This window comes from Lissotriton vulgaris, chromosome 5 (assembly GCF_964263255.1).
Source record: "Lissotriton vulgaris chromosome 5, aLisVul1.2, whole genome shotgun sequence".
NCBI classification, from domain to species: domain Eukaryota; kingdom Metazoa; phylum Chordata; class Amphibia; order Caudata; family Salamandridae; genus Lissotriton; species Lissotriton vulgaris.
This window is the reverse complement of record NC_141693.1, coordinates 2,023,198,010-2,023,270,098: the sequence shown is the minus strand read 5'-3', so window position 1 is coordinate 2,023,270,098 and position 72,089 is coordinate 2,023,198,010. Positions and strand designations below refer to the sequence as shown.

The window sequence follows — 72,089 nt, the reverse complement described above, 5'->3', positions numbered from 1 at the left end:
GCCCGCCTCTGCTAGGATGTGTATCTGCTGTCTGGGTTGTGTGAGTGACAGGGCTGGGGGATGACAGGTGGTGAATGCAAGGATTACACATTAGTGGGAGGTGGGAGTGCCCCTGGACTCTGAATAGGGCTGTGCTCTGCCACCATAATGCTGGCTCCGCCCCCTGTGGAGCGACTGATGACTCTGCCCGACACCGGGCCCAGGCAGAGGGAAGACTGTCAACAAGGTACTCCTGGCTGTACTTGTCATCTAACTGCTGGCTCCACCTCCTGCGGAGCGTCAGATGGCCTGCCCCTCACACTGAAAGGAAAGCCAGGAACAGCACAACAGAGAGCTTCAAAACTGAGTTAGGCTATGCAAAGGCCCCCCTGGCCTGAAAGAACAAAAGAATTTCTGTATAAAAGAAGGAGCCCTGCTCCCAAGAAACTAGATCCTGTTTCCCACAACAAACCTCTGCCCAACTAGAAGGAGAAGGAGAAGCTGGAAGGACTGGCCTACTGTCTGCCTTGCTGAGGAAGGAGAGGAGAAGACTTTCTGAAAAGACTTTGCTGACTTGTGCTTGAAACTTTCTCCAAGGGCTTGATTGAGCTTGTCCCCGGAACGGAACCTCCGGACCGGTGGGTTTCTTGTGTCTTCGCTCGTCTTGAACTTCGAGCCGTGTGTGCCTCCCGCCGGAGCTGAGTCTGCGCCCCCATCGCCCCCTCCTAGGGCTGTGGCACTCGGGAGCTCGCCTGCCCTTCACCCGTGAGAGCCTCACTCAATTTAGAGTCGCTCTCTGCCCCCGGGTCAGGCTGCCTACTCCTCTGCCCCTGCCTGCCATCAGGAGTGCGCTGAAGCGCTCACTCGCCCCTCCCGCCGGAATTCCTCTGCGGCCGGTGATCGATGCAGAGACAGCCGGCCGTACGATAGAGCGTACCCTGCTGTCCTGCTTCACCCCCTGAGAGACTTCACAGGCCGCGCCGCCCCCTTTGGGAGACCCCAGTACAGTGCGTACTGAGGTTGTGGGCCGTGCCTCCCTGTGGGCACACACCCGCTGAAAGGAGAGATCTGAGGACACAGCCAAGAAACGAGTCGCACTCCCCGTGTACGACTCGTCCCAGAAAGAGAACTGCGATCTGAAGGTACAGCGCTAGCACAACGGGCTCGGGCCCGCAACGCTTTATTTCCCCGTAATCAGCTGTGCGCGTCGGATTGCCTGAGAAGGGAGTCTACGTCACTACGAGTGCGATTGCTGTTGAGTGGGAGTCGAGCGCTACGGCTACAGAATCCAACCTGCGCCCCTAGCACTCTGAAAAGTGCCCCGTACGTTGAAACCCCCCCGCAGTACGAGCCGCACCAGCTGAGTACGGCTCGTACCAGGGTTTTGCCTTGCTACGCCTTGTGCCTCTGGGAAGTGCCCCGTACACGACGTACGCTTGCCCACGCTAGATGCGTGAGCCGCGGTAGGGTCTCTCGTACTTTCACCGGGGAAAGCGCACCAAGGCGCTACAAAGCGCCCAGTGAGTCCTAAAGTGGCAAAGTAACTAGTATCCTAGGAAAAGCATTCTAAAAGACCGTAAAGACAACAAAAGATCTAAGAGAACTATTTTTAGGGAAAATAGACTAAGAAGGAAGCAGCGAACTGCCTAAAAAGAGGATTGCCATTATTTTCACAATCTTGTGGCTTAAGCTAAAATCGTTATATTGGTCTTGTGATAAGTCTTACCTGCACATATATATTTTTATATAAAGAAAACATATTTTTACATATCCGCAGCCTGGTGTCCATTTGTGGGGGGATTGGTACATTTACTGTGTGTGTGATTACAAATGCTTAACCCAATAATGCCTGAAGAATAGCCTTGGTTGCTCACGCCACGCACCTAGAGGGTGAGCCAGGGTAATTCTAAGGGGTCATCCTTCGCCCTGACTTAGAGGATCGGGTCCCTGCTTGTCACAGGTGAATACTTGCGCCAACCAGAGACCCCCAATTCTAACATTGGACGCAGCGGTAAGGATTTGCGAATTTGCATTTATAGTTGACATACAGTGAAGTGTTGATTACCACATAGTGAGAGCAGACCTATAAAGCAGCCATAGATTTCAATTTTTTTACTTTGTTGAGAAATCTCCTATTTTTTGAAAGCCATGCCTGGCTCACTCCCTGCTGGAAGAGCACTTTCTTAGATCTCTGGAATTGAAGATGTGGATTGGGAACACAGAGGACTGGAGGGCTACACAGTGGAGCAGTTGAAAGGCTACTGTGTAAAGTTCAGAGTTGCACACGCAGGGTGCAAAAAGAAAGCCCAATACATCAAAGCGCTGAGAGCCTGGAAGGAGTCAAGAGAGCCACAGAATGCGATGGAAATTGTTGGACAGGCCACATGAAAGGCCGCACTCCCCCGGCCCGACCAGGCCCGAGCCCGGTCACGCAGGTACCACACACCACCATTTCACGTCCTCCGTCCCCTCTGGGACCCCTACTCTCGAACATGTCGACCTCGTGGGCCCGATCCACTGCCGGCCTGCGCGCCCATCCTGGGCGCCATCTTGGACACTCCACCACGAGGCCGCCTGGCCCCCGATCGACCCCAACCCTGGGCCTGGCCAGGCCTCAGACATCCCGGCACCACCATCCACCCAGGAGGTGAGCGGGCTACTTGGCAAGTCAATGGGAGAAAGAGGTGTCGATGGCTCTCCCCCGCCAAGTGCCGCTCACCCACCGCCTCCCCGGATGCTGGCTCCACCCCCCTGCTGGGTGTCTGGACTCCCTCATCCCGGACCTCCCGACCTCCAAGTGCGAGGGTCCGGACATCAAAGAACACCAGCCCTATAACTGGGGCAGCTCCAGAGCAGGAAGGCAGTTGTATCTTGGAGTCGAGAGACGCAGGGAAGAACTCATCCTTGACGGACTACTGGCGCTGCCATAGCTCTGTCTCGTGCACCATCGTCTTGCCTGCTGGCGCTGCCGCAACCTTCGTAACCTTCATATCCTTCATCGTCGTCGGGACCTGCTGGCGTGGCCGCGGACCGTTTGTATTCACCATCTTCATCGGGACCTGCTGGCTCCGCCGCGGACCGTCGTTTCCTTCGTCCATCTCGGGACCTGCTGGCTCCGCCGCGGCCCGATCATCTAGAACGCCGAGCTCGAGGATTGAGAGCTAGTTTCATCTTTTGGTAACAAGACTGTCCCGCTACCCTTTTCCCAAGCCCGAGACCAGAACCGAGGGGACCCCTGAGTCCAGACCTCCTTGTACCATTCCATCGTAAACTTAAAGAATTGCCTATAAAGTCTCGTTGAACTTTAACCTTGTGTGGTGTCCGTCTGTGGGGGGGAAGTTACTTGTCTGTACGATCGCTGGAGACGGCTCTCCCCGGAGACCTCTCCCCTTATCCTCGGCCGACCCTCCCGGTCCGTCTAACATTGGTGGCAGCGGTGGGATCCGAATCACCGCATAACCGTACAGAGAGTAGCTCACCCCACGGCGAATCACGATGTCAACTAAAGAAAGCGGATCAACGGAGAAATTCCAGATGGAGAAATTGGACGAGTACAGCCATCGTGAACTAAAGCAGTTCTGCATCGAACTAGGTATCGCTACCACCGGACTAAGTACCAAAGACGATTTTAAGCAGGCCCTAGAATCTTGGGCAGAAACCGGGGCTGCCGGAACCCCCGATCAAAGCATCGCAGCAAAAACCACCACGACCCCTGAAGAGCGAAGAACGGGTCTCTCGCAAGACGAGATCCAGGAACGAGAGAAAACCCGACTACACGAGCTGGAAATGGCCCGGCTCAAAATGGACATTGAACTTAAATTGGCCGAACAAAAAATCAACTTAGAGCACCTGCGTCTCCGAGAAGAAAGAGAGGAGAAACAGAGACAAAGGGAGCTCGAGGAAAAGAAACTGGCATATGAGCATGAGCGGAAACTAGCTGAGATCGACCTACGCAAGCAGAATAAAGAAGTAGGGGTGTCCGAGCAACCCCACACCCCAGGGGCAACAGAGAAAAAGGTACACATCCCCAAGGATGTCGTTCGAGAGTACTTCCGAGAGGACGACATCCAGCAATGGTTTAAGGCCTATGAAATCGCTATGACTGCACACCGGATCGATAGAAGCGATTGGGGAGCCGGTCTATGGGGGAGATTCCTCAATGAGGGCCGCGACGCCCTGCTGCAACTCCCGGACCACCAGATGACCTCCTATGACCATATGAAAGCTGCACTCCTCACCCGCTATGGCCTCACACCCGAGATGTACCGTCAGAGGTTCCGAGACTGCACCCGCATCCCGGGTACAACTTGGGTGGACTATGTAAACTACTTTAGCCGAGCCTTCGAAGGCTGGATCAAAGGAAGCAAGGTCACAACCTACGAACAACTGTTCAATCTTATGGTCTGGGAGCATCTGTCGAACAATTGCTTCATTGAACTCCGCCAGCACCTCCTCGACAGCAAGTTAACGGATCCCCGGCAGCTCGCAGCCGAAGCTGACCGGTGGGAAATCACCAGAGTGGGCCGAAATGGGTCCTACGAACAAAACCGGAACAACAATGGTCAACACCGTCCCCGAGGAGGAGGAGGAGGCCAAGGACGCGGAAGAGACAACGTTCCGGTCGCCCCCGCTACCAGCACCACCCCCCCGGCCAACCGGGGCAGCACCCCGGCGCGACCGGGATATCGAGCCAATGTTACGTGCCATCGATGCCAACGAATCGGACACTATGCAAACGACCCAAACTGCCCCCAGTACCAGAGCCCAAGACCCCGCCAAGTAGCCGCTGCTGCTCTGGGGGAGGAACAGATCTCAGAGGAACAGGAGGAATATGAACAGGAACACCAAGAATGGGAGCCAGCCGCCATGGCTCTAGCCTGCTTAGGGGGGAGAGACATGGTTCCGCGGGTCCCCCTACCCGCTAACACCCAGAAGTACAGCCAATGGGTGAGCATCAATGGACGCCGGGCCGAAGCCCTTCGTGACACTGGGGCCAGTGTAACAGCCGTCCGCTGTCACCTGGTGACCCCAGAACAATATCTACCGAACATTCTCTGCCCTGTACGTTCAGCCGATAACTCGGAAAGTCTGTGTCGGATGGCCTGCGTCCCCTTCGAATGGGGAGGGGTCTCCGGCATGTTAAAGGTAACGGTCCGAGACGATGCCCCCGTAGACTGCCTCCTGGGGAATGACCTTGAAAGCTCTCCGTGGGCAGCCGTAGAACGAAGAGAACACCTGGGGATGTTAGGCGTCCCGGACTGGGCGTGCGTCACCACCCGGTCCATGGCCGCCCGTGCCAACCCCCGCCCAGAGGAACCCGAATGGCCGGCGCCACCGCCTCCGGTCGCCCCAGCCGAAACCACCGACCGTGACGTCCCCCCAGAACCAGCTCAACCTCCAGACCTCGCTAACCTCGACCAGTGGCCTCAAGAGGGGGGGCCCACGCAAGAACAATTTCGCCAAGAACAGAAGACCTGTCCCTCCCTCGAGGGACTCCGCCAACAAGCGCTCGCCCAAAGTGCAGGGGATACCTCCGGAACGCACTGGGTCTACTGGGACAATGATCTGCTGTACAGTGAGCAAAGAATCGCGGAGCTGGGGGCTAGCCGAGTACTGGTGGTGCCCCTCCGTTTTAGAGACTTTCTGCTAAACCTGGCCCACGATGTCCCCCTGGCGGGACACCTGGGTCAAGATAAAACCTATAGTCGTCTGGTGACCCACTTCTTCTGGCCCAAAATGAGGAACGATGTACACCAACATTGCCGATCTTGCCCCACGTGCCAAGCCAGTGGAAAGAGCGGCCGCAAACTAAAAGCCCCCCTGCAACCTTTTCCCGTGGTCACCACCCCGTTCGAGAGGGTCGGGATAGACATCGTGGGGCCCCTGGACCCGCGCACCAAACAAGGCCATCGATTCATCCTGGTGCTAGTGGACCACGCCACCCGCTACCCCGAGGCTGTTCCCCTGCGAACTGTGACAGCCCCGGTAGTCGGCCGGGCTCTGATGGGGATCTTCTCCCGTGTGGGCTTCCCCCGAGAAGTCGTCAGCGACAGAGGCACGAACTTTATTTCTAAATATATGAAGTCCCTCTGGCAACAGTGCGGGGTTACCTACCGATTCACGACCCCCTATCACCCTCAAGGAAACGGACTCGTTGAGCGGTTCAACCGCACGCTCAAAGGGATGATCGGGGGGTTGGAAGAGCCCCTCCGTCGCCAGTGGGACGTGCTGCTGCCGTGCCTCCTCTTCGCCTATCGAGAGGTTCCCCAGAAGTCCCTGGGCTTCAGCCCGTTTGAACTACTATATGGACACCCAGTGCGGGGGCCGCTCAGCCTAGTCAAGGAAGGCTGGGAGATGCCCCCTCTAAAGAACCCACCAGATGTCTTCCGATACCTCCTAACCCTCCGCAACCAGACCCGGCGGTTCAGAGAGCTGGCAAAAGCCAACCTAGAGGCCAGTCAAGAGGACATGAAAAAGTGGTATGACCGGAATGCCTCCTCCATCGAATTTGAACCTGGGCAACAGGTATGGGTGATGTCCCCCACCGAACCCTGCGCCCTGCAAGACAAGTGGACAGGGCCCTTCAAAGTAGTCGAGCGCAAGGGTCCTGCCACCTATCTCATCGACATGGAATCTCCCCGGAACCCCCTCCGGGTCCTCCACACTAACAGACTGAAACCCCACTTTGTGCGTTCAGAACTCAGCCTCCTGATGGCCACAGACAACGGGGCTGAAGAGGACTCCGAGCCCCTCCCTGACCTCCTACGGACTCGGGAGAAAGATGGCTCCGTGGATGGGGTCCGACTCTCGGAGGCCCTCACCCGAGAGCAACGCCAGGAGTGTCGAGTCCTCCTGTCACAGTTCGCCAGCCTGTTCTCCCTCGCCCCAGGTGTCACTTCCTGGTGTGTGCACGACGTGGACACGGGGGACAGCCCCCCTATCCGCCACCGGGCCTACCGCGTGCCAGATCGGGTACGGGCCTGCATCCAGGAAGAGGTAGCAAAAATGCTCACGCTCGGGGTCATCGAGCCCTCAGACAGCCCCTGGGCCAGTCCTGTAGTACTGGTCCCCAAAGCGGCCGCCCCTGGCACCACACCGGAACTCCGGTTCTGCGTCGACTACCGGGGCGTGAATGCAGTCACCAGAACAGACGCACATCCCATCCCCCGGGCAGATGAACTGATCGACCGCATGGGAGCTGCCCGCTACCTCAGTATTTTCGACCTGACGGCGGGTTACTGGCAAATCGGCCTCACACCCCGGGCCCAAGAACGTTCTGCCTTTTCCACCCCCGATGGCCATTACCATTTCAAGGTCATGCCCTTCGGCATGAAGAATGCCCCAGCAACATTTCAGCGGCTCGTCAATCAGGTCCTGGCGGGGCTCGAAGGGTTCAGCGCCGCCTACCTAGACGACATCGCTGTATACAGCCACCATTGGTCCGAGCACCTCCACCACCTCCGAGCAGTGCTACAAGCCCTTCAGCGAGCTGGCCTCACGATCAAGGCCAGCAAATGTCAAATTGGTCAAGGGTCGGTAACCTACCTCGGGCACCAGGTGGGAAGCGGCCTGGTGGCCCCTCTGCAGCTCAAAATTGCCGCCATCCAGTCCTGGCAGCCCCCCATCACCCAGACCGAAGTACGAGCCTTCCTGGGCCTCACGGGCTATTACCGAAGGTTCGTGAAAGACTATGGTACTATAGTGGGGCCCCTCACAGAACTCACGTCAAAAAATCAACCCAAGAAAGTCAACTGAACCCCCGAGTGTCAAACAGCCTTCGAACAATTGAAAGCCGCCATGTGTTCCGCCCCTGTGCTCCAGGCCCCCGACTACAGCCGGGAGTTCGTCGTCCAAACGGATGCCTCCGACCATGGCATTGGGGCAGTCTTGTCTCAAGTGAACACCGAAGGCCTTGATCAGCCAGTGGCCTTCATCAGCAGGCGACTCCTACCACGAGAACAACGCTGGAGCACCATCGAGAGGGAGGCCTTCGCCGTGGTATGGGCCCTCAAGAAACTCCGGCCCTACCTCTTTGGCACACCCTTTCGGGTGCAGACCGACCACCGACCCCTGCAGTGGCTGATGCAGATGCGGGGGGAAAACCCGAAGTTACTACGTTGGTCCATCTCCCTTCAAGGGATGGACTTCACGGTTGAACACCGGCCTGGGCCAGATCACGCCAACGCGGATGGCCTGTCCCGGTTCTTCCGCCTCGACGAGGAGAGTCCCCAAGAGGATGGGTAACTCTCCCCGCCTTCAGCTGGGGGGGACGCATGTTGGACAGGCCACATGAAAGGCCGCACTCCCCCGGCCCGACCAGGCCCGAGCCCGGTCACGCAGGTACCACACACCACCATTTCACGTCCTCCGTCCCCTCTGGGACCCCTACTCTCGAACATGTCGACCTCGTGGGCCCGATCCACTGCCGGCCTGCGCGCCCATCCTGGGCGCCATCTTGGACACTCCACCATGAGGCCGCCTGGCCCCCGATCGACCCCAACCCTGGGCCTGGCCAGGCCTCAGACATCCCGGCACCACCATCCACCCAGGAGGTGAGCGGGCTACTTGGCAAGTCAATGGGAGAAAGAGGTGTCGATGGCTCTCCCCCGCCAAGTGCCGCTCGCCCACCGCCTCCCCGGACGCTGGCTCCACCCCCCTGCTGGGTGTCTGGACTCCCTCATCCCGGACCTCCCGACCTCCAAGTGCGAGGGTCCGGACATCAAAGAACACCAGCCCTATAACTGGGGCAGCTCCAGAGCAGGAAGGCAGTTGTATCTTGGAGTCGAGAGATGCAGGGAAGAACTCATCCTTGACGGACTACTGGCGCTGCCATAGCTCTGTCTCGTGCACCATCGTCTTGCCTGCTGGCGCTGCCGCAACCTTCGTAACCTTCATATCCTTCATCGTCGTCGGGACCTGCTGGCGTGGCCGCGGACCGTTTGTATTCACCATCTTCATCGGGACCTGCTGGCTCCGCCGCGGACCGTCGTTTCCTTCGTCCATCTCGGGACCTGCTGGCTCCGCCGCGGCCCGATCATCTAGAACGCCGAGCTCGAGGATTGAGAGCTAGTTTCATCTTTTGGTAACAAGACTGTCCCGCTACCCTTTTCCCAAGCCCGAGACCAGAACCGAGGGGACCCCTGAGTCCAGACCTCCTTGTACCATTCCATCGTAAACTTAAAGAATTGCCTATAAAGTCTCGTTGAACTTTAACCTTGTGTGGTGTCCGTCTGTGGGGGGGAAGTTACTTGTCTGTACGATCGCTGGAGACGGCTCTCCCCGGAGACCTCTCCCCTTATCCTCGGCCGACCCTCCCGGTCCGTCTAACAGAAATCATACCACCAGATGGCATTGTGGATCCCAGCAGAGGCCTGTCACCAGAGGAGCTGGCAGACAGGGCACATGCAATGGAGATGGCAAAGATAGCTGGACAAATGGAAATGGAGAAGCAAAAATTGGCAATGGAGGCGCAACAACGCGAAATGGATCATTACATGAGATTGAAGGAGTTGGAGCTGAGAGCAAAAAGTTTGGAAACAACTCCTCCCGGTGGCAGCACAACGTCGGACCAGGTAAAGTCCAGGGTGTACATACCCAAAGATGTGGTTAAGGAGTACTTTAGGGGGGATGACATAGGACAGTGGTTTAGGGCTTATGAAGTAGCCATGTCCTCCCACCGGGTCCCTAAAAAGGATTGGGGAGCGGGGTTGTGGGGGAGGTTCCTTAGCGAAGGGCGGGACACCCTCCTAGATTTGCCCCCTGAAGAACGCAATTCCTATTCCAGCATGAAAGATGCCTTAATGACCAGGTTTGGGTTAACTCCTGAAATGTATAGACAGAGGTTCAGGAGGTGTGAAAAACGTCCTGGGAGTACGTATTTGGAGTATGTGACCTTTTACTGCAGAGCACTGGATGGTTGGGTAAAGGGTAGTAAGGTGACTTATTTTCAAGGGCTTCTTGATTTAATGGCCTGGGAGCACTTGTCGCTTAATTGTTTTCCTGAGCTACGCCAGCACCTGATTGAGAGCAGGCTGTCCAACCCGAGGAAGCTTGCTGAGGAGGCGGACCGCTGGCTCAGCACCAGGGTCCACAAGGGTCCAGTGGGTGACTCAGCCAGAGGTGGGCAGGGTCCCCAGCAGAAGAGTGTGGGGGACAGGGGTAAACAGAAAGGGTTCCATAAAGGCCCCCAAAGCAATCCCCAAGGGAACCAGCAGAGAGGTTCTCAGCCTCCCCCACCCCCGAAGCATACCGGGGCCCGACAGGTAGACCTGTTCCAAGAGGGCCCTTCAATTGTTACAAGTGTGGTGACCCGGGTCACATTGCCACTGACCCTAAGTGTCACATGTTTGGTAAACCAGCACCCACTGGTGCTCCACCCCGGCAAATGACTAATGTTAATTTGGGGGAAGAAGTAGTAATCCCCGGTGGTGGAGATCCTGTCCAGATGACCCTAGTCTCTTTAGGAGACAGTGAGATGGTCCCTGAGAACTACCTGCCCACTAACACTAAGGAATATGGGCAGGTGGTGACCATCAATGGTAAGAAAGCAGAGGCTCTTAGAGACACAGGAGCCAGTGTGACTGCAGTGAGGCAGCACCTGGTGTCTCAAGAGCAGATTGTACCCCATGCCTACTGTAGGGTTATCAATGCTGACAACTCAGAGAGTCAGTGTCCGATGGCTCAAGTTCCCTTTGAGTGGGGGGGGGTCTCTGGTACTCTGCTGGTTTGTGTGAGAATGGCCATGCCTGTAGACTGTTTGCTAGGGAATGATCTGGAGAACTTCCCTTGGGAAAAGCTGGAGAAGACGGCTCACCTGAGGATGGTGGGCCTGCATGACTGGGCGTGCGTGACCACCCCGTCAATGACAGCCAGTAGGGATGCTCAAGAGATCCTGGGGCCTGAAGGAGAGGCCCAGGAACCAGCCTTGGAGAGAAGGTGCAGGGGGCGCGGGAAACCGGCCCCTGAAGTTCCCACGGTCCAGGAGGAAGCAGACCTTGAGGGGGATACCCTGGAGCCTACCAGGGAAGAGATTGCTGAACTGGGGGACCTGCCTGAGCTGACCCATTGGCAGCAAGAAGGAGGCCCCTCGAGGGAGGAATTCTGCAGGGAGCAGAAAGAATGCTCTTCTCTCGTGGGAATGCGGCAACAGGCTGCAGACCAGGCCAATGGTGTTCAGTCTGGAACACATTATGTGTACTGGGAGAATGACCTCCTATATTCGGAGCCTAAGGTTGCTGAACCTGGGTCAGCCCTTGTGCTGGTGGTACCCCAGAAGTTCAGAGCCTTCCTACTGGGGCTGGCTCATGATTTGCCTTTAGCAGGACATTTGGGGATGGGCAAGACCTATGACAGGCGTGTCACCCACTTTTATTGGCCCCAAATGCACAGGAGCTCAGATGCTTACTGTAGATCATGTCAGACTTGCCAGGCAAGTGGTAAGAGCGGAGGGAAGCACAAGGCTCCTCTGCAACCCTTCCCCGTGGTCAGTACTCCATTCCAGCGAGTGGGTATTGACATTGTTGGGCCTCTGGACCCCAAGACAGCCATGGGCAACAGGTTCATCCTGGTCTTGGTGGACCATGCCACCCGGTACCCTGAAGCCATCCCTCTGAGGACAGTGACGGCCCCCGTGGTGGGACGGGCACTGATAGGAATTTTCTCACGAGTGGGATTCCCTCTAGAGGTGGTCAGTGACAGGGGCACCAATTTCATATCCAAGTATATGAAATCCCTTTGGCAAGAGTGTGGTGTAACATACAAGTTCACCACCCCTTACCACCCCCAAGGAAATGGGTTGGTTGAGAGATTCAAGCGAACCCTAAAACGCATGATCATGGGCCTGGAAGGTCCAATGAGGCGTAAGTGGGACGTCCTCTTGCCCTGCCTTCTCTTTGCATACCGTGAGGAACCACAGAAGTCCCTAAGGTTCAGCCCCTTTGAACTGTATGGTCACCCAGTGAGAGGACCTCTGAGTTTGGTAAAGGAAGGCTGGGAGCAATCTCCCAGGAAACCTCCCCAGAATGTATACAGTTACATGCTGGCCTTCAGAAACCAGACCAGGCGATTCAGGCAACTTGCTGAGGCAAATCTGGAAGCCAGCCAGGAGGAGATGAAGCGGTGGTACGACCAGAATGCCACTCTGGTAAAGCTTCAGCCTGGACAGAAGGTGTAGGTCTTGGCCCCAGTGGAGCCGTGTGCACTTCAGGATAAGTGGACCGGTCCATTTGAGGTTGTGGAACGCAAGAGTCCTGTCACCTACTTGGTGGACATGCAGTCTCCCAGGAACCCTTTGAGGGTCCTACATGTTAACCGCCTTAAGCCCCACTTGGAGAGGTCCGAAGTGGGCATGTTGTTGGCAACTGATGATGGAGGAGGAGACTGAGCCTCTTCCTGACCTCTTGGTAGCCTCTGAGAAAGATGGGTCAGTGGATGGAGTTAACCTCTCACCCACCCTGGCGCCTGAACAACAGGATGACTGCCGCCAATTGCTGGGGCAGTTTCCAGATCTGTTCTCCCTGGTTCCTGGTGTCACAGATTGGTGCGTCCATGATGTGGACACAGGAGACAGCTTACCTGTAAGGCATAAGGCCTACAGAGAAACTGACAGGGTCAGAGCCTGCATCAAGGAGGAGGTCTTCAAAATGCTTGCTCTTGGGGTAGTTGAGTCCTCCAGCAGTCCTTGGTCCAGCCCCGTGGTCTTGGTCCCAAAGGCTGCTGCGCCGGGAGCCACACCTGAACTACGGTTCTGTGTGGACTATAGAGGACTCCATTCAGTCACCAAGACTGACACGCACCCTATCCCCAGAGCTGATGAGCTCATTGATCGGCTAGAGGCTGCCCGGTTCTTCAGCACGTTTGATTTAACATCTGAGTACTGGCAGATCGCCTTGACCGATGGGGCAAAAGAGAGGTCAGCATTCTCTACACCAGATGGGCATTTCCAGTTCTGGGTTATGCCATTTGGAATGAAGAATGCCCCTGCCACCTTCCAGAGACTGGTCAACCAGGTGTTGGCGGGACTGGCTGAGTTCAGCGCCGCCTACCTGGATGACATCGCGGTGTTCAGCAGCACATGGAAAGAACACCTGCGACACCTCTGGGACATGTTGATGGCACTGCGCAAGGCAGGCCTCATGATCAAGGCAAGCAAGTGCCAGATCAGGCAGGGCTCGGTGGTGTACTTGGGACACCAAGTGGGGAATGGCAAGGTGGCACCCTTGCAACCCAAAATTGAGACCATCCTAACTTGGGAACCCCCCAAGACCCAGACTGCAGTGAGAGCCTTCCTGGGGCTCACTGGGTACTACAGGAGGTTTGTCAAGGGATATGGCACCATTGTTGCCCCCTTGACAGAGCTGACTTCTAAGAAGCAGCCCAGGAATGTGATCTGGACTAACACCTGTCAGAAGGCTTTTGACACCCTGAAAACTGCCATGTGCACGGCGCCCGTGCTCTTGGCCCCTGATTTCTCCAAGGAATTTCTAGTGCAAACAGACGCTTCAGAGCATGGTGCAGGGGCTGCTCTCTCACAGATGACTGAGGAGGGCTGGGATCAACCTGTAGCCTTCATCAGTCGGAGGTTACTTCCACGGGAACGTAGGTGGAGTGCAATTGAGCGAGAAGCATTTGCTGTGGTCTGGGCACTGAAGCAGCTAAGACCCTACTTGTTTGGGTCTCACTTCCGGGTTCAGACAGACCACAGGCCCTTCAGATGGTTGATGCAAATGAGGGGTGAGAACCCAAAACTGTTGAGGTGGCCATCTCCCTACAGGGTATGGACTTCACAGTGTAATATCGCCCTGGCACAGATCACGCCAATGCTGACGGTCTGTCCAGGTTTTTCCGCCTTAGTGATGAGGAACTCCTTGGGGAAGGGTAGTTCTCCCTACATTTCAGCTGGAGGGGACACGTGTTAGACCTGGCACCTTGGCATGAGTTTCCCTTCCACTTTTTGCTGAGGTGCCTCAGATGTTTTTGCTGATGTCCGCTGCTCAGGGCACTGCGCCACGGCCAACCCGTGCCACAGTGCAAGTGCTCCCATTGTAAAGTGTATATGTGATTGATTTCCATGATTGGCTCATTGGATTTACTGTCAGTCCCCAGTAAAGTGCACCAGGAGTGCCAGGGCTTGTAAATGCCAATACTGCTAGTGGGCCTGCAGCGCTGGTTGCGCCACCCACAGAAGCAGCCTTAAAATGTGTCTAGGGTCTGCCATTGCAGAACCTGTGTGCAGTCTGGTACTGTCATGCTGGCTGGGCAAATTTGCCAGCCCCTTAACTTCATATTAGTCACCCCTATGGTAGGCCCTAGGGCAGGGTGCATTGTAAGCGTAAGGTAGGACAATCCCTGATGTGTGTGGCATGTCCTAATAGTGAATTACAGCCAAATTCGTTTTTCACTATTTCAAGGCTACCTGTTCTCTTAGGCCAAGATGGACTGCTGGAATTATTACACCCTATAATCCCAGCAGGCTCAGGGAACATGGTGGAAAGTCAAGTTTAGTATGCCTGAACTCATAATAATAAAATACTTCTTTTAGTAAAGTTTATTTTAATATCCTGTGTTTGCAAAGGCTACTTTTAGAAAGTTAGCATTTGCTTGCCTAACCATTTCAGCCCGCCTCTGCAAGGATGTGTATCTGCTGTCTGGGTTGTGTGAGTGACAGGGCTGGGGGATGACAGGTGGTGAATGCAAGGATTACACCTTAGTGGGTGGTGGGAGGGAGTGCCCCTGGACTCTGAATAGGGCTGTGCTCTGCCACCACAATGCTGGCTCCGCCCCCTGGGGAGCGACTGATGACTCTGCCCGACACCGGGCCCAGGCAGAGGGAAGACTGTCAACAAGGTACTCCTGGCTGTACTTGTCATCTGAATGCTGGCTCCACCTCCTGCGGAGCGTCTGATGTGCCTGCCCCTCACACTGAAAGGAAAAGCCAGGAACAGCACAACAGAGTGCTTCAAAACTGAATTAGGCTATGCAAAGGCCTGAAAGAACAAAAGAATTGCTGTATAAAAGAAGGAGCCCTGCTCCCAAGAAACTAGATCCTGTTTCCCACAACGAACCTCTGCCCAACTAGAAGGAGAAGGAGAAGCTGGAAGGACTGGCCTGCTGTCTGCCTTGGTGAGGAAGGAGAGGAGAAGACTTTCTGAAAAGACTTTGCTGACTTGTGCTTGAAACTTTCTCCAAGGGCTTGAATGAGCTTGCCCCCTGAACGGAACCCCAGGACCAGTGGGTTCCTTGTGTCTTCGCTCATCTTAAACTTCGAGCCGTGTGTGCCTCCCGCCGGAGCTGAGTCTGCGCCCCCATCACCCCCTCCTAGGGCTGTGGCACTCGGGAGCTCGCCTGCCCTTCACCCGTGAGAGCCTCGCTCTATTTATAGTCGCTCTCTGCCCCCGGGTCAGGCTGCCGGCTCCTCTGCCCCTGCCTGCCATCAGGAGCGCGCTGAAGCGCTCACTCGCCCCTCCCGCCGGAATTCCTCTGCGGCCGGTGATCGATGCCGAGACAGCCGGCTGTACAATAGAGCATACCCTGCTGTCCTGATTCACCCCTGAGAGACTTCACAGGCCGCGCCGCCCCCTTTGGGAGACCCCAATACAGTCCGTACTGAGGTTGTGGGCCGCGCCTCCCTGTGGGCACACACCCGCTGAAAGGAGAGATCCGAGAACACAGCCAAGAAACGAGTCGCACTCCCCGTGTACGACTCGTCCTAGAAAGAGAACCGCGATCTGAAGGTATGGCGCTAGCAAAACGGGCTCGGGCCCGCAACGCTTTATTTCCCCGTAATCAGCTGTGCGCGTCGGATTTCCTCAGAAGGGAGTCTACGTCACTACGAGTGCGTTGCTGTTGAGTGGGAGTTGAGCGCTTCGCCTACGGAATCCAACCTGTGCCCCTAGCTCTCTGAAAAGTGCCCAGTACGTTGAAACCCCCCCGCAGTACGAGCCGCACAAGCTGAGTACGACTTGTACCAGGGTTTTTCCTTGCTACGCCTTGTGCCTCTGAGAAGTGCCCCGTACGCGACGTACGCTTGCCCACGCTAGATGCGTGAGCCGTGGTAGGGTCTCTCGTATTTTTACCGGGGAAAGCGCACCGAGGCGCTACGAAGCGCCCAGTGAGTCATAAAGTGGCATCAAGTAACTAGTATCCTAGGAAAAGCATTCTAACAGACCGTAAAGACAACAAAAGATCTAAGAGAACTATTTTGAGGGAAAATAGACTAAGAAGGAAGCAGCGAACTGACCAAAAAGAGGATTGCCATTATTTTCACAATCTTGTGACTTAAGCTAAAATCGTTATATTGGTCTTGTGATAAGTCTTACCTGCACAGATATATCTATATACTACTATTATAAAGAGAGAACACAAACCTTTTGGCAAGGTAAACTCGGGAACCACAGCGCCAATCCACACACCCAATACATTGTTGTAATCCTCAGGGTGTGCAGATGGACATAGGCTATAGAAAATAAAAAAAAAACTTAAATTTAAAAATATAACTTAAAAAAAAAGTAGTGCCCTGAAAGTAGCGGCGGCCGCGATGCTGACGGCCACGACGTAGTGCTGGCCGCAACGTACGTGATGACGAGGAGGGGCAGCGGTGAAGTGAGGAGCTCGGGGAGGAGCGGCGGCTCAGGTATGGCTCTGGGACACGGGACGGGAGGGAGCCGGTGCGGGAGGTTGGCCCGGAACAACTGCGGTAAGGCTCAGGCTCTGGGGGCAGCTTTTCAGGCTTGCGAGGAGGTGCAGCGGTGAAGTGAGGAGCTCAGGGAGGAGCGGCGGCTCAGGTAAGGCTCTGGGACACGGGACGGGAGGGAGCCGGTGCAGGAGGTTGCGCCGGAACAACTGCGGTAAGGCTCAGGGTCTGGGGGCAGCATTTCAGGCTTGCGTGCGTTCCCGGCCCCCGCCCGCCACGACCTTCTCCGGGACACAGACAATGTCGTGGCGGGCGGGGGCCCGGGCGGGAGTGCACACAAGCCTGAAATGCTGCCCCCAGACCCTGAGCCTTACCAGGCAACGCTGGGGCGGGCTGCTAGTTTTTAGGTTTCGCCTCGCCGAAAGCTGCCCAGCAGACTTACGCGCAAGGCGAAAACTTTTGTTTACTAGTATGGACAAAAGTCCCGCCTCTCTGTACCATTGGCTGGCTCCATAAATGGAGGCTATTTATAATTTATAAATTTCTTTATTCGGCTTTTCGCATTGGAAAACCATAAAAGGAACATTTAAAATACATTTACACGTTATTTACAGATTACAATTCGTTGTTCCAAAGAAAATCATACATAAACGTTAACATCCTTAATGATTATTTCAGTTAATCGAGTTTAAAACTAATCCCGGGTGATTTTTTAGAGGTTTCTTCTATGTTTCCTAATACATTTCAGGAAATTTAAAACAATGTAACAAATAGATTCAGAATCAAGCATTTGGAGGCGAAGCATTGCGGGCGGTAATGCCTAACACCCCATCGCCTCAGAGTTGGTAAAATCCAGGTTCTCCTGTGTGGGTGATGGAATTTACAGAACAAAATGACATGTATGTTAGATTGTTTCGATTCCCCATCACAGGGACATAAAGGGAGAGTTTGATCCCAACTGTTACTTTCGGGGAATGTCACCAGACTAAAAAAAGTGTCCAATCTGAATCTTGTTAATAACATCCTCTCATAGGTAGAGAGCTGGAGAGTTAAATACGGCTGGATGGAATGTGTTGTTTGGACCATGTTTGCATGCAAAACCGAAGGTTTTGACGCCTCAGACATCAGTCTCAGTGACTCTAAATGGCTAAGTGCTAAATTCTTTAGAACCTTCCTAGGAAAATTGGTCACTGTCTCTGGTTGGAGATAGTAGTTCTCCAAACCAAGGTCTTTTAGGAAGTTTCTAACGTAGCTGAGCCACTTTACTTTTTGTGACTGATCGAGGGCCATGGTGTCAGCTACAATTGACTGGGTGAAGATGTTTTTAACCGAGGTCCAAACACGTCTCCACAACATCAGTGGTTGTATCTTTATCAGATCTTCCAAATAGGATATTCCTAACTCCAGGTGCAAAGCGTAAGTTGATGTTCCTCTCGGGATTGCTAGAAGGAATCTTAAAAAAGTATTTTCCACAACCTGGAGTGGGCTAATATCTGTGTGTCCCCATACTCCCGCTCTGTACAAAGCAATGGCCCGACACTTCGCGCTATAAATTTTCAGAAGCTCTACTGGTGCCCTCTTACCCAGTCTCTGGGAGAAACTCATCAAGGCCGCTGTGGATCTTCTGAACAAGTGACACCTTGCCTCCACTGCTGGCCTCCATGACAATTTTTCATCTACCATAATTCCGAGGTATGGGTACTGGGAAGTGGAGGCTAGCCATTGGAAGAGAGAGGCATCCGTCTTTCAGCGAGGCGATTGGTGGGCGTTCCCGGCGATTTTTTCTCATCCTGCCCCTTTGACAACGTCATTGCGGTGGTGGGCGGTTCCTATTTTTTTTGGGGGGGAAGGTTTGTTTTGGTCATTGCAGGCCGACCGCCGCCAGAAGAAGTCCAGGTGAGTGCTGCCTTCTGCTTTGCCTTTCTTGCCGTTCCCGCCCCCCCTCCCGCTGTCCGTGCCTTTTTTTTTCTTTTTTCGGTCGTCATGTTTTTGTCTTTTTCGAGCTGTTTTTGTCGGAGTGGGCTGCGCTTTGCGTGTCTCATGTCGTGTTTCTGTTTGTTTTACTTCTTTGCGTGTGTCTCGCTGCTGTTGTCTTTGTTTTCTGTCCATGGAATGCTTCAAGCGGTACGTTTATCCTGTCTTATGTCGTTTCCCTCTTTGTTTTACGAAGGGTGCCAAGGCTGCAGTCACCAAGTCCGGAGAAATCTATCCCCCATTGAAGTGGGCACGGGGGGAATGTGTTTCCTACAAGGGTTTTCCGCCAGTTCTTTGTTTCTCGAGGGCCACCCCGCATTCCTTGGATTCCGGATAAGCTCACAGACCGTCCCCGAGCCGCGGGTACTCGCACGGTAACACTGGTGGGTACTCACGACGGGCGCACGCCTCCGCTGCAAACAAGTACAACTCTGGGAGGCGGAGAGTGAAAGAAACTTTCCGCCGCTAGCTGGCCTCCAAGTGGACCGCTCCGTCCTCCAGATGAGCGCTTTCTTCGTGAACTCTGCTTCCAGGTGTCTCTGCCTGCTCCTGCAGGGCAGGAGTCCTTCCTGGGGCAGATCCCCGTCTACTCCTCCTCGGGCTATGGGGATCCCCTCAGGCACTTCCCGGCCAACTACGGGGCTGCCGGAGTGCAGGAGAAGGGCTTCACGGCCTACTACCACCAGACGGCCAGCGCAGCCTACAGACAGTCCGCCTGCGAGTACGGGGCGGCCGGCTTCTACCGGGACAAGGAGCCCCGCTGCCCAGCCTGGACGAGCCCCCGCCGCACTTCAAGACGGACTGCGCTCAGGGCAAGAGCCTCTTCGGGGAGCCGGAGGAGATAAGTGCCCCACGCCTGTCTACCCCTGGATGCAGAGAATGAATTCATGCAACAGTGAGTGTGGTCCCTTGCTCTCTGCCTGCCCACACTGCTGCTCCATGCTCATGCCCTCTGCCTGCTCGGGCTTCTGTCCTCTCTGCTGCCTGCTCCATTCACCCTTACATGTACTCTACCTTCTCAGCCCTCTAGCCCCTCTGCCTGCTCAGGCGTCTGTGCTCTCCGCTGCCTGCTTCATCCACCCTGATCTACCTGCTCAGCCCTCTAGCCTCTCTGCCTGCTCATACTTCTGTCCTCTCTGCTGCCTGCTTCATCCATCCTTACACATACTCTGTCTGTTTAGCCCTCTGACCCCCTCTGCCTGCTCAGGCTTCTGGCCTCTATGCTGCCTGCTATATCCACCCTACTTTCTTCCGTGTGGGATCTCTGCCTACTCAGCCCTCTAGCCCCTCTGCCTGCTCAGTCATCCGTGCTCTCTGCTGCCTGCTTCAGCCACCCTGCTCATCCATGTGGGCTCTCTGCCTGCTCAGTCATCTGGGCTCTCCCAGCCTGCTCAGGCTTCTGTCCCGTTCCCGCCCCCCCCCCCCCTCCCGCTGTCCGTGTCTCCAAATGCTTGTTTAATGTTCCTTTGGGTAATGTCCGCGCTATATAAAAATGCCCTTTAAAATAATAAATAAATGTTTGACAGAGCGAAGGGAACGGAACGCACCGTCCACATCTGGATTTCTGTTTGACAAAATACTTGACACGGAAAAGACATGTATTGATAGGACTTCGGGCTCGCCTATTGTTAACGAGAAGGAGACATCCCTTTTAATCCCCAGCGGACAAGTAGCCCACCTGGGCTCTAAGTGGGTGTGAAGTGCCTCTCGCTGGAAGGGAATTTATCTCGCCGCAAAGTGCTTTTTACCAGACCTGAAAAAGTTGCCTTGGTTTTCGAACTTTGGGAGTTTCCTGCCTTCCTTCCTGGGCAGAAAATCAGTAACTTATGTTTTTTTTAATCCTGCTTTTTTAGAGTCTGAGAAACCGCGCGCCCATTGACAGCTGAGAAACCGTCCCGCGCCTCTTTGTCCTGTGGGGAGACATTGTTTATAGCAACCGGAAATCATCAGGGCAATGGAAACAGCTCATAAAAAATGCATAGAAAAATGTGCCGTTTTCTCTTTCCCGCTCCCTTTCCTTCCGTCAGTTCCCTTCACCTATGGTTTCTCACTCTTTGTTCGCGCGCCACTCAAACTGCGTCTTCCCCACCTTGAACCAATGCCTTCCATGCACCTTTTATATAACAATCTGCCCTGAAGGCACCAAGATGTCTGCAATCAGGGGCCTAACAAACATTGGTGCAGCAGGAGCTGTGGCACCGGGGCCCAGAGCCCCCTTGAATCCTGCTAATTGCTGTGTTTTACTACCCCAACGGCAGTGAAAGAGGCCTTCTTCTTGCTTGCACCGGAGTTCATGACATCCAAGCTACGCTACTGTCTGCCATCTTGAATATGCGCTCACTCTGACGATGCACGGTCCTTGGTGACAAGTGCAGGAGCTCCGCGTCTATCGCATCTGCAGTCCGGTGAGAAGTGCGAGAACGCATCGAGAGTGCTTGTGGTCTGGTGAACAGTGCAGGCACTCACTATCTGGCGGTGCCAGTGCTCCTGGTGAGAAGTGCAGACATTGAGGGCGCTCGTTCTCTGGTGAGAACTGCTGTTCTATCTATCTGTAGCCTGGTGAGAAGTGCAAAGACTGTGAGAAGGGCCTGACACCACATATAATCAGAGGGTAAGTGCTGGTGCCTAGTAACAGTGCCTGTGGTCTGACGTGAAGCCACTTTGTCTGATGAGAAGTGCTGGTACACACTGACAGTGCGTGTGGTCTGGTGTAAAGTGCAGGGACTCACTACCTGATGGTGCTTTTCCTCTGGTGAGAGCAGGTGCTCAATCAGGATCAGTATCATGGTGAGGAGTGCAGGGACACACTACCTGACACTACACATAATCTGAGGGTAAGTGCTGGTGCCTACTGACAGTGCGTGTGGTCTGGTGAATAGTGCAGGGACTCACTGGCTGATGGTGCATGTTCTTTGGTGAGAACAGGTGCTCAATCTGGCAGGGTCTGTAGTATGGTGAGAAGTGCAGGGGACTTACTGCCTAATACCACATATAGTTTTTTGAGGAGTGCGGGTACACAGTGCCTGAAAGTGCCTGTAATCCAGAGTGAACTGTAGAATTAGATTGATGTGAACTGAAACACAGGTGGTCTGGTGACCAATGCAAGTCTCTCTGTCTAACAGTGCCTGTTTTCTGGTGAGAACTGTGGCATGTGGTTTGTTGAGAAGTGCAGGTACTCGCTATCTGTTAGCGCCAGCATTTGTGTATAAAAGTGCTAATATACAGCCTGACAGCGCCTGTAGGCTTGTTATAGGTGCTATCTGCCAGCGCCTAGAACTGCAGAATCCAACTGAGGCAAAGTTCATGCAGGCTGGAGAACCCTGCAGGCACTCAGGCTCTGAGAGTGACAGCAGTGTGCTCACCAGTGACAGCTCCCGTAGTCACCACTAACAGCCCCTGTGGGCTCGTGAGAAGGGCCTGCGACTGTCAGCCAGTCACTGTACTTCATGCACTCGCTGTCTGATGAAATGAACAGATACTAATAATCAGAAAGAGAATGGACACTAGTGTCTGCAAAAACCATTAGTTTTTATCGGAAACCCTCATAGACTTCCTGGAATTGTCATAGCGGTATATCTTTTGTCCGCCCCATCAGGAGTCTTGGCATAGTCATTGGGTCAACGATTAACGTGCAGGATGCCTGCCTCACCCGAGGCTACTTCTGGTGTATGCAGAAGTGTCCAGAAATCCAAAAAGGGGGCAAAAAGTTACGTTTAAAAAATAATGACTTAGTCAAAAAGGAAAAAAAATTTAATATAAGAAAAAAGACTAGTCACTATCATTAAGAGACTCTGTGATATGTAGGTAGTTGAGTTATTGGGCTACCATATCATTCTAAAGAAGTGTCGACATGTTTCAGCTCTCGGGGTCCACAGGGGTCAGGGGAGCTTTCGTCAGGACAGTAACAAAAAAACAAACAAACAAATATATATAAAACACGCGCACCTTTTGTGTGTGTTGCAATAGTAGCACAATGGAATTTCCAAGCTTATGCGTTCAGTATTTTGGCTTCAACGGGGACTCGGAGTCGCTTCTGGATTTACACCATGCGGCGCGAATTGCGTGCCTTGTGCTGACTCTGACTAGGATACTAGAAATGAACAGATAACCGACACCAGGGAGTGCCTGTACTCGAACGAGAAGTGCTGGTGCCGACTGTCAAAAATTGCATGCAGTCTGATGTGAAGTGCAGGTACCCAATGGTATGTCGTGATTGTAGAGTGAAGTGCAGTGTGATGTGCATGTGCTCGTTGTCTGAAAGTGGTATCACCAGGATGAGAAGACGTCCTAGCCCTCTGAAAGTGCCTGCAATAACGAGAAGTGCAGGTCCAGAATGTTATAATGTTTATAGACCAATGAGAACTCTAACCATGTGCTCTCTGAAAGTGTGTGTGTTCTGGTACTTTCCGATTGGGCGTTCCTGCAGTCTAATGAGAGGTGCAGGTACTGAGTGTACGAAACTGTTTGACTCTGATGAGAAGTGCAGGCACTCTGTGTTTAATCATGTTTAGTCTAATGAGGAGTGCAGGTCTCCATGCCCATTCAATACACGGCCTATTTGCTGAGAGTGAAGAATACCCAGCGGAGTTAGTATGGTAATTGAGGCGTGTTTTGGAGAATTCTGAGCCTGTGTCCTCACAGACCGGGGATTTAGATAGTTTGTAATACTAGAAAGTGTTCAATATACGTATTGTTCTTTTCCTGTTTGCACTGTTCTGTTCTTGTAAGTTTCTAGCACTGAGTGTTTCTCCTGCGGGTACCTTCAGACGCTATACAGCAGGCTATGCCTAGCCAGTCCCCTGCCTTCGCCCTCTTGGGTGCTGTGATAGCATTCTGCGTGGGCAAACCTGCTTATCAGTCTGTTGGCGCAAGTTGTGTGTGCGCGTTAAAATACAAGGCTCTAGTTTTTATCTAGGTCTGCTTGCCGAGTCTAGGCGCTGTACAGTGGGGGTCTAAGCGCACCGAGTGTTTGCTGCATGTTGTGTGGCCATGCTGTGTGTTTGCGTGCCCTGCTCCTCAAACACATCATATGCAGGGTTAGCTTTTAAAGGATGTTTTCATGGGTAGATATTAAGACAGTTCTAGTTGTGTTCCGAATAGTGTACGCATATGTTTACAGTACACGGGCACGCATGCGCACTCTTTGTGTACAGTATAGTTTGTGTGAGCTGTGTATAAGTAAAGTACGTGCATACTTTTCAAGTACACGTATTTCCATGTCATGTTTGTATATTGAATAGGGCGTGTGCAGACTGTGTGCTATACTCCGAACTAACGTTGTCTGCACAGTTTATTTTGTATGCATTGTCTGTGCCATGTCAGTTTTGTTCAGTTTGTTAAGAGTATTTTGTATATGCGGTTAACCTATACCGTAAGCACGCTCCTTTTACAATATACCCTGTGTCCATTCCATGCATGTATGGTATGATGTGCATTAGGCGTGTTTACACCTTAAATATCAAGTTGTTTTTTCATCGTCTCTTGCGTGCATGGTAATTGTGCAGTGTTGGACTTGGCCCTTAGGGCGGGTTCCCCCCTAATCTTTTTGCTTTTATTTGTGACCCTGTGTTAGTGATTTTTGGGTCTCTGCGCACTTTTCCCTGGGTCCCAGAGTGAAAGTGCGTGCGTGTAGTATGGCTGGCCTGCCCTCCCATAGGAATGCATGGGGAATGTGTGTGTCCCTGGTAGTTCCTGATGCGTGGGGAGTGCAGGCTCGAATTTGATATGTGCGAACTCGTGAGAGTGAATGTTTCGCAATGGTGTATGTGGCATGAGTGTGTCATGTGTACAAATGCCACTTCTAGGACTTGGCATATTAATATAAAATATGCCTGGCGTGTGATTGGCTGGAGCTGGCTGGTGAGCCTGGCTCCAGGAAGGCTGGGTGGTCTGCCCGGTGGTGAGTGTGAGATTAGCATGAGTGATGTGTGGGAGGAGTGTACCTGTGTCCTGGATGGGCTGGGGTTTCCCCACACAATGCTGGCTCCGCCCCCCCTGTGGTGTGACTGATGACTCTAGCCCTGCCAGTGAAAGAAAGGGGTGGTTGGGCCATCAAGAGTGCTCCAGAACCAGCTGCGACTGGTTTCTCCCCCACCCTGCACCCTTAGACAAAGGATTTACAGTATAAAAATGGGGCTGTGTCCCCATGAATGTGTTCTGCTTTTGGATCCTGCCAGAGGGGGCTGTTGCTGCTGCTGGGGCCAGGAGGACCGCCACTTGGGGTGTCTCCCTGCTTGGAGACCCAGTGTGCTGGCTCTGGGCCCAGCCTTGCCCCCCCTGCCTGCCTCCAGCCCCTGCTGGAGCCTTGTCCTGTCCTCCAGTGCTGGGGAGCACTGAGGATTCCTTGCTTATAGTCCTGAGAGCGCTGCTCTCTGTCCCCCAGTGCTGGGAGCACTGGGGATCCTTGCTTAGCGCTTGAGAGCGCTTCATGTGGCTTCTAGCGCTGATAGCGCTTTATTTCGTCCCCTGGCGCTTGGGAGCGCCTTTCCTCCGTGGCTAGCGCTGCTAGCGCTGTGGGTGCCCTTCGCCAGTGCCCACCCGGCATCTGATCGCCCCGTGAGGTGATCTAGCGGCGCGGGGGCCACCCCGCTCATTTGCCGCTTTTATTGTGCCCGTTTTGGAGATATTAATTTATCACGAGGGAGCCCACTCCTCGGATAATGGAACCCCGCCTGCCTATCTAAAGCGAGCCGCCGCGCTGCCCGCGGCGACCCGGAAGTGCTCGTGTGGCCAGCCAATCGCTGCGCGGCCCGAGGGAGGGTGACCCGGAAGTCCCGCCCCCGCAGCCGAGCATCAAGAAGAGACGCAGCCGGCCGTGTCCCCGAGGGCCCCCCAGTGGAGAGAGGAGCCCCGCGCTGCCGGAGAGGAGAAGCCAGCCGTGTATCCCGCCTCCCGCAGCACCAGTGAAGTCCCGGTGAGTGCGGGGGCGGGTCCTTGTTGATTCTTCGAGCGGCCCAGTTGGGAGAGGGCCGCTCCAACGTGGGCAGCATTTCTTTGTGTAGAGCCGGTTGAGGCTCTTGGGGCTGTTGCCCCTGCTCTGAGTCCCCCGTGAGGGACTCCAACAAAGCCCCCATCAGTGTTGAGGAGCCCCGAGGCTCCTGGGGGCAATTCGTTCTGTGAGCCCAGAGAGGCTCGAGGTCAGTTAATTGTGTTAGAGCCTGCGAGGCTCTTGGCGGCCATTGTTTCTTGAGTCCCCTGAGAGGGACTCCAACAAGTTGGGCATTCCTTTCTTGCGAGCCCCACGAGGCTCACGGCACCCTTTGCCCTCAGAGCCCTGAGAGAGGCTCGAAGCGGCATTTTCAGTGTTCCGGATTCCCAGTGAGGGACCCCCACAGCCCACTGAGGCTGCATCTGTGTATTCAGAGCCCAGAGGGGCTGCATTGATTCATTTTGAGTCCAGAGAGGCTCAGGGGGCATTTCTTTTAGCCAGAGCCTGCGAGGCTCCAGCGCTGCCCCGTCATCACAGCTGCCCAGCACTTCGTGGGCAGCTGCCACGTTTAGGCCCTGACATTGGGACACAGGGACTGCCACAGGTGGTGGCAAATGTGGATTTTGCGCTATTGTGTTGCTGTTCCTTGCACCTCTGATTGTATGTTATGCTTCATGTGCTTTACCTTTACACCTCTGAATGGGTAGTTTATTCATCATGTGTGTTGTTGCTTTTACACCTCTGAATGTATTGTGATGCATCATGTGTTTCCTTCCTTAGACCCCTACAGGTATAGCGATACTTAGGTGGTACTAGCGAGGCCCAGGTTCCTTGTGTGATCTCCTAGGATAGTGAGGATTGCATAGGTGGTGCTCACCTGGTACCAGTAGTGGCTGTTTGTGTGTTACAAGTTCTATTTTTGTGCTACAAGTATTGTATTCTAAGTTCTAAAAGTGCTGATTCCTGACAGTGGTCCATGTGGCCGTGTCTTGTACATATCCCCTGTAAATTCTGCCCGTGCCTGTTGGCACATTGTAAAGTGTGTGTTTTATCTAATGTGTTTTGGTGTAATACAAAGGCTATTTTTATATATAACCTTGTGTGGAGTTTCCTTTGTGGTGGGCCTTGGGTGTTGTTGCTGGGGTGCGTGCGCAAATACTTAACTCATATCGCCTCCAAGTTTAGCCTTGCTGCTCGCGCCACGTTACCTAGAGGGTGAGTAGGGGTTATCTTGGCGTGTAACTCACTTGCCCTGACTTAGGAGTGGTGGTCTCTGACTGACTTTGGCGCAAGCCCTGGCCAGCCAGGGATCCCATTTCTAACATGCAGAATAATGTGCTTACATTTTTTGCACACCATATAGTGTTTACAAGATGTGTGAGCATTCCATCGGGTTTGCGCCCCTCAACATGTGCACCATAGACATGTAATACAGATCACAGTTTATAGTGTACATCGCATTGCGTGAGTATGTATGCCTTCCATGCACGCAATATTGTGAATAATGCCACTTGGTGGACAGTAGGCTGTGCTCATTGTGTGTGCATTCTGTTGATTTACAAAAGGACGTGGGTGCACGCCGCCTATGCAAGGCACAGATTGTATGCATTCCGCGTCTGCCTGCTGCGTGTTTAGGGTATATTGCGTGTGCATGGCTTATGTGTTTAGCACGTGTCTGTAGGCTGTTTTTAAACAGTATAGTCTGCTTGAATTTTATATATGCATGCTATAGGCGTACAGTACTGGGTGTAGATGACGTGTTTTACAGTGTACTGCTTGTGCATGTTTGTGTATGTGTGTGTGTGCAAATGCAATAGGTCTCACATTTGCGAGAGATTAAGCTATTGGCAATGTAAATGACAATGCCATTTATTTATCTGTTTTCAAAAGCAACACATAAATAAAAATGTTGTCATTTACAATGCCAGTAGCTCTAATATATAAAGAAAACTTATTTTTACATATCATGCAGCCTGGTGTCCATTTGTAGGGGGATTGGTACTTTTTACTGTGTGTGTGATTACAAATGCTTAACCCAATAACGCCTGAAGAATAGCCTTGGCTGCTCACGCCACGCACCTAGAGGGTGAGCAAGGGTAATTCTAAGGGGTCATCCTTCGCCCTGACTTAGAAGAGAGGGTCCCTGCTTGTCACAGGTGAATACTTGCGCCAACCAGAGACCCCCAATTCTAACAACTGGTCAGGGATATTTGCTTATGCTTTTCCCCTAATACCATTACTGAACAAAGTGAACAGCAAATGCAAGATCAGCCAAATGACAATGATTCTCATTGCACCACAGTGGGCAAGACAAACTTGGTTCTCAGAAATAATGGAGATGTCTCAAGGGACAATGCACAAATTGCCAAAAAAGGAAGATATGCTAACAATTCAATCGGAAAAGTACTTCACCCAGAACCAGAGACCCTAGGTCTAGCGGCATGGCTCCTGAGGACTTAGAATTTGTGCGTCTCAAACTACCAGAAAGCACAATGGCTTTTCCAAGAGAAGCTAGAAAACCAACAACAAGAAAATGTTATACAGCAAAATGAATGAGATATACACAATGTTGCATTAAAAAACGTCTTTCAAGAAAAAGTTCAAAGGAGAGAACAGTGCTAAAGTTCTTGACACATTTACTGGAAAGTAAATGATGCTATACATCACTTAAGGTACACTTACCAGTAATCGTAGCGTATACAAGAGGCAAAACCGGGAAAAGTTTCTTCACTTCACATGTGGTAAAAAGGTTCCTAGGAGGAGCAAACAGAATTGCACCTCCAAAAATGGTGCCAGCACCCACATGGAACTTGAAAGTAGTTCTTGCACAAATGATGAAGACACCATTCTACCCACTACACAAAGCAACGCTACAAATGCTCACTTTAAAGACTGCCTTTTAGTGGCAATGTATGAAAAAAGGGGAATTACCTGGCCTCCAATTCACAATACTGCTTTTTTATTCAGCAAGTTTTAGATGCAACACATTCAGTTGTTGTACCTTACTTTATAAATTGTAATTCATTTAAATCATATTCAAACATTACTTTTCTTTGGTGCATTCAAAAAGATACATATTCCATTTTTCAGAAAAGAATTCATCAATCATATAGAACACATTTCTGCTAAATATAACAAAACATTAAAAAAATGTCAATACATTACAACTCATGTACATTTTCACATTGTTACACCAGTCAATATTATTAACGACCAGCCTGCTTATACCAAAGTTATTCACACTTTGTGTTTTTTAGGGAAAGCAGACTTACTACAGGGAAATGAATATTTTAATTCTCTCTGCGGGTCTACTTTTTGTTGGTAAACCCTCACAAGAGTCCAACTCAATTTGGTTCCCTCATAGATTGAACGGAAGAAAGGCCAACGCATTTCCATTCCCCTTCTAGGTTTGGGGATTATCGTCAGGACTGGACCACGGTGTAATCTATAGGTTGTGGAAAGAAAAGAGGGGCGGGTGAAAAAACAACACCACACGTTGAAACTGTATTTCTACACTTCCCTTCTATTTGTATTTCATTCTTAAACAACAGTTGATGTATCTGATGTTTATTGCAGTAACTGGCGCTTGTTATGCACCTTCTTTAATGTACTTGGGACACAAAGAAAAATAATGTTGTTTGAATGTGTTTTAAATCAATTACAATTTATAAAGTAAGGTACAACAAGTGAATGTGTTGCATCTACAACCTGCTGAATAAAAAAGCAGTATTGTGAATTGGAGGCCAGGTAATTCTCCTTTTTTCATAAATTCTATTACTTCCTACCAGGCCCCCGTAATGGACGTAACCCCTGTTTTCTGACATTTTTAGTGGCAATAATATCCTTACTTAGAGTTAGTGAACTACAGGTGCTAACACTACAGGAACCTTACTTACAAATACATAATCACTGGACGGTCATGAGGACAGAGCCTCAATTCATACAAAAAGTGGTATCAAGATTCCACATAAACCAGCGCATACAAATACCAAGTTTCTTTCAAAACCCAAAGACCAAAGCAGAAAGAGCTTTGCACACACTTGACGCAAGGAGGGCGGTCATGTACTACATAGAAAGAAACAAGGAATACAGTAAAACAAAACAGTTCTTTATATCCTTTGCAAACAGTTTACTGGGAAGACCAGTGACCAAAAACACCATTGCAAGATGGATAGGGCAAGCCATACAGTTAAGCCACAGGCATGCGGGACAGGCCTTACAAGGTGCCCCGCGGGCACACTCAACAAGAAAGAATCAATCAATCAATCAAGGGTTTGTAAAGCGCACTACTCACCCATGCGGGTCTCAAGGCGCTAGGGGAGGGGCCAGTTCGGATTAGTCGCCGCCTCGGCGCACTCGAAGAGCCAGGACTTGAGGTCCTTTCTGAAGGTTCGCAGGGTTGGGGAGCATCTGATGTGCACCGGGATCTCGTTCCAGGTCTTGGCTGCGATGTAGGAGAAGGCTCTCCCACCTGTTCTAGTTCTGCGGATGCGGGAGACTTCTGCCAGGGCGAGGTCAGCGGAGCGGATGTTCCTTTTGGGTACGTGTAAGGATGCACTCTCGCTGAGGTATTTGGGTCTGATGTTGTTGAGGGATTTGTAGGTGTAGGTGAGGAGCTTGAAGGTGACCCTCTTCTCGACGGGGAGCCTGTGAAGTTCTCGCAGGTGTTGGGTCATGTGTTCGTGGCACAGAGTCCCGAGGATGAGTCTAGCGGCTGCACTCTGGATCGTCTGGAGTCTGTGTAGTAGATCTCTGTTGATCCTGACGTATTTGGCGTTTGTAATGCCCTCCATAGGTTACTTATATCTTGTATTTTATCATTCTTCCTGCTGCTCAGCCAGTGTGTATGTTTACTGTAGAATGTTGGTAATTCAGTGATGCACAGAATGTTGGGTGCCTGTGTGAGTGAGGAATGATGGTTAGAGATGGACTGAGCAGCAGGCGGGCTGCTCCTGGTGGGGTTTGCTGTTACATGGAACTAAGGGTTGACTACAGTCTGACCTACATCTACTTCACCTGTTTACCTGGACTACCTATCTGATGTTCTTGTACACCATCTGGATGTACTTGGACCAGCTACTGAATAAAGGTACTTATGAACTTTACTTGGCTACCAGCGTTTACTTGTGCCACAGGGAACAACATATTTTGGCGACGAGGGTGGGATACAAACCCACGCGTGCAAAGCACAATGGATTCTTCTGTTTTCATGCAGCGCCAAAGCGTCATCTGATGATCTCATCGGTCTGTTCATCTGACAGGGGACTGTGGATGCAGTTTTGGACACTGGTGGTGAGTGGAAGTCTGTTTTGCAATTAACTACCATCCGGTGCCTTCTTACACATGGACAGTAAGAAAGATTAACATGAAGATATACTCTTGTTCGTAAGTGGCAGAACACGTAAGAGAGACTTATCGGAGCAGCAGTCATTTTACAACACAAACTGACTTTTTTTTTTTTATAAGAACAGTGACTTTTTTTGCTTTAGTTCAGCGTGAAATTGTTTAAAACTTGTGGTAGGATTTTTCAGTATTTTCTGCCCAGTGTTATGCTGCCATCTAGTGCCAAGTTGAAATGTGACGTTTATATAGTAGAAATTAATCTCCAATCCACGTCTGCTGCTTACATTTAACCTCTAAATCTTGCATGATCCGGGTGAGAGGTCGCTCACGAGCGCAGTCTCTGTTTTTTTTGCCTTGCTAGTACAATATGTTTGTACGGTTTAGTGTCCATGCTTGAGATTACATGTGTGCGAGCTTCCACAATTTTGGTTTTCTTATCTAGTTTATTTTAGTGAGTAGCTGCACTACATTCTCCCTTACATTAGGGATGGGCATGGGTTTGGGAACGATTCCCTTTCTCATAAAGCGTTACACGCGGGCCCTACACAGGGGTGGGTTTATATGAGTTTCTTTCTCATTAAACGTTACACGTGGGCCCTACACTGGGGTGGGTTCATGGGTATGGTTCCCATTTACAGTTGTTCCGTTGTTCTATTTGGTAACCCATACGTGGGGTATGTTTATTGGGTCTCCACCAATTAACATAACATTTTACCCTTACACTGGGTTGGTTTTGGTTCATGGGTACGATTCCCATTACCAATTGTTTGTTTAGTAACCCATACGCGGGGTATGTTTATTGGGTCTCCACCAATTAACATAACATTTTACCCTTACACTGGGTTGGTTTTGGTTCATGGGTACGATTCCCATTAACAGTTGTTTGTTTAGTAACCCATACGTGGGGTATGTTTATTGGGTCTCCACCAATTAACATAACATTTAACCCTTACACTTGGTTGGTTTTGGTTCATGGGTACGATTCCCCTACACAGGGTGAGTCTTCATGGTATGGTCCCATATATATGGTTACGGTCTTATACCCATATAGGTGGATGAACTCTATGGGCCGCAAACCCAAATGTTTGTACCTCATATGAGAGGTGATAGATTGGTTTTTAGCTCCATCTTCACAATGTTTGTAAGTTTCCTTTTGTGAGGCATCTTGTTTATTCATTTCTTCCCTTGCAGTAGGGATCGTAGTTGCGGGGTGGTTTTTTTTTTTTGCCCTTTGTAATCTGCAATGAAGTTTTCTCATGATATTTTTTGAGAGAGGATGGGTTCTTTTACTCAATTTATTGGTTGTAAGCCATCCATTCTTTCCGTTTTAAATGGCCCTGACCCTCTTGTGATGCTTACATTGTTGCACATCCCTGGGTTTTGAACTGTTTATTGCATTTGTAATTTTTCTTGTGTATAGTTTCTCTCTTAATCTTTATCTGTATTTGCAATTTTCGTTTTTCATTTTAAAAGGAGGGGGATGTCTTATGCCCTGAATAGGTTACGTATTTCTTGTATTTTATCAATCTTCCTGCTGCTCTGCCAGTGTGTATGTTTACTGTAGAGTGTTGGGAATTCAGTGATGCCCATAATGTTGGGTGCCTGTGTGAGTGAGGAATGACAGAGGTGGACTGAGCAGCAGGCAGGCTGCTCCAGGTGGGGTTTGCTGTTACATGGAACTAAGGGTTGACTACGGGCTAACCTACATCTACTTCACCTGTTTACCTGGACTACCTATCTGATGTACTTGTATACCATCTGGATGTACTTGGACCAGCTACTGAATAAAGGTACTTATGAACTTTACTTGTCTACCAGCGTTTACTTGTGCCACAGGGTACAACAGCGTTGCTGTAGTCTAATCTGCTGGTTATGAGAGCGTGGGTGACGGTCTTTCTGCAATCGGAGGGGATCCATTTGAGGGTCTTGTTGAGGATGCGCAGGCAGTTGAAGCAGGTGGAAGCCATAGCGTTGATCTGGCGGTTCATGGAGAGGAAGGAGTCGAGGATGATGCTGAGGTTTCGTGAGTGGTCCGTAGGGATGGGAGGGTTCCCGAGGGCCACCAAGTGGTGTCCCAAGCGGACGTGCAGGGTCCGTGTATGAGGACCTCAGTCTTCTCTGAGTTGAGCTTCAGACAGCGGTCTTTCATCCAGGCTGCCACGTTCTTCATTCTGTACTGGAAGCGGAGTCTGGTGTCTTCGAGTTTCTTCGTAAGTGAGAGGATGAGCTGGGTGTCATCTGTGTAGGATACAATGCTGAGCCCATGCTGTCTTATGATGGTGGCGAGGGGGGCCATGTAGATGTTGACGAGCATAGGACTGAGCCAAGAACTCTGGGGTACTCCGCAGTCGATATCCATGGGTTTGGAGATGAAAGGAGGGAGTCTGATCCTCTGGGTTCTGCCGGTGAGAAAGGATTGGATCCAGTTGAGGGCGGCTCCGTGTATCCCCGTGACGCGAAGTCTGGCTGCGAGTGTGCGGTGGGAAACGGTGTTGAAAGCTGCGCAGAGGTCTAGAAGGATGAGTGCTGCGGAGTGTCCTTGGTCGAATAGCATGCGGATGTTGTCGTGGCGGCGAGAAGGGCGGTCTCAGTGCTGTGGTTGCTGCTGAATCCAGACCGGCAGGCATCAAGGATGGAGTGCTCTTCAATGAAGGTCGTCAGCTGAGTGTTCACGAGTTTCTCAGTGACCTTGGCCCACAAAAGGGAGGAGAGAGATGGGCCTGTAGTTTTTCAGGTCAGTTGGGTTGGCCGTGGGTTTATTGAGGAGTGGTTTAAACTCTGCCAATTTCCAGTTTTCTGGGAAGATGCCGGATATGAAGGATGTGTTGATGGTCAGTCTGAGTTCGTTACGATGGCGGCGACGGCCCTGTGGAATATGTGCGGTGGGCAGAGGTCCTTTGGGGCACCTGAGTGGGTTTTCTTCATGGTCGCGGTGATGTGTTCAACGAGGGCGGGATTCCAGGTCATGATTATTGGTTTATTGGCGGCGTAAGGCGGAGAGGTGGTGTCCTGCGTCTGTTTGCTGAAGTTGTCATAGAGGGCCTTGATCTTCAGATGGAAGTATGAGCTGAGTTTGTCACAGAGTTTTTCTATCAAATACTCCCAATTCACGACATTTGCATGGCAACAACATGGTCGTCAGTGCACACGTTCAAGAAGCATTACTGTGTGATCATTCAGATGAATAAACAAGCACAAGTAGGTGATGGAGCAGGGGAAATACAAACATTTTTTGTACCCCTTCGAAGTTAACGACCTCATAACTTTAATGATACCAACTGTATGACGCATGCAAACTAATCAACAAAATGCACTTAGACACTATATACGTGGGAAACTAACTGCTATTTTGCAAGAAAATTGCAGGTACATGCATCAATATTGCATTTTACGATTCCTTAATTACGAAAATTAAGGAATCGCTATTAAGGAATTGCAAAATGCAATGCATCAAGAAATTGCTAAAAAAATTGCGATTTCTTAATATTTCTTAATATTCCTTAATTGCGACTCGCAATTTGAGAGTCGCAATTAAGGAATACCTCCCCATTCATTCCTATGTGCCTAGAGGCCCATAGGAATGAATGGGAAGACATTCTCAATTTGCGATTAGCAATTAGCGAATCGCAAATTGAGAATGCGATTTCAAGGGTGCAGGGGTGTCCAAAGGACACCCTGTTGCACCCCTGAAATCAATGCACACACATGCCCTTAGGGCATGTGTGTGCACAACATGAAACTTTGAAAAATGCACAAAAGTGGATTTTTCAAAGTTTTTGCAAATTACCATGAGGTTCAACCTCATGGTAATTTGCTCCCCCTAATTTGCAAAATCGCAATTTTTTAAAGTTTCATGCATTGCATTTAAGGAATCGCAAAATGTGATTCCTTAAATGCAATCGCAATTTGAGAATTCGCAAATATTTGTGAATTCTCAAATTGCGAGGGCCTTCACCCTTCATGCATTCCAAAAGCAGATTTTGCGATCGCAAAAGGCCGATTTTTGCGATTCGCACCGTTTGCGATCGCAAAATCCTTTGATGCATGTGCCTGTTAATGTATTAATAAAATGTGACATGAAGTAACATAGAGTGTGATTAAGAGTAAAATTGCATGTATTTATGTGTTTGTAATATATTTATACTGTGGCATAGAATGTGGATGGTAAGTAAAATCGCTTTAAATTGTTGCATTTGCTAGGTAACACCTAAGATGGGAAATTAGAATGATGGGTGGTAAACAGAAGGACTTAAGTCGGTCCCGTCTGAAAGTGGCTGATATTAAATGCGACCGCGCACGGAAAAATCAAAGATGGCCCCCACGCATGGGCAAAGTGACTGATCAGTCACAAGTGCATGGCCTATGTCCGGAGTGAGAGATGTCAAGGCGAGATTGGCCTGTTACAGGAGTTGTGCCAAAAAGAGACTATTTTAAAAGAAGCCTGGGAACGGATGAGCAAGGAAACATGGATGCGGAGAAAATGTTTCAAATGTTGACTAAACACCGATGTGAACAATTTATGAAATCATGAGAACCTCTGGGATGAGTCAGGACTTTACAAACTGGTTTGAGCTTGGAGGACAATGAGGTGACCCTCGCCACACCTCCAATGGGCCAATCAGGAGTGAATGTAGCCCCTAAAATGTTTCAAATGTGGGTGTAGAAAGTTAGTGAAAGGGTATAAGAGAGCCTGTGCTTATGATGTGAAAAAAGCTGCCTTTTCCACACCTTTGCTTAGCACGACATGATGCCAGTTGAGACGATTCTCCTATGACGCAAGAGACATTGACATTTTCTGAACTCTGATGGGGATAAGAAACGTGACCATCGCGGGAATTCTATCTTGTGTGGGATACGTCCGAGGAGGTTAGAGGGACAGACAGACAGCTTTGGAACCTATCCTGCAATCTGAGGTTCATGTTCTTGTGAATCATTTCCATCATCGCCCTATGGCCAAGGGGTAGTGAGTATTTTCTGTTTTCTAATTTCTTATGCTTAAATGTATTAAATTAATGCTTAGAATGTATTTGTTTAATAAAATGTACGCAATTTAAAATTCTCCTTTAAAAATGAATTTAGATAAAATCTTATGAAATATGACTTGAGTCTGTGGTTATTAGAATAAAAGTCATGACAAATAGATGTTGAAAGTTTTAATTTGTGATTGAGCTGGACGTAATCACCATCAACTGATTCCTACTAGGTGGTCCATCGACCAAATAGCGGAGTACCTTGATGATTTGGAACTGACAACTATTAAGGTAAATCGTATATAATGTATATGAATAATGTATAGTATAACTAGGTAACCCGCATGTCTTGCAGCTCGTCTACTTATCACTGATTCAGGAATTGTGTGAATGAGTATTTGGGGTGTTATGGGCCTCACCGATGAATAGAGAGAGGTTTTTCCTGGATTAGTGACATAGAGAAAGGGTTTTATGTTAGACCCGCTGCATCAGATTTCTTGGTAGCAGAGTTATTGTTTCTATAGCTCAGTTTGGAGATTATTGATTATTGATTATTACTGTTTTATGTTTAACACTACATGTTGAGTTTGTATTATGTTATATGTAGTCGGAATTTTTGAAGCTTCCGGGAAGTAGGAAGTGAATATGTGTGACAAGAGTAGTCACATGGAATTGTGCAATTGTCTGATTTCAATATTGGTGCTAACACAGGATTGTGTTATGATAGGGAATTCATGTATGCATTGAGTTGAATGAGATAGTGACAAGTATTCTTGTGAATTTGTCTTAATTCTCAGGAGCAGTATAGTCTCCACATTTGCTTTATCGCCAGAGAAATGGGTCTGCCTCTTGCTTGTTAGAGAAGGGTAAGGTAGAGGGAAGTGCTACTTTATCGGCGAAACTAAAAATTCTGTAGTAGGGTAGAGGGAAGTGCTGCCTACTGGTTAAACAGAATTCTTGTAAGTTTGAATAAGCTATCTCTTTTGGTTTAGCGAAACAGGCAATGGAAAATGTGTTTTATGTTGTAACTAACGGATTTACGTTAAAGAAAGTTGTATAAAATAAGTGGCGAAAAGTTTTGTAAAGGAGGGGTCAGCAGAAACAGGAGCAGAGCTGACATCAGCAAAAACCGTGCTGGGATTGGTCAGCTGCGGAAAACTTAAAACATTCTAATAGGTGCGTTAGTGTGATCCGCGCAGGAATAGGTCAGTGTGAGTGTGACGTTAAGCATTTTAATTGGTGCGTTAGTGTGATTTGTGCTGATATAGGACAGAATATCTGAGTAGTGTTAAGGGAGGCGTACAAGTTGGTTTTGAAGAATATTTGTGAAAAATGGATTGCCATTGTGGACCAGAGAAAGAGAAACCTTTGTGGTTTACAAAAGTCAAGAACCTTTTTAAGAAAGACAAAGAAATTGTCACAAGAGAAGGAAAAGTGCTTCCTCCACTGAAAACACCAGCATCATATATGATGACGAAATATGGTTATCATACCTGTATTTGGTTAGAGAATTGGGTGAAATATACTAAAAATGATAGAGTATTGGCATTTCCATAGACAGGTTCATTTAGTACAGCAGTATTACGGAATTTAAGAGAACAGATGATGAAGCTTGAACCAAGACCTAGATCGGCACAATTTGAGGCTTTGAATGAATGGGAAGACGAGATGTATGAGAGAGAAAGAGAAAGATTCAGGAATGTAAAAGAGGACAGATATATTCCAGGTAGAGTATGGGAGTCAAATCATAAAAGCCGAATGAGATGATGGAGGTGTGCTGATATGTGAGATGGCATGTAGCCTGTTAGAACAGTTGATGAAATGGTAGGAAGAAAATGTATTCAGAAAAAGAAACATGTAGTATCAGAAAAAAGTGGATATGGATTGAGTGATACAGAGGACGAGGTGCTGGAGGACATATTAAATAAAAGAGCCCCTCCGTATCAACAGGCTTCTGCAGTGGTGACACCGAATGCACCACCAATAGAGACTGGAATGATAGAGACTCCAAATCGATTGAATGAAATAAAAAATCCATCTAATAAACAGGAGACACCTCAAACTATCAAACTTGATACTTCACAATTAGCAAGGTCTACTAAAGATTTAGCTGAACAAATAAAAGAATTGATAAGAAACGTTGAGGCAGTAATGGTGCCAGTAACTATAGGTCCTGTAATACCAGTGTTTGAAAATCAGAAAATAGATGAACATTCATTAACAATTCCTTTAAACTCTAGTATGCAGAAAGTTCGAGAAAAAATGTATCCCGACCTTAATGAAACAAGTGATTCGGTTAGATCAACACCACCTACAAATTTAACGATAAATCAAAGTCCAATTAATAGAATTCCTATGGGAACAGAATCGAAAACAGAAACTCCAGAGAGGAGCATGAATAGGATAGATTTAAATAAGACCCCAGTAGGTCCACCAGCAGAAGAATTAAATGAGTGGGTTAAAACTTTGCAATAGAAAGATACAGAACCACAACTTTGCATGATAAATTGGAAGAAACAGCAACTGAGTTAGGGATGGATTTTGGAAAAGTTAAAGGATTGCAAAAACCATACAGAGTATATTTCACTGAGAAAGATATAGAAAATGTGAACACATCAGGACGATTAACTGAGGTAAAAGAATTGATTGTATTACTGAGAAAATGGGGAGACATAGATCGATGGAGAAGTAAGTGGATGAAGAAAAGGGAGGGAACTACTGATAAAGCATTGTTAGCTTTCCCTGTAAAAGAAAAAGAACCAATAGCAGTAGAGTGTCCAATGAGAGAAATTTCGGGAGGAGGTTATGTACATGTCCATTTCAGCCTTTCTCCAGCAGAGCGCGGCCGCCGTGGGGGGGGGGAACCGTGGTGCAAAGGCCGCCGCCAATGGTGAATCCGCGCCAGGAGGCGCATAAATTACTGCGCCACCACCGGTGGAGCAGGGGACCTTACCTTTAGCCTCGCTGCTTTTCCTGACGCCCGTTTGGTCCTGTTGGGGGCATTTTTTGTTTGGAGCCCGCTTCTTTTCTTGTTGAGCCCGCTGCCCCATATTGCTGCACCCGGTCTCCCCCTGCCGCCACAGCCTTTCTCCAGCAGAGCGCGGCCGCCGTGGGGGAGGTGGGGGGGGGGGGCTGTGGGTGCAAAGGACTCAAAGTACCGGCTGCCTTTGCGGCCGGAAGCCGCCAACGGTAAATCCGTGCCAGGGGGCGCATAAATTACCGCGTCACCACCGGTGGAGCAGGGGACCTTACCTTTAGCCTCGCTGCTTTTCCTGACGCCCGTTTGGTCCTGTTGGGGGCATTGTTTGTTTGGAGCCCGCTTCTTTTCTTGTTGAGCCCGCTGCCCCATATTGCTGCACCCGGTCTCCCCCTGCCGCCGCAGCCTTTCTCCAGCAGAGCGCGGCCGCCGTGGGGGGGAGGCCGTGGGTGCAAAGGACTCAAAGTACCGGCTGCCTTTGCAGCCGGAAGCAGCCAACGGTGAATCCGCGCCAGGAGGCGCATAAATTACCACGTCACCCCCGCGTCGCGGGAGCGTCCTGGGAGAAGCCCGGGACAAGGGCTGGACCGTTTGTGGCCGTTAGGGCCGGAAGAGGCTGGGCTGGGCCACCACTCTTGGCCATTGGACTCAGGTTAACAATGTGTTTAATGCTTCTATGGCACTAAATAATTACCTGTGATTTTAGTTCTATAAGCAATCATTGCACTAAGGGTTTAATTTGTGTCTTAATAAGAGTTTCTATCATAAGAACTCATTTTAATTACTTGTATTTAAAGTGGTAATCTCTCTGGCATATGGTGATATTATTGTATTATTTCACGGATATTAAATCATAAATATTTGCACATTATAGTGCTAAACAATAGGGAAGAATATTCCTGTTCAATCTGCTCCTGAAACAAAACAAAAGGTAGCTTCTAACCCTCCTCATCCTAGTCTGACAGCAATTGATCAGATGTTACAGAAAACTATTGGGGTTGTCGCCTCAGCTATCGAAAGCACAGAAAGGCGTCTCTCACTTCCTGCTGGTACTCTTCCTCCTTTACCTGTTACAAATATTTCGATGCTCCTAATTAACTCTCAGGATTCGATGTTAGTCCCGTCTTTTGCTGTATTACCAGGGGTACATCCTACCTCACCAACTAATGAGACTGTTTCTAGGATGGCCCATGTATCTCCTGAACCCTTGCCCTCTCTAACAAGGTTATCTTTGACCCCCACAATATTTTCAAGTGACGTAATTCTTGACCCTCCTCTTTTGAATGAGGATCTTCCAGAAAAGGTGGGGTGTGACATACCTCTAAGCCCAATCTCTGTCTCTACCTCAATGTTAAGTGTTAATAGCGACAGTCCGTGTGTCAGGACTAGAGGACAGAAGGCAAGACGTAAATCAAAACATTATTAAGGAAGGTCAAGCTGTAAAAAATGTTAAAGTGAACACCTGCATCCGGACCCGCAACCCACCCGCACCCGCCAAACCCAGCACCCACAGCAACCACCTAAAGTGCATCCTGCTCAACACCTGCTCCGTCCACAGACACGCCGTGGAACTATGGAACCTGCTCGACACCACATCCCCGGACGTCGCCTTCCTCACGGAGACCTGGATGAACGCCTCCTCATCTCCCGACATCGCCATTGCCATCCCGGAAGGCTACAAGATCATCCGGCGGGACCGCGTCAACTAGACTGGAGGAGGCATCGCCATCGTCCACAAAAACACCATCCGCATCTCGTCCAACTCCGAAGACACCCCCACAGCCGCCGAACATCTCCACTTCGAGATACACACCGACCCCAAGACCACACTCAGAGGCACCCTCATCTACAGACCACCAGGACCCCGCACACAATTCAGCGAAGACATCGCAGACTTCATCAGCCCACACGCCCTCCCTTCCGCCGACTACATCCTCCTTGGGGATCTCAACTTCCACCTGGAGAACAACAACGACAACAACACCACCACCCTACTGGACAACCTCGCTAACCTCGGACTCAAGCAACTGGTGAACACCCCCACCCACTACGCCGGACACACGCTTGATCCAGTCTTCACTTCCAGCAAGCACATCCCCTTCAGCCACTCAACCGGACTTCACTGGACAGACCACAGCTGCGTCCACTTCAGCTTCAGAAAGAACACTACTCACCACCTCCCGCAACAGGTTCCCCGCAGGAACTGGAACAAGATCACCACCGACCAGCTCACCGCATCACTGAACCAGAACCCTCCCGCCAGATCATCGGACCCCAACCAAGCGGCCCACAACCTCGCACAATGGATCACCAACTACGCCGACGACCTTGCACCCCTGAAAACCCATCCCAGCAGGCCCGGAAGCAAGAAAGCCCCGTGGTTCAACGACGACCTCAAGAACTCCAAGAAGAACTGCCGCACCCTTGAGAAAACCTGGCGAAAGAACCCGACCACAGACAACATGACCGCCCTCAAGCACGTCACCCGCAAACACCACCAGCTGATCCACACCACCAAGAAGACAGCATTCAAGGAACGTTTAGACAACAATGCACACAACAGCAAGGAGCTCTTCAGCATCGTCAAAGAGCTCTCCAACCCCAGCGCCGAAAACAACAACATCACTCCCTCACAAGACCTCTGCGACTCACTTGCCACGTTCTTCTACAACAAGATCGCAGACATACACAACAGCTTCGGCGAACAGACCACGCACCCAACCATAGAACCAACGCTCCCCACCACCACCCTCCGCGACTGGACCCCAGTCAACACCGAAGACCCCATTCGGACGATGAACACCATCCACTCCGGATCACCAACCGACCCATGCCCTCACCACGTCTTCAACAAGGCAGACTCCGTCATCGCACCCCAACTCCGGGACATCATCAACTGCTCCTTCAACAATGCCACCTTCCCGGAGAGCTGGAAGCACGCCGAACTCAGCGCCCTCCTGAAGAAACCATCGGCAGACCCCACCGACCTCAAGAACTACCGCCCCATCTCGCTGCTCCCGTTTCCCGCCACAGTCATCGAGAAGACCGTCAACAAACAGCTGGCCGCCTTCCTCGAGACGAACGGATCCCTCGACCACTCGCAGTCCGGCTTCCGAGCCAATCACAGCACCGAGACCGCCCTCATCGCAGCCACCGACGACATGCGAACCCTGCTCGACAACGGGGAAACAGCGGCCCTCATCCTCCTGGACCTCTCCGCAGCGTTCGATACTGTCTGCCACCGCACCCTAGTTCAACGCCTCAGCAACGTCGGAATCCAAGAGAAGGCCCTGGAGTGGATCATCTCGTTCCTCGCCGGAAGAACCCAGAGAGTCCGCCTCCACCCGTTCAGATCTGAGGCCACCGAAGTCATCTGCGGCGTACCACAAGGTTCACCACTCAGCCCCACCCTCTTCAACGTGTACATGAGCCCCCTCGCAGCCATCGCACAATACACAGCCTCAACATCATCTCCTACGCTGACGAAACCCAGCTGATCCTCTCCCTCACCAACGACCCCGCCACCGCCAGAACTAACCTACACGAAGGGATGAAAGAAGTAGCCGAGTGGATGATGAACAGCCGCCTGAAACTGAACTCAGACAAGACGGAAGTCCTCATCCTTGGGTCAACACCATCCGCCTGGGACGACTCCTGGTGGCCCCCGGCCCTAGGCTGCGCACCCAAACCAACGGACCACGCACGCAACTTGGGCTTCATCCTGGACTCCTCCCTGTCGATGACCAGACAAGTCAACGCCGTCTCATCTTCATGCTTCAACATCCTACGCATGCTCTGAAAGATCTTCAGATGGATCCCCACCGAAACCAGGAAGACGGTCACCCAGGCACTTGTCACCAGCCGACTAGACTACGGAAACACCCTCTACACCGGAACCACAGCCAAACTGCAGAAAAGACTCCAACGCATCCAGAATGCCTCCGCACGACTCATCCTGGATATCCCCCGCCACAGCCACATCACAACACCTGAGAGACCTACATTGGCTCCCCGTCAGCAAAAGAATCACGTTCCGCCTCCTCACCCACGCACACAAAGCACTCCACGACCTGGGCCCCAGGTACCTCAACAACCGCATGACCTTCTACACTCCCACCCGCCAACTACGATCGACCAACCACGCCCTCGCCGCCATCCCACGCATCCGAAGAACCACCATGGGAGGAAGATCTTTCTCCTACCTGGCAGCCAAGACCTGGAATTCCCTCCCCATCCACCTCCGCCTCACTCAAGACCACCTCTCCTTCAGGAGGCAACTGAAGACCTGGCTGTTCGAGCAGTAGGCCCCCCCCCCTCCCCCCCCCCAGCGCCTTGAGACCCTCCGGGTGAGAAGCGCGCTATACAAATTTCTTGATTGATTGATTGATTGATAGCAACAAGCAAAAAAAGGTTGTTGAAAAGTCTATTGGGAAAAAAGGAAATAAAGTGATTAATCAACCAGAAATTGTATTTCCATCAACTAGTGCAAGAGTCCCAGTAGTAGAGGAGTCTTTTTGGGAAAGAATGGAGACCCTCTTAACAACGCTTTTAGAACCTATTTGAATAAGGATGACTAATATGGAGGGAAAGCTTGATAGGAACCAGCAGCCCACCCTGGATAAATTAATTTCCACGTTACCGCAACCTATTCCTACTGGTTTAAATGGAAATCCCAATAATATTTTACAGGTCCCAGCAACCCAAACTCAATCTAAAAATTCCAAGGTTAACGGTTGCTTGGAACTCAAAAAACCAAGGGGGGATACTGGAATTAATACACCCGGGTTGTCTGCTTCAACCCAAGTAGTTACCAATGTAGCACCAATTCCAACTAGAAGAGTTGAGGACATAACTGAGGCAAATGTAACCCCTAGTTTGCCTATTTTAAATGTGCCCCCAGAAGCGACGCCATATATAGTGGTGTTAGCCAATGTTCCTCCATTACCCCCTAATGAACATTGGTCGAGCTCATGGCTCGTCATGACAGCAGCAAAATGGCAATTTCCAGCACAGGACGGGAAAACTGCCAGCAGCCAAGGTGTTAAGGAACAAATCCCTCCACTTCTTATCTACCAAGTTTGGGCTTAAAAATCATTTGTTTCCGGAATTTAAGATGGCCAGAAGAGTGAGATGATTGGGCACAGCAGGTAAATCACTGAGTGGGGATTGTGTAATTTTAACATTTCGTTCACCACAATTGGTACGTACATTAATCAAGACGGGCTGTACTGGGACAATTGACCCAGACTCTGTTAGCATTCTCCCCCTCGGTTTCTTTTATTGTCCACTTCGACCAATTAGGTGTCTAGCTCCACCTTGCCCACCATTAAATCAAGATGGACTGTTGGGCAGAAGATATGGCGTCCCAACATATAATCCTTTTGACACTCTTAGTGGCTTAGAAAATAATGACTGACTGCAGGTAGATATTACCATACATAATCCTTTAGATGTAAAAACTGACCCCATAAAGGCAGATGGGGAAAAGTTTCTAATATAGTCCCCAATACGCTAGGGATTGTGGGTTACATAGGGAGTTTAGATGAAGGACTAGAGGTAGGAAGTAACCACAGGACCTCCCTCCTTATCAGTTGGCTTTGTTTTTGCTGTCCCAGTTACCTCTTTGTTGGCTCCACCGCTATGTAAAATTTCCTTGTGGAATATTGCTGGTATTAGATCTAAAATTGTGTTATGGCTGGATTTTCTGATTAGATGGGATCAGCCCCTAGGGGCCCCTCCAACCCAGCCAGAACGTAATCACATCCCTCCTCAGGACCAACTATCCAGGCACCTGGGTACCTACCTGAGGATGGGGAACTCGCAATATACAAGCTCATATTATTAAAAACACCACTAAATCTATAGGGATACTAAGAATACTCACTGATTACTAGGGATATCCATACCCTACACCACACTTATATTCACATCAGTTGGTCTCGCGGCCCCTCAGACCCAGACCGGTCTACCCTAGGGCAGATATGACACACAATCCGGTGCGTCTACACATGGGCCTGCAGAACCCAATGCTCTCTTTTCCAAACGGTTCGCAATCCTGCAAACCTCCACGCCAGTCTCCCACCTGACGCTCTCACTTATTCAAGCCACAATCTTGTGGGTATACACACTGGTCTCCTACCCAGTGTTCTCACTAACGCCGCATATCAACGACGACCACATTCCTATGAACACCTATATATATATATATATATATTGGGAAGTCTCTTCACTAAGGGTCTGCTACTACAATATTAGGAGTTAGCCAATTAATATAATGTACCTCCTATTCTTGGCATCATAGGTCCACTCACTCCCTATTTCTGTGATCACCACTTACCTGATTGGGATTACTCATCCATTCATGTACCTAGTAAACACCTAGGAGATGCATTTACTCAGATTGAACAAGAATATAAGGCGCTTTAATTTACTACAAATTGGGGTTTTATTCTACTACAATATTAACATTTACACAGATCTGTAACTGACAAAGACTATAGGTAGAACACACCGCTGAAAGAGAAAAGATTAAACATAACAGGAACACTCCGCTGAAAGAGAAAATATTTAAACATACAATAGCTTAGGGAATAAGGGCAAGATTATGGTTAGAATTCACCTGATTAGTGTGTAGTCTTGTTCTAGCTGTCATCTGGGTTCCTCTCTCGTCTGTGCCTTGGCTCATCTCAGACTCTCTCTCTCTCCTGCACTCTTGGGTACACCTCTGCGCTGATCACTTTGCACTGGACTCCTCTCCCCCACGAACTGTCTCCACCTTCCAGCTTCAATCTAATGGTTCCTGCCGCTCTGATCACCGTTCATTCCACTAGCTTATTCACTCTGTCTCTGCGCCAATGTCCAATTAACTCCATCTGCTCCCATAGGTTAGTCCACGATCTCTCCTCCGTCTCTTCTAAAAGGCATTACTTCAGACTCCAGCTATTCACACCTCCTCCTGATAAGTAACTGCTTCTGACTGCTTCCTTCAGTTCCAGCTCACTATTCAACTCAGCTCTCTCTCCAGCTTGAACCCTCTCTCTCTGCCAACTCCACTCCACTGCTTTCCACTCCTCCACCTCAACACGACTGACTGGCTTCGCCACCTCCACTCAACTCTCACTCTACTCGACTCACTGGCTCCGCCTCTGCACTTCACTGATATAGAATGCTGTTTCCTCATGGAAAGTTCCAGCCAGCAGCTTCCTCCCACCAATCCCATGCACCAGGCTCCTTGCGCTAGACGCTCCCACAGTGACCAGTCTGCTTGTTTCGTCTAGAGACCTGAGCCCGGGAACAATTCCTGATTAGATTCAGCTCTGGCCGGTTCTCTCCGGTCCGCTTAGGGCGAACAACAGTTATAACTATAAACTTTGCCTTTACCCTGAAAAGCCTCTCAGCTTCATCAAGATGGAGTCCCTCTAGCTCTAGGCCTGTAGGCCTGAAAGGGATGAAATGCCCCTTAGCTCTGTCAGAATACCTACATACACCATACCAATGTGTCTAATATGTCAAAGCCAATAGGCAATAGACAGGTTAAAGTCAAGAATAAAGGATCTATTATCATATTAAGCAGCTATCCTCTTCTAGGTCTGGAAAAAAGGGCTTAAAAGGGCCAACACAGGCTAAGAATACCTATACTAGATGTGAGCAAGATTAAGGTCTATATCACTGCTAAATAAAGCCAAAAACTCTGCCATTACAAATTGCTAATTCAATCTGGTGGGATTTTATTCAGGTACAAGATATGCTCTGCCTTCAAGAAACTTGGAGTCTTGATCCGGTCCATTTAAACGGTTTTAGGACCTTTCATACTCCAGCTGTTGATGTCCTACATGGAAGAGCAAAGGGTGGATTGAGCATCTATTTGTCTAACAAACTGAACTTTATAAAAGTAATAGAACCTGTTACAGACACTTATTTCCAACTTCTAATACTTGTCTTGGCTTCTGATACTCCGATTGGGTGAACAACCTTTACAACGCAACTTTTACCGCGCAGTGCCTTTACGACGCAACTTTTAGAACGCAAACCATTACAACGCATTGCGCTGGGGGGCGCTCTAGGATAGGGAATAGATTTAATTTACTATCCAACACCTTCCCTAGTGTCCACGGGGACTGGAGTTGGAATAGTAAATTAAATAATTCACTATCCAACACCAAAAAGCACTATGCGTTGTACTGGTATGCGATGTAAAAACCGCGTTGTAAAGGCATGCGTGGTAAAAGCATGCGTTGTAATGTCATACATCCCTCCAATTGCTCTCCTCAATCTCTACAATAATATTCCCCCTGGTGATCTACCTACTGTTTTAAGCAAATTGGCTAAAGTTTTGTTTTTACAGGAGAAAATCTACTGACATGAACTGATGATTCTCCTGTTTGGGGATTTTAATTGCACTTTGTGTAGCATGATGAATTCAATTCAATTCAGTAATTTATATAGCGCGCTACATACCCAGAGGGTCTCAAGGCGCTTGGAGAAGGGTGGGGAATTACTTGTCGAAAATCCAGGTTTTAAGTTGCTTTCTGAATGCTAGGTGGTTCTGAGTAAGGCGAAGGTGAATGGGGAGTGAGTTCCATGTTTTCGCCGCCAGGTAGGAGAAGGATCTGCCTCCCATGGTGGTTTTGTTGATGCGAGGTACAGCAGCGAGGGCTTGGTGGGAGCAGCGTAGCTGGCGGGAGGGGGTGTAGAAGGAAAGTCGTGTGTTGAGGCATTCGGGTCCGAGTTCGTAGTGAGCTTTGTGTGCGTGGGTTAGAAGGCGGAATGTTATCCTCTTATTGACGGGGAGCCAGTGGAGGTTTTTCAGGTGACCCGAAATGTGATATTTACGCGGAATGTCTAGTATGAGTCTAGCTGATGCGTTCTGGATGCGTTGGAGTTTTTTCTGAAGTTTTGCGGTGGTACCGGCGTCCAGGCGGCTTGTGACCAGCGCGTGGGTGACCGTTTTTCTAGTTTCGATGGGGATCCAGCGAAATGTTTTTTTGAGCATGCGAAGAATGTTGAAGCAAGATGATGAAACGGCGTTGACTTGTCTGGTCATCGAGAGTGAGGAGTCCAGGAGGACAATACGTGCGGAATGACACAGGAAGATGGCTTGGGCCATTTACATTTTAATCACTCCTTTCAGGGTGAACAATTTAACAGCTTGCTTGCCAAATTTGACTTGGGATTTGCAAATGAAGTTTCTACTTTACCATCTTCCCTTTCTTCAACATATATCCACTATCGATTATGCTATTGTTTCCAATAAGTATGGTGGTAGAATTTATTCATTTAAAGTCTCAGATATCGCTCTAAGTGACCATTTCCCACTCTGCGTGGCCATCCTGCTCCCAAAAATGTCCACTCTAAAAAGTAGTAAAGAAAGGGATAGCGTGGACGAAAATGTAGCTATTGGTAGCATAAATGGTTACGCATTAAAATGGGCTATGGTGGACCCGCCGGAAATACTTAAAAAAGTGGCTGGTAAATGCTTATCTGAGATAATGATTTGTTTAAGGGAAGACTCTACTCCTGGAATGCTCCTTGCTTCCTTTCTGACCATTTCAAGTGAAATCAGGACCTCCCTTATGAGGCAATTTAAAAACAGTAAACAGAGGGGAGGTTGGTTTGATTCGAAATGTACTAGGGCTTATGCCCTTCTAAAGAAGGAACTGCATAAGAAACCTAGATGTGTTGAGGAAGTTGGCAGGCTCAGGAAAGGGTATAAAATAGCTATAAAACATAGAAAGAATATGTTGAGAGTAGAAGCCTGGGAAGCCTTGCATCTAGCTTCTAGTAGGAACGACAGCGCGGGCTTCTGGAAAATCATTAGAAATGAATGAAATGAAATGAAAATTAAATTTGTAAAGCGGTACAGCTGCCCTCAGGCGTCCAGGCGCTAGGACTAAACAAGAGTGCCCTCAGATGGACAAAACAAGGATTCTAGTTACTGAAACAAAAAAGTTTTAAGCTGCTTGCGGAAGCTGGTTAGATTGGGGTTGTTTCTCATGTGCAGAGGGAGGGTGTTCCATCATCTTGATACATTATAGGAGAAGGAACGTCCTCCCGCTCTGGCTCTAAAGATTCTAGGAGTCTTGGCCAGAGATGCAGACGAGGAACGAAGCACCTTATTGGGCAGATAAGGGGAAATCAAGGAACAGTTGATTTCTGGGCCCATTTTCCAGAAGGCCTGATGAGCGATGCACAGAGATTTAAACTTTACTCTGTCCTTGACTGGCAGCCAGTGCAACGTTCTTAGCCTAGCTTTTATTGAAGTTCTTCGTGGGACTCCAAGTAATGCACGAGCCGCACAGTTTTGGGTGCGCTGAAGTTTTTGTAAGGTGTAGTCCGGTGCTCCAAGATAGAGGGCGTTGCTAAAATCCAGGCGGGATTGAACAAGGCCCTGTATAATTATCTGCTTGGCCTCAAATGGAAGGAGGGGAAGGATTTTTTTTATCACCCTGAGGAGGCCAAAGCAGGTGGCCGCCACCTTGGTAGCCTGTGTATTGAAGCTCAGCGACTTATCTAGCCATACCCCCAGACTTTTGATGTTGTCTCTGGGGGCTGGGGCCGCCCCCATGCTCGCGGGCCATAGCAGCTCCAAAGTGGAAGGGGCCGTCGGGCCCAAGAGCATGAGCTCGGTCTTATCGTCGTTGAGCTTCAAACAGGAGCTCATCATCCATCTCCTCACCTCCTCCAGACACACTGCTAGATTAGGCGGTGATTGGAGGCCACTCTTCTGCACAAGGGAGACCACCAGCTGGGTGTCGTCCGCATAGGAAATGATGTTAATACCATGCGGACGAACAATCCCAGCCAGCGGCCTCATATATGCATTGAAGAGCGTAGGGCTCAGTGATGAACCCTGAGGAACTCCACACCCTAGAGGCCTGCTCGATGAAACGGATGTGCCCTCAAAGACCTGGAAGGTTCTATCCGTTAAAAAAAGACTTGAACCAAACCAGGGCTTCTCCGGACACTCCTAGGTCGGCGAGACGGTTCATCAGAATTTTATGATGTACCGTGTCAAAAGCGGCACTCAGATCGAGGAGGATCACTGCCACTGACCCCCCCCTGATCCAAGATCCCCCTCGCCTCCTCTGTCACAGCCAATAGAGCAGTCTCTGTCCCATGTTTTGGGCGAAAGCCCATCTGGGAAGCATCGAGGAGATGATTTTTCTCGAGGAACTTCGTCAGGATGGTATTAATGTGCTTCTCTAGGATCTTAGTTGCCCATGGGAGCAGGGAGATCGGGCGGTAATTGCTAGGGTTAGCTGGGTCAAGGGCAGGTTTTTTTAGCAAGGCCCGTACCATTGCATGCTTCCATGCCACAGGTACCATCCCACTCAGAATGGAAGAGTTCAGCAACTCCATGAGAGTAGGGAGAATGGTTTTGCTGGCCAACCCCAGCGAGCCCGGAGGAGCAGGGTCACACGGAGAGCCAGATTTTATTTGTTGTGCCAGAGACTCAAATGTTTCCAGATTCAACAATGGGAAGGAATCTAGCTTATTTTGAGGGGGAGTTACTGTATCCAGAGCTGAATCAGAGCATTGGGCGGATAATTCAATGGCTGAGTTTGGAAGGAGAGATACATTTTATTAACTTTCTGAAAGAAAAAAGCAACCAACTCGTTGCATCTAGAAGGAGAGTTACTATTGTCTGCCCCGAGCGGGGGGGGGGGGTTTTGTCAAAGAATTAACTATCCGATATATTTCTTTCGGCTTAGATTTGGCCATTGTTATTTTATCGGTATAGTAGGCTGCTTGTGAAGTTTTTATTGCGAGTTTATAGTTTCTAATAGCGTCCCTGTAAGTGGCTTTATCAGTGAGGTCATAGGTCATGCGCCATTTCCTCTCTAATCTCTTACAGGAGCGCTTTTTGTCCCTAAGTTCTTTTGTGTACCACGGTGCTGATTTACTCTGTCTCTTTGACCCAGATAGGTATGAGGGGAGAACCAAATCTAAAGAGGTGGTGATCCAATCATTATATTTGTTATTATTTACCAATGGGTCATGGGAGAGTAGAGGTCTAGTGGTACTAAGGGCCTTCGTCCAGTTATCTACAGAGAGTTTGGACCAGTTTCGGGTTTTCCGAGATGTGAAGATGGATGGTGGAGGTTTGCTTGTGGTCCAAGTGAAGGCTATCAAAAAGTGGTCCGACCATGGTAGGCAGCTGATAGTGCCCACTTTGAGTTGATCGCTATTACTAAAGATCGGGTCTAAAAGATTACCTTTTTCATGCGTTGGAGAGGGAACTAATTGCTCTAATTGGATGGCGGCTAAACTCGACATCATCTCTAGTGCCGTGGGGTCTGACAAATTATCAAAATGAACATTAAAATCTCCAAGTAAAGTGAAGTTAGAGGGAGAGGTAACCAATTTGGAGGCCACCGACAAGAGAGATGTATTAAATTGTCCGATGGTTCCAGGAGGACGATAGATAAGAATACCAGTGAAGCTAGTGTTAGGGGAAAACTCGATCACGAAAAGAAGACTTTCGCAATCCTCAATCTCCTCCGTCAGGCAGCGGCAAACATAGCTCTCTTTATAAATAATCGCAAGGCCGCCGCCTTTACCCTGAGGTCGATCTAACCGCGCTATCTGGTAACCAGGAATAATGGCCTGCACCAGATCCGGCTGAGAGTCTTGGCATAGCCAAGTCTCGGTCAAGAAAATCACATCCGGCGAATGTTCATCTAAGAGCAAGGAGATTTCTAGACAATGCTTAGCTAGAGACCTGCAATTAAGCAGAAACATGGAGTAGTCCTTTACCTCAGACCTGGCGGTAGTAGTGGTAATTAACTCCGATTTACAGTGCGGGCAGCGGCGAGGGATCTCCAGTGGATATTTTGAATGGCCGCAACTCGATAACATAGGTGGGCGTAACTGAGGTAAAAGGCTTGAGCTATATGACCTTCTATCTTCCACAAAAGAACCAGGGGGGGGTGGCCCCTGGATCCGGTCTGGCGCGGACGGGCGCAGACGGACTTGCCTTTGGCGTGCCTTTGGCGCGCCGCCGGCACGCCCGCTGCGCCCGCTCGCTGCGCGGACGGGAGACCATATCCCTATATCCGGTTTGAGGAGGGCGTGAGGCGGCCAGCAGCTGCAGCGCCACCCTTCCCTCACCCAAGATGGCCGCTAGAACCCTTTCTCCCCGAGCGTCACGAGATGGCAATGTGCGCTGGGAATCGGGGTTCGAGGGGGCCTAGAAATGTGCAAAATAAGTTATTATTCAACTACGCAGTGCACATTATACAATTTAATAAAGGTACAAGTTAAAACAGATTTTTGTTAAAAACGAGCAACATATGGATTGATCCTCAGGGCAGGTTTGTCTTTATTAAAGGCCTACTGGGTTCCGAGCCGGTGGTCTTTGGAAGTGTTTACGCCCCTCCCCCCCTGCAATGGGCATTGTCTGAGCGGCTGTCTGCGCTGTGGGACGAAATCCCCGAGGTTCTGACCGTGGTGGGGGGTGATTGGAATGAGGTCATGGATGTGGGCCTGGACCGCCTGAGGCGAGCACATGTAGTGTCTGACCCCCCCCCCCCGCGGCTGCTCCCACCCGATTGTGTGCGACTGTGCGTAGTCTGGGCTGGATTGATGTGTGGCGGCATTTTCATCCCGCAGTGCAGGCCTTCACGTATGTATCGGCGGTGCATGGGTCCTTCTCAAGACTCGACTATCTGTTTGTACCGGGTGCCTATCTGAGCCGTGTCAGGGATGCCGCGATACTCCCCAGGGGCCTCTCGGATCATTCCCCTGTCCTGGCCACCGTGACCCTCCCCTCTAAACGGCAACCCTTTCGCTGGCGTATGTCCGCCTGGCAGCTGCAGCGGCCGGAGTACGTGACGCATTTACGCGAAGAGATCGATCACTTCTGGCGCGAGAACTTAGTGGGGGGAGTCGATGCCACTGTTGTGTGGGAGGCGCTGAAGCCTACGATCCGGGGCATTGATATAACTTGGTGTGCGGCCGCTCGGCGGGAGCGTCGGGAGGCCATTGTGACTGCCGCGGCCCGCGTGGAGGAGCTGGAGCAGCGTGGTCGACTCGGGGGTGACGAGGGCGTCGTGCGACAGCTCCTGCAGGCCCAGCAGACATATGCCTCGGTCCTGTACGAGGAGGCCCGACAGGCGTGGCTTGCCACGCGCAGCAGGGTGTACCAGTGGGGCGATAAGTCCTGCACCATGTTGCATCGGCTTTGCCAGGCGACTTTCCAGCCCCTGGAGCTGCCCGGCCTTACGGCGGAGGACGGCTCGGTCATGACCGACCCGGGTCTGTTGGCGGCTAGCTTTGCCCGCTACTACGAGGCACAATACGCTCCTCGTGACCCCTTGGTGGAGGGCGAGATTGCCTCATACTTGGACGACCTACTCCCACAGGCAGTCCCGGATGAGACTAGAACGGCCTTGGAGGCCCCGCTTACGTCCGAGGAACTTGGGGAGGCCCTTGGCCAGTTGAATACTGGGAAGGCGCCCGGCCCGAGCGGTTATCCTGCCGAATTTTATAAAAAGTTCCATGTCCAGCTGGGACCCCACTTTCGCAACGCCCTGGAGGCAGCGCGGACTAGAGGCGAGCTGCCACCTGACTGGCGTCATGCCGAGATTGTGGTCTTTTTGAAGCCAGGCAGGGCGCCGGACCGGCACGACTCTTACAGGCCGATCTCCCTTCTCAACATCGAGGCCAAGATTTTGGCGAAAGCCCTGGCGAACCGCCTTCTGCCCCACATTGCCGACCTGGTCCACCCCGACCAGGCCGGGTTCATGCCGCGCAGGGCCACCCGGCATAATATCCGGCGGGCACAGGCAGCGATCGACGCCATGGGTGCTAGGGATGAACAGGCCGCACTCCTCCTTGCGGACATGGACCGAGCCTTTGATTCGGTGAGTTGGGCGTATTTGTTTGCCTTGTTGGCCCGCCTCAATCTAGGGCCTGTCTTCTTGTCCTATATCCGTCTCCTATACACCAATGTTACGGCGTCGGTCCGTGTAGCCGGTGCGGTCTCTGGGCGCTTCCAAATCGGACGTGGTACTCGGCAGGGTTGCCCGCTGTCCCCCTACCTGTTCGCCCTGGCCATGGAGCCCCTGGCGTCGCGGATACAAATGGATGCCCATCTACGTGGCTTTGTCTGGAACGATACCCTAACAGATAGGATTGCACTCTATGCGGACGACGTCCTCCTGTTCCTTACCAATCTGCGGCGCTCGGGCCCTCGAGTTTTGGAGATCATGCGGGGGTTTGGCGAAGTCTCGGGGCTTCACCTTAATCTGTCTAAATCGACCCTGTGGATTTTACATGGCGGAGTGGTTGCCGACCCTTGGGCCGCCGACCTGCGCGTGGCGACGGACGGCCTGAAGTATCTGGGTGTCTTCCTCTCGACCTCGCGAGCCGTGGCCTGGGCACGCAGTGTCTTGCCGGTGTGGGAACGGGTCCAGACAGATGTCAAAACATGGTCCAGGATGCCCCTTACAATCTTTGGGAGGTCGGCCATCTTTAAGATGGTGGCGCTGCCGAGGCTGTTGTACCAACTCCAACACTTCCCGCACCCTATTGGCATGGAGTGGTTCCGCCGGGTGAACTCTGTGCTGAGCCACTTCCTGTGGGATGGCGGTGCAGCCAGGGTGGCCCTGAGGACGTGCTTCCTGTCCACATACTGTGGTGGTTTGGCCACATCCGACCTCCTCTCCTACTACCAGGCGTCACACCTCCTTGTCCTCAATGACTGGTGGTACGGGGATAGGAGTGACCCGGCCTATGCCCTGGAGAGACATCTTATGGGAGATCGTACGCTCCACACCATTCTTTATTCGGCCCGTATACGCCGTGGGTTGCCGTCGGTAACTAAAGTGGTCTTTGCAGTATGGCGGCAGTCTCTGCGCCGCATGGGTTGGTGGGGCAAATTAACAGCTGAAACGCCGCTGTGGCACAATGGCATGCTCCCGGAACTGGCGGCCCTGGCCGGGTTCGAGGGTTGGGAGGCTATTGGAATTACACAACTGGGCCAGGTCGTATCAGGCGCCACCCTCAAGTCCTTTGAGGAACTCCGTGTGGAGTTCCAGATGCCTCAGTCCCAGTTCTTCCGTTACCTTCAGCTGAGGCATGCCCTTGCCCCGAGCATTGCCGGCCTCGACTCCCTGCCGGAGTTCAGCCCGATTGAGGCGAAAGTGTTTATGGGAGACTTGGGAGACAAGAAGGTCTCTAGGATCTATCAGTCACTTGTTACTCACTGCTCATCCACTCTCAGCTCCCTTCGGGAGGCGTGGGAGGTAGACGTGGGCGCCCTGGATGAGGACGATTGGAGGGAGGCGCTGGAGTCCCCGCGCGGCACCGCTATTGCGGTTCGGCTCCGCCTGATACAATTCAAATACCTGCATCGTGCCTATTATACACGTGAACGTCTGTGGAAGGCTGGTTTGATTGCGTCATCGGAGTGCCTGCGCTGTGGGGAAGGGCCTGGCTCCCTGCTACATACGGTGTGGTCGTGTGGTCGCCTGGCTGGCTTCTGGAGGGGCGTATGGAGTTGCCTAGCTGAGGTCCTGGGCTGGGATCTTCCTCGGACCCACCGGCTAGGCCTGCTGCATATTATGGAAGGGGTTGGGGGCAACATGTATAAGCGCCATCTGTTGCTCCTGGGCCTGGTGGTTGCTAAGCGTGACCTGGCTCGGGCCTGGAAATCTGTGAGGGCCCCCCCCCTGTCTGCATGGAAGGCTGGGCTGGACTACTTTATGGGTCTTGAAAAACCGGTCTTTGAGGCGCGGGGCTGCCCACGCAAACATTTCAAGATCTGGAAGCGGTGGGCCGACTACCGTGGCCTGTCCTTGGAACCCCCGGAGGAGCAGGAGGAGGACATTTGATCGCAGTGACTCTTCTGGCCCGAATGGCAAAACCCTGGTTGCATTATACCTGCTTCTTCTATGTATATCGTCTTTGTGTTGCTTCTATACGTGTGTGGCGGGGGGGGGGGGGTGTTGGGTACGGGTGGGGGTGTAGTTGGGGTTGGGGTGGGCTGTTGGGCATTTTTAAAGCTGAGCTTCATTGACACTTGCTTCATGGATTACTATGTATGTCACCATTACATTGATACTGTTGTGGGGATCTTGGTGTGTGAAGATACCACATTCTTGATACTCTTCTGCTCAATAAAATTGGTTGTGAAAAAAAAAAAACGAGCAACATGAGCCCCCGGCTTCCGCCTCAGGGGAGAGACACTGAAAATCAGCGCGCTGCGCTGTCAGCCTAATTAAATACTTTGGGAGGGCGGGAGGCGGCCAGCATCTGCAGCACCACCCTTCCCTCACCCAAGATGGCCGCTAGAACCCTTTCTCCCCGAGCGTCACGAGATGGCAATGTGCGCTGGGAATCGGGGTTCGAGGGGGCCTAGAAATGTGCAAAATAAGTTATTAATCAACTACGCAGTGCACATTATACAATTACACCCTTTCTTAGGGAAGAGGCTGGTCCGAAGTTGAAAATGGCAATTCCTGAATCAGCTTGGATTAGACATTTCTCTAGAGTGTATGAGGGTGAGGGATGGGTGAGCCTTCAGACACCCTCCCCTGAACACCCCACCTCAAGAAATTTGTTTTTCACCTTGGAAGAAGTTGACAAAGTCCTATGTGCAAGCCAGGGTGGAAAGGCCCCCGGCCCGGATGGTGTCCCCATGGATATTTTTAAGGTTACCCCCTCTTTGTGGGGCCCCCTCCTGGTCCAGGTGCTTAATGCTAGCTGTGTTTAGATTTCCTGCCTACATGGGTGGAGTCTGTAATAGTCCCCATCTATAAAAAGTGGGATAGACAAGACCCGGGTTGTTATAGGCCCATTTCCCTCTTAGATTCTTTTACAAAAATAGTGGGTCGGATAGTTTTGGATCGGCTCTTGGTATGGGCCAGAGAAAATTCTATTTTATCTGATCTACAGTATGGCTTCCGCTCTGGTTTGGGCACAGTGGAACAGGGTCTAAATCTCCTAATGTTAGTCGGGAAGTATACCAGGGCCAAGAAAGGGAACTTGTTCCTGGCCTTCGTCGACCTCTCTGCCGCATTTGACTGTGTGATCCACTACAAACTGTGGATTATATTGGGACAACTTGAAGTTGAAGAAAATATTATTTATTATCTTAAACGTTTTTATAGCAACGCATCAGCCCGCATTCGCTTTGGCCTAAGGGGGGAACGCACCAATAAAATTCCAATTAGGAGTGGGGTCAGACAGGGCTGTGTTCTGGACCCCTTCCTTTTTAATTTGTATATAAATGGATTGGAAAAAGACTTGTGCAATAATAGTTTGGATCCCCCATATGTAGCTGGCCGCCCAATCCCGGCGCTTTTGTACGCTGACGACGCTGTTCTTATGTCACATACTCAAGTGGGATTACAGCGTGTGGTAGATAGTTTTTCCCTCTTCATGAATGAGCTGGGTTTAAAAGTTAATACAACCAAAACATTTACCATGCATTGCGGCAGGTATCACAAACCTAAGAGGGCCATATTTTTATCAGGACAGAAGCTTGAATCCACCAAGCAATTTTCCTACCTGGGTATCCTGTTTACTCAGAGTGAGTCTTGGTCAGCAAAAAAACTTGCGATGATTCATTCGACGGCTGCCCTCAAGACTTTCTCAAAGAAATTAGGTACCAGACCCACTGTAGAGTTAATAAAGATCTATAAAGCCAAGTGTGTGTCTGGTGCTACTTATGGCAGTGGGGTATGGGGCTTTGCTGACCCTATGCCCATCCAGGTGGTGGAAAACTCCTTCTGAAAGTTTATCCTTGCAGTTCCCAAGAGCACTCCTAATTACAACTGCCATGCAGAATTGGGTCTTGCTTTTATATCTGATTTAATTAAGCTGGGGCCTGTGCTATTATGGCACAGGCTGTGGACAGAAGAAGCAACAAAGCTTAATAGAGATATTTTAACAGATACCCTAAAATTAAAGGGAGCCATGAGGGTACCATGGCTGAGCTATGTATGCAAATTTCTAACAGATATTGGAAAGTTAGATTATTTCTTAAATCCTTCTACTATCTCAGCCATTTCACGCAATACTTGAAGAAGGAGGGTTTCGCTTTTTTGGATTCTTTAAGAATTACATCTGAGGTTTTAAAAGCCACTGTTCTGCAACATCAAATGATATTAACAACTTTTAATATTCAGCCCTACTTAATCTATGTTTTAGACAATTATGAAAGATTCCTATTATCTCGTTTTAGATTTGGAACTTTCCATAGATTGGTTAGTTTCCCCACAGTAAATAATTAGATGCATGAAATACCTCCCTGTCCCTGTGATGATGTTTCACCCCAGAGTACTATTCATGTTCTTCTTTTTTGTAAATGTTATGATGTGATCAGACATAATGTTTTATTACCATTACTGAGAGAGATGGGCCACCGGCAATGCCGTGTGGCTATGTTAAGTATTCAATGTTTAGATAACCACCTATGTTTTGCAACAACTATTCTATTTTTGAAAAATGTGATGCGTAGTAGAAAAAGTATGATCACATAAATGCACTTTAAGATTTATGATACTATGAATTTTGAATCCCTTGCTATTGATGAATTTTCCTGTGTGCCATTGAGAAATTGTAAAACGTATTTTAATGAAATGTTTTTATGTATACTTTTATGATTGCTTTTAACAATCGAATAAAGTCATATTTGATTTGATTTGATTTGATTTGACTGGTGTAAATGTTATTTTCCTTGTGGACACTGGCACTACCCGTTCTACTGTCAGATCAGTGGAAATCCCGAACCTTCCTCTCTCAGGAGAAAGCATCCAAGTTGTAGGTGTGGCAAACAGACAAATTAAAGCACCTCTCACACTACCAGTAGAGGTGGAAATTGGTCCCTTTAAAGAAATGCGTCGCTTTGTGGTGTGCAATAGCAGTCCTGTAAATTTGCTGGGACGTGATATACTTTGTAACATGAATTGAACCATATATTGTACTCCAGGTGGCATTGCTTTCCAGACATCAGATGACGATGTTTTATATAAAATGACAACGGCAGCCATTGACTCAGGAAGAGGTGAGACATTCCCTGTGTTTGATAAAGAGAAAGTTCCCATGGAACTGAAAAAGACAGTTAAGAATGAGGTGTGGAATTTTACAGGTGAAGATATAGGTTTAATGAAAGGAGTAAGTCCAGTAAAAATTACTATAAAAGAAGACACAGTTTATCCGAATACTCCACAATACAGATTGACACCAGAAATTATTGCAGGATTAACACCGGTAATTGACAAAATGATTGAGTAAGGAATTTTAAAAGAGATACAGCCTGATTCATCATTCTCCCGTTTTGCGAGGCCCTAATAGCGATTCATAGCGAATCGCTATTAAGGACTCGCAAAACGGGATTCATGTAGGAATATGCAAAAAAAATGTGATTCCTACAAATTCGTTATTTGCGATTAGCAAATTGCTAATCGCAAATAAGGAATAACTCGCCATTCATTCCTATGGGCCAAAAGGCCCATAGGAATGAATGGGGAGTATTCCTTATTTGCGATTAGCAATTTGCTAATCGCAAATAAGATAGCGATTTGAAGGGTGCCAGGGGTGTCCAAAGCACACCCTGTAGCACCCCTCAAATGAAATTTTACACAGGTGTTGCACACACACATGTCCAAAGGACATGTGTGTGTGTAACATGCAACTCAGAAAAATGCATTTAAATGCATTTTTCTGAGTTTTCGCAGTTTACCACGAGGTCTGACCTCGCGGTAAATTGCGGCCAGAAATTGCGAATTCGCAAATAAAATTGCATGATGAATTGCATTTAAGGAATCTCAAATAGAGATTCCTTAAATGTAAATCCTCGCAAAATTGCAAGATCGCAATTAGCGATTTTTGCATTTGGGATGATGAATCCCAAATGCAAAAATCGCACTTGCAAAGGGCCAGATTCTCTGAATCGGGCCCTTTGCGAGCGCAATTTTGGTTGATGAATCGGGCGGATAATGAGCAGTCCATGTAATTCACCTATAATGGGACTGAAAAAGACAAATGGAACCTTTAGAATAGTCCAACACCAGAGAAAGGTGAATAAAATTGTTGTCCCATGTTGTCAAATTGTGCCAAATCCTGCTGTGATTTTATATCAAATTCCGCATGATGTGGAATGGTACACAGTCATTGATTTGTGTAATGCGTTCTTTACAGTTCCATTACACCCTGATAGCCAGCCAATTTTTGTTTTCAGGTTTGGAGAGCGTATTTTGGCATGGTGCCGAATTCCTCAAGGGTATACTGAAAGTCCTATATTTAATCAGATCCTGAAGAAATCTTTAGAAAATTTGAGAATGCCTGAAAAATCTGTATTGGGTCAATATATTGATGATCTATTGGTGGCATCAAGAACTAAGGAAGCTTGTATTTCTGACACAATTGCACTGTTGAATCTTTTGGCAGAAGGAGGACTTGAGGTGTCCCCATCAAAATTACAGTTTTGTCAACAAGAGGTACAGTATTTAGGTCACAAGATTGAAAAGGGAATGAGAAAGGTGACAACAGAAAGGATACGGATTATCAAAGGAATGAGACCTCCAACTACACAGAAAGAAGTGAGAATGTTCCTTGAAATGGTTGGTCATTGCCGACAGTGGATGAGTGGATTTTCTTTGATTGCCAAACCTTTACAGCGGTTGACCAAAGGTGATGTGAAAGATCCAATTCTCTTGGATGAGTAGGAGTTGGAAGCTTTTGAGCAATTGAGAAACAGTTTATTTGAAGCCCCAGCGCTAAGCATGCCTGACTATGAGAAAGAATTTGAGTTGTATTGCAGTGAAAGAGACGGATGTGCACTTTCAGTTCTAGTGCAAAGACATGGGAGAATGAGAAGACCCATAGCCTATTTTTCAGCTGTATTGGACCCAGTGGCGAGAGCTTTGCCTGGTTGTTTGAAAACTGTAGCTGCTACTTGTGTGAGTGTGGAACAGTGTGGAAAAAGGTAGGGATATGACCTTTTTCAAGATTGCCCGGCGCTAACCGCCCTTGTACCATTCAAATTACCAAGCAATGAGGCAGGCGCCGGAGACCAGAAGGCAGGAAACAGAAGTTTTATTCCGACGGAGCAGAACACATCAGATCAGACAACAAGGTATCGTCTCGAGGTGCTCTAACAGCCTCTCGGAGGCATGGCCTCTTATACACTGGTTTATGGCATGTGACCTTTCTTTATTACAATCAAAACATTGTGAAGTAAGGAAAAAGACATCCCCGTAATCCTCGTGTCAATCCCACCCCCATATACCTTCACAATAGAGGTCCTCAACCTGCTGATAAGAGGAGGGGGTCATCACGCAGCTGAGTGTTTCGCCAAGTCTTAGGATGTGTGCGCCTGATCATATCCCAGGGGGTGGGGAGGCCCTGATCAACAGTGTGTCCTTTGAAGAGGGGCGATTCCATACAATGAGGGGCAGTAAATGGTATCTCCCGGCTTAGGCAATGGCCTCGGACCTGTGTGGACAGTCGGACATGGGGTAAGGGGTCATCAAAGGAGTGGTATTCATGCCGTGTGGACAATCCAGCGCGGAGGGAAGGTTTATCAACAGAGGGGCATTCATGGGAGGAGAGGAGGTGCTGGTCAGGCGCTGGCGTGACTCCCAAGGACAGGGTCATGCAGAAGGGTCATGCTCATGAGGGGGGAGGGAGGGGGAGCCAGGGTGCGCGGAGGATGCTTGCTGGGTCAGAGGGGCGCGCTGGCGATCGATCGTGGACAGGGAGACCATGATACCTAAAATGGCTGCCGTGCACGTCGTACGTGGGTGACAAGCGGGCGCAGATGATGTTTAGCTCGCAAACTAAAATTCCACAGTCCTCCCTTTTAACATGTCTCGCCAACTTGTCAGTTCGGATTTATCCCCATAAGGCCACGTATTTCTACTTCGTAGAGGGGGCTCATGTGCTCAGTTCGGAAGTCCAAAGTCTTTGGGCACATACAGTTAGAAACAAAGCTGCACAAGGAGGGTAGACATTGAATACCCAAGCAACACCCACATAATATCACAACAGGTATCAGCACGAAGGAAAACAACCTCCAACCCCAGTTCTTCAAAGTGTCCCAAAACCAGCTCCCAAGTGACCATCCTTCTTGTTCTTGGTGAACCTCCGAGGAAAGTCTGTGGAGGTGCTCAATTGCTTTGTAGACGGAAGGCGAGTTATCTGGCACGTAGGTGCAGCAGCTAGATCCGATGATGCGGCAGGCTCCTCCTCGGTCGGCTAGGACCACGTCTAGGACAAGACGGTTTTGAAGGGTCACAAGACGGACCGCCTGAAGCTCCGCCGTGTTGTTGGCGAGGATGCCAGCCGTGATGTTGATCGTCGTTTCTACTGCCTGGGTCAGGTGTCGGATAGCGCGGCTGTTTGCCATTGGGCCCCACAGGGGAACAAGTCCCTTTGCTGCATCCAAGAACTGAGCTCCAGTGGAGTCGGCTTGTTCCATGTCATCTGCACGCCTCTGCCGGTGATGGTTAGCAGGGGCTACATACGTGGGGGGAAGAATGAAGGCAATGTAGCAGATACCCTTCCAACCTTTCGGGAGCCAGGTGTAAGCTTTGGTGCCACACACAAAGTACATATTTGGAGAAGCAACAAAGGAAGGGGGATCAACTGAGTCCAATGTTCTGGTGATTCGGCAGGAACTGTGACCCACCAGCTGTGTTCCCTGGCCTTCGAGACACACAAGTCCTGTGACATTGATAACAGACAGAGCCACAGTCAGAGTGGCGGTAGTTTGTTTTTGCAGATGAGAGAAGGTGGTTCTGGCTGGATTGTGGAGCACCTGTACTTCGACACGTTCTTTGGCTGGAATGTCTTTAAGGAAGGTGGCGCCTGTGAGCGCAGGGCACAGGGGAGCAGAGGTCTTTCCGGTTTTGTTCAGCCAGAACCCAGAGTAGAAGTGCGACACTGTCTGGCCGGAGGTGGCGTTGTCCTTGTGGCTCTCTTGCATGAGGATCAACCAGGCGAGGCAGGAGCCGTGAACTGAGAAAGGAGAAGGGATGAAGGGGATGGAGTGTCCTGTGGCATGCGGGAGCAACCCGCAGATCCAGCAATTCGTCGCATTTGCAGCAAGGTTGTGTTGGTGCAACAGTTGCACGAAGGAATTGTTCCAGAATTCCCTGCGCCTTTCCCGGAGCTGAGGCGACAGGGAGATCAGGTGATGCTCTTTCATAGGGGTCGGTTGTGCAGTAGGAAGCAATGCCTCATGAGCCGGTGTGCTTTCCTCCAGAATCCAGAAGGAGGTCATGAGGAGGAGGCAGAAGAGGAAGACAATAAAGAGGGCGATTGTCTTTGATTTGTGCAAATTGTCAGTCTTTGGGTTTCTATAGTGGGTATTTCCTGTTGCTTCCATCATCTTCTTATCTGGCGCTTCCATCATCTTCTTATCTGGCGCTTCCATCACCTTCAAGGGGCTCGGTAGCGGGCAGAACCACAGACTTCGTTTAGCTTCTCTCCCGGTAACCCTTGGTTGTGTTTAGGTCACCGTTCTGAGATTCAACTTAGTCCGTGGCCTACTTAGCCGAAGCTCCCTCCTTTCGTCGCAGGAAATACCCTTCTCTGGTTGGTACAGTGGGGTCAGAGAATTTTGCAAGTTCAAGTGCCCCAGTATCGGGATAACAGTTCAATGTTGGTCGGTCTTTGTTCAGGAGCTCTTCTTGGGTGCTGACGTTTTCTGTCGTGGCCAGGTTTGCAGAGACCTTCCGGCAGTGATGTGCGTGCAGCCAGTGCCTCTTCCCCTCCACTCGAAGCGCCGTCCGTGTGGTAATCAGCACTTGCCAGGGGCCCGTCCACCGGGGTTCCAAACTCTTGGTCCGTTGGAAATTTCGTATTAGCACGAAATCTCCCGGTTGGATGTCGTGGCCGGGGCCCCTGGAAGCATCGGGGATGGCCTGCTGCACCTGTTGATGAATGACAGACAACGTTTTAGTTAACTTGCACAAATAATCAGATAGTAGGACGTCCGGGACGTCATGAATGGAGGTTGGTTTGGGAGCAGTCCAGAGGTTCATCGCTCGCCCGAACACAACCTCGTAGGGGGTCAAATGGTGTTTGGTGGGAGTGGAGCGCATCGATAGCAAAGCCAGTGGGAGGGCATCTGGCCATTTAAGTCCGGTGGTGGCCACTATTTTTGACAATTTCAACTTCAGTGTGGCATTATGGCGTTCCACCAGACCGGCGGATTGGGGGTGGAAGACTGCGTGAAATCTCTGCCTCACCCCCAATCCTTTTAGGATTAGTTGGATAACCTCAGCTATGAAGTGGGGGCCATTGTCGCTCCATAAAATTCGACAAAGGCCATAGCGAGGGAAGAATTCTTTCAGTAGTACTTTGGCAGTAGTCATGGCAGTGTTGTCACGGGTTGGATAGGCCTCTACCCATTTGCTGAAGGCACATACGATGACTAGTACATACTTCAAGCTTTGGCATCTCTCTAGTTGGATGTAGTCCATCTGAAGGACCTCGAAGGGGTGATTGGTGGTCCCAAACCCTCCCCGGGGTACCACAGTTCCCTTCCCGGGGTTGTGTTGCAAACAGATAAGGCACTGTTGGACTAGACGTCTAGCTGAGTCGGGGATTTTGTCGTTGTGCCAGACTTTGGAAATGAGTTCGATCATGGGTGCAGATCCTATGTGTGCGGGGGAATGAGCCATCGTCAGTATGGGGATCAGGTATGAGTCAGGCAGCAACCATCTGTTTGCATCTTTTGTTCGCCAGCAGCCCTCATCATCCTTCAAACCCACCCCTGCCCATTCAGTCAGTTCGTGAGGGGTGCTGGCCGACTGGATGTCTCTGATCATTTCCCTTGCGTCAGTCCATTTCTCTGCTTGTGACCTGGTCACATACATGCGTGTCACCGTCCTATTCTCAGCTGTGGTTCGTGCAGTGATGTCGGCCAGTGCATTCCCTTGTCCGACTAAGTCTGTCACCTTCTTGTGTGCCTGGCATTTGATCACTGCTAGTCGTTTGGGGAGGAGAACCGCTTCAATCAGGGCAGAAACCAGATCTCCGTGAAGGATAGGGGTGCCGTGGGACGTCAGGAATCCCCTCTCCCTCCACAGGAGTCCAAAATGGTGAACCACCCCGAAGGCATACTGGCTGTCTGTATATACGTTCGCGGTGGTCCCTGTGGCTATTATGCATGCTCGTGTGAGGGCTATCAGCTCTGCTGCCTGGGCAGATCGTTGTGTGATGCAGGCTGTCTCAACTACTGTTCGGGCTGTCGTTACTGCATAGGCAGCTGAAGTGGTGCCATCTGGGAGTTTGATGCATGAGCCGTCTACCCATAGCTCTCCATCGGGGTCAGTGAAAGCAGTGTCTCGGAGGTCAACTCTACTCCTAGTTTGTTCGTCCGTGAGGGTCACACAGTCGTGTATGGGAGGGACGTCGGGGTCATTTTCAGGCAGGGACAACAATGTGGCAGGATTCAGAGTCGTGCATCTCGTTAGTGTGATGTGGGGTGCAAGTAGCGTCAGTTCGTACCCTGTCAGTCGTGCGCTAGTCAGGTGTTGGGTCTTTGTCTGGTTCAAAAGGGTGTCGACTGCATGGGGTACTAACACAGTGAGGGAGTTTGAAAGTACTATTCCTTCGCTCTGGCGGATAGAGACAGCAGCGGCGGCTACTGCTCGAAGGCAGGCAGGCAAAGCTCTGGCTACAGGATCAAGAGTGGCGGAGAAGTAGGCACAAGGGCGCTGCTTAGGACCAATTGATTGAGTTAGGACAGACAATGCACACCCCTCCCTTTCGTGGGTGAAGAGGGAGAAGGGTTTGGAGTAATCCGGGGTTCCTAGGACGGGTGCTGAACCGAGTGCATTTCGTAATTCACAAAAGGATGCTTGACACTCAGGGGTCCAGGGGAGCGGGGAGGGGACATCTTTGGTCAACAGGGCAAGTAGTGGTTTCACAATGAGGCTGTAATTAGGTAACCACTGTCTGCAAAAAGAAGTTAGGCCAACCAAAGAGCGGACTTGCTTTTGTGTTTTTGGGACAGGGGTGTCTAGGATGGTTTGGATTCGGTCGGGTGTGAGTTTCCTCCCTTCTTTGGACAGGAGATGGCCTAGGTATGTCACTTGTGGCTGGCAGAACTGTAATTTCTTTTTGGAAACTTTGTGGCCATTGTCTGCAAGAAAGTGTAGGAGTTGGACAGTGGCTGTGATTGCCAGTGGGGTGGTGTCGGCTGCCAAAAGGATATCATCGACATATTGGATCAACACCACTCCATCTGGTAGCTGGAAGGCATCCAGCTGTCTTTTGAGGGCCTGGCTGTAAATGCTGGGGCTTTCGGTGTACCCCTGGGGAGCTCTACAAAATCGGTATGAGCGGGATTTTAAAGTGAAGCCGAAGAGATAACGGCTGTCTGGATGGATGGGGATAGAGAAAAACGCATTCTTAAGGTCGATAACAGTGAAGGTGGTGGCAGTGGACGGGATGAGGGTCAGAATGGTGGTGATATCGGAGACTACAGGGTATTGGGGTACAACCACTTTGTTAATTTCTCGCAGGTCGATGATGAAGCGGTACGCTTTCTCATCTCCTTCACCTTGTTTCTTAATAATAGGTAGGATTGGGCTGTTGCAGACGTTGCTAACCACTTCTTCAACCACTCCTGCATCCACCAGAGATTGAATGATCGCTACCAGTGCCTTCTCGCCCTCGGGGGATATCCGATATTGTGGGAGTTTCGGGAGCATAGCGTCCTGTCTTACGGTTATATGAATGGGGTCAATCATCATTCGTCCCACATCAGAGTCATTTTTGGCCCCTAGGTATGGAGGCAGAGTATCAAGCAAGGACAGGTCAGCATCAGTTATGGAGCACATGTGTCGTGTCGGGCAAGATTTGGGTATATCTGGGTTGTCATACAGGATGACTCGGATTCCATCTGGGGAACACCTAATGGTAGCTCGAAAATGCTTCAGTAAGTCGATGCCCATGATGGCGTCAGGGGAGTTGGAGGAGAGCAGAAATGTCGCGTCAGTGGTTTTGTTTTCTAGGTCAAAGGTGATAGGTACGGACAGGGGGTTAGTGGAGGGCGTCCCATCGAAATCTATCGATGTAATGTGTAAGCCAGACAAGGGTGCCCTTGGAATCAGTCGTTTCGATAACACACTACGTGTCGCTCCAGTGTCTACCAAAAATGGAGACTCTGTACCCAGGACCTTAGCGGTGACATAAGGACCTTGCTGGTCAACACAGAGCTCGACTGGATCCCTCCCTTGCCCCTGGCAGTCCTATGCAAAATCAGGGGTATTCTCACCGTCAGATACTTGATACTGGTTCTGTTGGGGACGGTCAAATGTGTTCGGTCTCCCTGATCTGTCATTGTTGGTGTCGTTTGTGTGCCCTCGTCCTTGTTCCCTATTTCTTGGTCCACCCGCTACATCCTTGGGGTCCCTATTTCTGTTCATTTCTAGCAGGACCGGACACTGTGATTTCCAATGGCCGAATCCTTTGCAAAAGGCGCATTGGTTATTGCTAATGTCTCTACGTCCAGTGTGGGGTGTTGGGGTGTAGTCTTTAGGAGGTATATTTCTAGAGGTGGTCGATTGGTAGTTCCCCCTTTGGTGTTCTCGTCCTACCGCTAGACCTTGTATCTGGGCTATCATCACCCTTTCCTTTAAATCTTTTTTCTTTTTCTCGGACGCCCTATCATTCTCATTCTTTTGGTGCTCGTAATACTGGGCCATCTGAAGGATAGCTGCTGGTTTGGAGGCCCCCCAACTACTCTCACTCGTCTGCAGCTTTTGGGAGACCTCTTGTGATAGGTCCTTTACATAATTTTGTACAAACAGGTGCTGTCCGGTTGCGGTGGTCATGTCTTGGCCACTGTAGTCGGAGAACACTGTCTCGAATCGGGAGAAGTATTCTGACACATCTTCCTGGGGTTTCTGTCGACAGGCCGTGACTATCGACCAGTCTACCTTTCTTTCTGGGATCAGTGTCTTTAACTTCTGAACTAGTTTGTCTGGGAGTTCTAGTATGTCCTTTACTGGTTTCCTTCCAGGCTCTCGCTGTCTATCTAGTTTACCGAGTTGGTCCCAGGTATGTCCGAACAGATCCGTGTGGTCAGCCTTCCGGATTTGCTTCCACACATCAGCTGGCAGGCATAACCCGAAGAACAAGTCAATGTCCGCTAAAGTCATTATCGTCGAACCCAAGGCGGTGCCTAATTCGGTATAGAATGCTGTCGGGTTCTTTCTCAAATCGGGCAGAGTTTGTTTAAAGGTTAGGATATCTTGTCGGTCCCATGGTTGGTAAACCCAATTGTACACAACTCTCCCTTTTGCATCTGCATGGTTAATATCATCGCTTGTTCCCTGGCCACGTGGCGGGATCCAGTAAGGGGCCGCTTCTCTGATGGGCATCATAGTATTGGCTACTTCTACTGAGGTCGTTTCAGGGACTGTAACCTTGGCTTCTGGTTTTTGTTCCGTGAGGTGGCGGAGGACCTCAAGCATCTGCATGAAGAGTTCCGTCGCCTCACATTCAGTCCCATCTCCAACATCAATCTTCCTATACAGCGTTGTTAGTTTAGCGGGACCCTTACTTTGATACCTATCTTCATATGCGTTCAGGGTGTGGTAGCTGAATCGCAAAATGAAATGCCGTCTGTGGCTGTCGGCATGCGAATTATATGTGTTCATTGTGTATTCTTCGCTCTCCCTTCGTTCTACTAATGTCTTTGCTATTTTGTCGATCCCATCCCGCTCATCTTTGCTCAACCTATTTGGTCTGGCTGGTGGTTGTTTGCTAGCCTCGGGGTCGTCTGACGATGTTGTTAATGCGGCTGGTGCGGAGGCCGTGAGGGCTGGTGCACTAGCACTAAGGTCACTTTCGCTCGCACTCGGGGCTTGCAAGCTTTGTTGGCTGGGAGCATATGGAGGGGGCATGTAGATGATTGGGGGACCTAGCAGTAACTCATCGCTCGTCCGTTGTTTGGAGGGCAATTCAGGGTAGAGTGCAGAGGGGGTCCTCACAGGACATTGACCTGTCGACCCTGATTCTTGGTTTTGTGCAGCTTCTTTTCTTTCTTTTATTTCTTCTTCTAGTTGCTTAGCGGCTAGGTGGGCTGCCTTTCGTAATTCTTTCCCTATTTTTGCTTCTTCCCTTTTCTTTCGTTGTTCCGTTTCTTTGCGCCACATGCCTATACTATCGAGCATAGTGGGCGTGGTCTTATTCTTCTGGAGCGCTATTTCCAATGTTTTTATTTTATTTTCATTAAAGGAACCTATCAGTGGCCACTGACTTTCAGGGTTCTTCTTGGTATATTTATGCCATAGCTTAGTATAAGCTATAGCGACTAGTCCATGCTTAGTGAACATGTCCTTATTAGGGGTGCCCTCCAGTGGAGCCGGATGGTTCATCTCTAATAAGCGGTCCGGGCTGAACAGGCTACCAACCAGTGGGGAGAAGATAGGCATGACGGGTTACAACGGGGACAAAGGTCTGCACTACCTATCTTATCACGGCGGGCAAAGACTAGACAGAATATTTCTATTCTCCGTTGTTTGCCGGCGGTGAATACCTCAAAAGAACCAATACCGAACAATCCATGTTCGGTCAATCAAACAATCAGTGGGGAGAATAAGTGGGTGCGAAAAAGGTTTGCGTTACCCACTCTTTCTCTACCTGCAAAGAGAGACCTTGTTCTTCCCTGTTTGCGGACAAAGAATCTCCAGACAATAATCCACGAACGATAGTTCGGGAAAACAGTGGGGGAGGAAGATAGGCACGACGGATTACAATGGGGACAAAAGTCTGCGTTACCTATCCTTCACTACTTGCAAAGATTATTAGTATTATCCAAACCAAACAATCATTTCTCAGTTTGTCGTGTCTACACGACCTTACCCGGACCGCATGGACGGTTTCCTGTCTTCTGAATCCAGCGCCCGATCGTCCTCTCTTCTTCGTGATGTTCGTGGCACTCCTGATGGTTCCCAGTCAGGACCGTAGATCACTCGAGAGAGGTCTGTTCGGAACTAGTGAAGGTCGGATGATCGGCTGTCAGACGAGGGTCTATCGGACACGAGCTCTCCCGATCGTTGCAGTCGTTCACTCTGTCGTCGGGACCTCTCCCACTGGATCCACGTGTCGCTGATGGGCCCCACGCTTTGGGACGCCAATTGTGGAAAAAGGTAGGGCTATGACCTTTTTCAAGATTGCCCGGCGCTAACCGCCCTTGTACCATTCAAATTACCAAGCAATGAGGCAGGCGCCGGAGACCAGAAGGCAGGAAACAGAAGTTTTATTCCGACGGAGCAGAACACATCAGATCAGACAACAAGGTATCGTCTCGAGGTGCTCTAACAGCCTCTCGGAGGCCTGGCCTCTTATACACTGGTTTATGGCATGTGACCTTTCTTTATTACAATCAAAACATTGTGAAGTAAGGAAAAAGACATCCCCGTAATCCTCGTGTCAATCCCACCCCCATATACCTTCACAATAGAGGTCCTCAACCTGCTGATAAGAGGAGGGGGTCATCACGCAGCTGAGTGTTTCGCCAAGTCTTAGGATGTGTGCGCCTGATCATATCCCAGGGGGTGGGGAGGCCCTGATCAACAGTGTGTCCTTTGAAGAGGGGCGATTCCATACAATGAGGGGCAGTAAATGGTATCTCCCGGCTTAGGCAATGGCCTCGGACCTGTGTGGACAGTCGGACATGGGGTAAGGGGTCATCAAAGGAGTGGTATTCATGCCGCGTGGACAATCCAGCGCGGAGGGAAGGTTTATCAACAGAGGGGCATTCATGGGAGGAGAGGAGGTGCTGGTCAGGCGCTGGCGTGACTCCCAAGGACAGGGTCATGCAGAAGGGTCATGCTCATGAGGGGGGAGGGAGGGGGAGCCAGGGTGCGCGGAGGATGCTTGCTGGGTCAGAGGGGCGCGCTGGCGATCGATCGTGGACAGGGAGACCATGATACCTAAAATGGCTGCCGTGCACGTCGTACGTGGGTGACAAGCTGGCGCAGATGATGTTTAGCTCGCAAACTAAAATTCCACAACAGAGTGAAGGCACTGTGATGGGATATCCTGTTAAAGAGTATGTTTCACATTCAGTTGAGATCCTTTTGACCCGAACCAAGATGCAGTTTATGACCCACAGTCGATTGACCAGGTATGAGAAATTCCTTCTGGGTGCAGATAATGTAACGATTGTAAGATGTATAAATGTGAATCCTTCCACCTTACTGCCTGATGCATTAAATGCAGAAGTCAAAGATGATGTCGATCACAATTGTTTGGATGTACTTGAATTTTGTACAAAGCCCCGATCAGATATTAGAGATGAACCTCTGGAAGAATCAGATTATGTGATGTTCATGGATGAATCATGTTTGAGAACAGACAAAGGAGTTTTGAGTGCAGCATATGCTGTAAGTACAGTGTCAACCATAATGGAAGCCTCTTGTTTAAGAGAATACATTCAGCCCAAGTTTCTGAGCTAATTGCTTTGAATCGAGCTTGCAAACTGGGAAAGAGTTTCCGAATCACTGTGATTACTGATAGCCAGTATGGGTTTGGAGTTGTGCATGATTTGGGGCAGATTCGGTCCCAGAGGGGATATATGACATACTCGAGATCGCCAATCAGGAATGGTGAGTTTGTGAAAATGTTACTTAAGGCGATACAGCTGCCTAAAATGACTGCGGTTGTGACATGTGCAGCTCACAAGATTGGAGATGATTACATTACTGAAGGAAACAAATTTGCAGATGCTGTAGCCCAATATTGCGCGAGACATATGAGTTTGATGAATCGGAGAAGGGAAAAGAACATGTTTCATGTCCTTTAATGCTTACTAATGTAGTTGAAACCTGGGAAGAAGTGAAACAATTGCAAGAAGAAGCAAGTGATGAGGAAAAAGATAGATGGATAAAATCAGGCTGCAGGCAAAGAGAGGATGATGAGGTTTGGGTTTACAGGGATGAAAGACCACTTATGCCTGATAGTATGATCTCTAACATGGCAAGGATGTACCATGGACAAGCAGACATTGGCAGAGATGCAATGATCAGTCTTTTCAAACAGACTTGATATAATCCTAAATTTAGGATTATAGCGGAAAGTCTGTGTCAAAGATATCTTATATGTCAACAGCTGAACCCAGGGAGAAAAACTGTTGTGAGTTTGGGAACAACAGGACGGGAGGGAGGTCCTTTTACCAGAAGGCAACAGAATTTCATAGAAATGCCACTATGTAACAGATTGAGGTATGTTTTGGTAATTGTTTGCTTGTTCTCTCATTGGGTGGAAGCATACCCAACGAGAAGAGATTATGGAGTTACTGTAGCAAAACCTCTG

The 72,089-nt window shown here is 49.9% G+C and overlaps 1 pseudogene; it reads left to right on the top strand.

Moving 5' to 3' along the window:
- Positions 1–19,084: 19,084 nt before the first annotated feature.
- LOC147718042 (homeobox protein Hox-B6-like) lies at positions 19,085–59,042 on the top strand (annotated as a pseudogene).
- The last annotated feature ends 13,047 nt before the right edge of the window (positions 59,043–72,089 follow it).